This window comes from Cervus canadensis, chromosome X (assembly GCF_019320065.1).
Source record: "Cervus canadensis isolate Bull #8, Minnesota chromosome X, ASM1932006v1, whole genome shotgun sequence".
Lineage (NCBI taxonomy): Eukaryota > Metazoa > Chordata > Mammalia > Artiodactyla > Cervidae > Cervus > Cervus canadensis.
Genome location: NC_057419.1, coordinates 40,871,149 through 40,928,032, shown reverse-complemented (window position 1 = coordinate 40,928,032; position 56,884 = coordinate 40,871,149). Strand labels below are relative to the sequence as shown.

The window sequence follows — 56,884 nt, the reverse complement described above, 5'->3', positions numbered from 1 at the left end:
CTAAGATCCCACGTGCCATGCAGCATGGCACAAGATTATATAAAAAATTAAATTAAATCATACAATATGCTATTTTGTTTCTGGCTTCTTCCTTTCAGCATGTTTTTGAGGTTTATCATATTATCCCATGTATATGTACTTCATTCCTTTTTATATAACACATTTTGTATTCATATATGTTTATGGACATTTGAATTCTTCCCACTTTTTGGCTATTATGAATAATGTTGCTATGAACATTGGAGGTCAAGATATAGTCTTCCTTAAGTATATTATGGCTGATTGACTTCAATGTACAGCAGAAAGCAATACAACATTGTAAAGCAACTATCCTCCAATTAAAAATAAAATAAAATAAAAAACCTGAAAAAAAAAAGATATAGTCTTCCTATGTTATGTTTTCATTTCTCTTGAGGAGATACCTAGAGAATTGCTGAATCAATGGTAACTTTATTTAAGAAACAGCCAAATTGTTTTTTTTTTTCCCCAAAGTGATTTATCCCACTTTATAGTCTCACCAGCAATGCTTGAATGCTCCGATTTCTCCACATTCTTACCAACATTCTAATGGGTATAAAGTGGTGTGTCATTGTGGTTTTTATTCACATTTCCCTAAAGATTAATGAATGTTGAGCATCTTTTCATGTGCTTATTGGTCATTTGTATGTCTTCTTTGGTGAAATGTGTATTCAAAAGTTTTGCTCACTTTTCAATTTAGTTGCCTGTTTATGATTGAGTTATAAAAGTTTTCATACATTCTGGACACTGTCATTTGCCAGAAATACAATTTGCAAATATTTTTTTCTGGTCTGTGGATTGTCTTTTCAATTTCTTAATGTCATTTGAAGCACAAAAGCTTTATAATTTTGATGAAGTCCAATTTATTAATTTGACCTTTCATGTATTTTGCTCTCAGTGTTGTATACTAGAAATTTTTGCCTAACCCAACATCACTAAGATTTTATCCTGCATTTTCCTTTAAAAGTTTTACAGTTTTAGCACTTACTTACACTTAGGTCTAAAACCCATTTTGACTGAATTTTTGTGTATGTTGTGAGTTAAGGGTACAAATCTGCATATGGATATCCAATTATCCCAGCACCATCTGTTGAAAAGACTATCCTTTCTTCATTGAATTGCCTTGGTACTTTTTGTATTGAAGTATAGTTGATTTCAATATTCATTATCTTCAGGTGTAAAACACAGTGGTTCCTTTTTTTTTTATAGGTTATACCCCATTTAAAGTTATTACAAGGACTTCCCTGGCCATTCAGTGGTTAACACTTCAGCTTCCAAACTCAATCCCTGTTCAGGGAGCTAAGATCCCACATGCCTCCTGGCCAAAAAATCAAAACATAAAACAGAAACAATATTGTAACAAATTCAATAAAGACTTTAAAAATGGTCCACATTTAAAAATTAGAATGAATTGAGAGAGCAGCATTGAAATATATATATATATATCCATGTGTAAAACAGATAGCTAGCAGGAAGTTGCTGTATGACACAGGGAGCTTAGCCTGGTGCTCTGTGATGACCTAGAGGGGTGGGATAGAGGGGTGGTAGGCTCAAGAGGGAAGGGATACATGTATACTTATGGCTGATTCATGTTGTTGTATGGCAGAAACCAAGACAACACTGTAAAGCAATTATCCTCCAATTAAAATAAATTTTAAAAAATCATTTAAAAATGTTATTACATAATAATGGCTATATTTCCCTGTGCTGTACAATATATCATTATTGCTTATTTATTCTATATATAGTAGTTTGCATCTGTTAATCCCATATCCCTATCTTGCCCCTCCCCATTCCCTTTCCCCATTGTAACCATTAGTCCTTTACATCTGTAAGTCTGTTTCTATTTCATTATATTCATTCATTTTTTTTATAATCCACATATAAGTAATAACATAAAGTATTTGTATTTTTCTGTCTGACATATTTCAGTAAGCTTAATATGTTCAAGGTCCATCCACATTGATGCAAGTAGCAGAATTTTACTCACTTTTATGGCTGAGTAATATGTCATTGTGTACATATACCATATCTTCTTCATCCATTCATCAGTTGATGGACACTTAGGTTGCTACCATATCATGGCTATTGTAAATAGTGCTGCTATGATAGCATCACTGACTCAATGGACATGAATTTGAGCAAAATCCAGGAGACAGTGGAGGACAAGGGAGTCTGGCATGTTACAGTCCATGGAGTCACAAAGAGTCAGACACAACTTATAGACTGAACAACAACAATGATGACTGGGGTGATTAACAATGTACTTTTTCAAATTAGTGGCTTTGTTTTTTCAGATACATACCCAGAAGTGGAATTGTTGCAGCATATGATAGTTTCATTTTTAGTTTTTTGAGGAATCTCCACACTTGTTTTCCATAGTGGCTGCAACAATTTACATCCCCACTATAGATGTACAAGAGTTCCTTTTTCATGTACAAGAGGTCCTTTTTCTCTTCATCTTCACCAACACTTGTTACTTGTAGACAAATATTGAACCACCCTGGAATATCCCACCTGATCAAGGTATGTGCTGTGCTGTGCTTAGTTGCTCAGTTGTGTCCAACTCTTTGCGACTCCATGGACTGTAGCACACCAGGCTCCTCTGTCCTTGGGGATTCTCAGGCAAGAATATTGGAGTGGGTTGCCATGCCCTCCTCCAAAGATATCCCCAACCCAGGGATCAAACCCAGGTCTCCTGCATTGCAGGAGGATTCTTTACCAATTGAGCCACCAGGGAAGCCCCCCAATACTGGAGTAGGTAGCCTATCCCTTCTCCAGGGGTTCTTCCCAACCCAGGAATCAAACCAGGGTCTCCTGCATTGCAGGCAAATTCTTTACCGGCTGAGATACCAGGGACCCCAAATCAAGGTATATGATCCCTTTAATATATTATTGAATTCACTTTGCTAATATTTTGTTGAGGATTTTTGCACCTATCTTCATCAAAGATATTGGCATATAATTTCCTTTTTTGTATGTCTTTATCTGGTTTTGGTATCAGAGTAATTGTGGCCTTATAGAATGAATTTGCAAGTATTCCATCCTCTTCAGTTTTTTTTTTTTTTAATAGTTTTAGAAAGATTAGTATTAGCTCTTCTTTGTATGTTTGGTAGAACTCCCCTGTGAAACCATCCAGGACTGGACTTCTGCTTGCTGAGAATGTATTACAAATTCAATTTCACTACTAGAGGTCAGTCTGTTCAGATTGTGTATTTCTTCTTGATTCAGCCTTGGAAGATTTTATGTTTCTAGAAATTTTTCTGTGTCCCTTAGGTTGTCCAATTTACTGGCATATAACCATTCATATTACTCTTACTATTTTTTGTATCCTTATGATATCAATTGTTATTTCTTCTCTTTCATTTTTCATTCTTTTATTTGGGCTTTCTTTTTTTTTTTTTTTGGAAGAGCCTGACTAAAGATTTATTTGTCTTTTCATAAAACCAACTCTTGATTTCATTGATCTTTTCTATTTTTTATCTCTATTTATTTCTGATCTTTATTATTCCTTCCTTCTGCTGACTTTGGGCTTTGTTTGATTTTTCTAATTCCTTTACATGGTTGGTTAGGCTATCTATTTGAGAATTTTGTTTCTTGAGGTAGCCTTATATCACTATAAACTTTCCTTTTAGGACTGCTTTTAGTGCATCCCATAGATTTTGGAAAGTTGTGTTTCCACTTTGATCTGTCTCAAGGTATTTTCTGATTTCCTCTTTAACTTCTTCATTGACCCACTGGTTTTTTAGTAGCATGTTAGCTAGTCTACACATGCTTGTGCTTTTTCTACTTTTTTCCCTGTAATTGATTTCTAGTTTTATACCACTGTGGTCAGAAAAAAACCTATGTCTTTTGATTGTGGCATTTAGTCCATTGACATTTAAATTGATTACTGATAGGTACACTCTTATTACCATTTTGTTACTTGTTTTCTAATTGTTTTTAGAGTTCTTCTCTGTTCTTTTCTTCTTTTTTTATTTGCTTGTAGTTTGATGATTTCCTTTAGTGTGTTTGAGTTCCTTTCTCTCTAGTTTTTGCATATCTATTGTAGGTTTTTGATTTGTGGTTACCATGGGTTCATATATGTTGACTTATAATTTATCTACTGGTTTTACACTGGTAGTTATTTAAATTGAAACACATTCTAAAAGATCTACATTTCTCCATCTCCTCTGCCACATTTTATGTTTTTGGTGTCCTATGTTACATCTTCATGTTCATCCTCTTATTATTGTAGTTACAGCTTTTTTACAAATTTCTGTCTTTTAATATTTATACTAGCTTATTCAAGTGGTTGATTCTCAGCCTTTAATATCTGCCTTTACTAGTAGGAGTTTGCTTTTCCTATAGATATTTACTTCTTGTTATAGCCTTTTCTTTTCCACTGAGAGAAGACCCTTTAACATTTCTTTTAGGGTCAGTTTAGTGTTGATGAACTAAAAGTTTTTGCGTGTCTGGGAAGTTCTTTATCTCTTCCTCAATTCTAAATGATAATTTTGCTGGGTTGAGTATCCTATGTTGCAGGCTTTTCCCTTCAGCACTTTGAATATATTATGGCACTCACTTCTAGCCTGCAAGGTTTCTGCAGAAAAATCAGGCCATTGACTTACTGGGGTTCCCTTGTATATGATTTTTTCTCTTGCTGCCTTTAGAATTCTCTATCTTTAACTTTCACCTTTTTAATTATAGTATGTCTCAATGAGGTCTGTTTAGGCCCATCTTATTTGGGACTCTCTGCTCCCTTTACCTGGATATCTGTTTCCTTCTTCAAATTTGGAAGTTTTCAGCCATAATTTCATCAAGCACATCTTTTACCTCCTTCTCTTTCTCTTCTCCTATCAGGGTTCATAATGCAAAGGGGTATGCTTAATAATGTCCCAGAGATTTCTTTCTAATTTTTATTTGTTTTTCTTTTTGCTGCTCTGATTGGGTGATTTCTCTTATCCTATCTTCCAGATCACTTATGTGTTCTTCTGTATAACCTAGTCTGCTGTTAATTTCTTTTAGTGTGTTTTTCATTTATTGTGTTCTTCAATTCTGACTGGATCTTTTTAATATTTTCTATTTTCTTGTTAAGTTTCTCACTGTGTTATTACATTCTTTCCCCTAATTCAGTCAGCATTATTACTAGTAATGCTTTGAATTCTTTTTCTGGTAAATTGTTTATTTCTGTTTCATTAGATTTATTCAGGGGTTTTCACTTTCAGTTGAAATGAATTCCTCTATCATCTTATTTTGCTTCACTTTCTCTGTCTCTATGAAATTAGGAAAAACAGTTACCTGTTAGCTATAATCTATTGATTCAACTCAATCTTTATAAAAACCTAACTGGCTTTTCCCCCCTAGAAACTTATCTTTAAAAGGCTTAGAATACCAAAAGAATTTTTAAGAAAGAACAAACTTGAAGGACTTTCACTTCATTTCAAAAAACTACAAAAAACCTACAGTAATCAAGACAGTGTGGTATTGTCACAAGGACACATAATGGTACAGAATCAAGACTCCAGAAATAAACCCTTACATTTGTAGTCAGTTGATTTTTGATAATCAAAATGCAAAATCCAAAAATGCCAAGACAGAGGAGGAGACCAAGATGGTGGAAGAGGAGGTAGAACTCACCTCCCCCTACGAACACATCAAAAATACATCTTCACGTGGAACAATTCTCCCTGAAAACTAACAGGAGACTGGCAGAAAGATTCTTGTACAATCAAGACTATAAGAAAGATCCATACAGAATCAGATGGGAAGGAAAAAGATATAATCAGTTTGGGATCTGTTCCCCCAGGAGGGGACTCAGGAAAGGAAGTGGATTAAATAGAGATCCTCCCTGGGGACTGACAATTCAAGTCACAGATTGGGTGCCTTAGCCCTTGGGTCTGACATCAGAAAGATGAGTTCCCTTGGCTGGTTGGAGGGCTAATGGAACTAACAGGAGGGCTGTGGGAAGTCTGGACTTCGCTCATGAGGAATGAACCCACATTTACTCCTAAGACAGAGTGGAGAGTGCACATTGAATCTTCATGTGTCACTGGTCAGTTTTCCACCACCTCCCCGGTGTGTACCCCAGCCTGAGCTGAGTGACAGCTGTATGAAGCAGCTCCACATTAGGGCAAGGGCTGCTGAAGCTGAGGATAAAGGTGGCCCAGTTCAGGAGTAGCATCTGAGCAGGGTAGGGACAGCCATTACTGGTGTTTACACAGGCAGGGCATTGAAAGTGGTCAGGGTCACTGACTGTGGCCTGACCCCCCACAGCTTGCACCCCAACCTATGCCCAGCACCTGCACCAGCCTCTCTTGCTTCAGAGCTGCTCCCCCCGCCCCCACCTCTGAGGCGAGGGTGCTGGTACTTGGAATAGGGAGAGCACACACTTAAAGGGAATGGAGGCATCTGGGACTTGACTCTCAGTGCTTCTACTCCAGGAACTTGAGATCCAGGCCCAACTCAGAAAGGGTAGGGATGGCAACTGAGCAGAGTAGAAACCTCGGCTTATATCTAGCTCATGTCCTAGCCCCTCCATCTCCTGCCCAATCTCCTACCAAGGTGATAACTGCCTGTGCATGCTGGGGAAAGATGTGACTTCTGTTCACATCAGATCAAGTTCCCCCTTCAAAGCCACTGGGCACATGCAGATAGTATAGTGTTGCTCTCACACAAGGACACTCCTTAAAGTCTGCAATAGGTAACTGAATTCTCTAATTCTTTCTATATTTATTGGGTGGCATTCTTCTATAAAATAATTGCTGTAGTGAATACTGTGATGCTCTGCTCAGATCTCTTTTTCAGGGCCAATACATTATCCCCCAGTTTCTGGGAAAATCAGCTGTATCTCATAGCCATATCCCTCATTAGGAACTATCCTCAGCTACAGGGGACTGCCTTACTCAAAGTTATGCCTTCACCTCCCCACCTCTGCCCAGGGAGCAGGTAGTATTAAATAAGTGTCTTAAGCAGGAATACAAAGGTACAGTCCTCAATTTGGAACAACTCTGAAGGGCCATCCCAGCTCCAGACCTTCCTGTTAGAATGAGTCCTCAGTTGCAGTTGCATTGAGGGTAAATTCTCCTTTTGTCAATCCTATTCTCCTTAACTTCTTACAGATGTTTCTCCCCAACAAATCTTCTGTATGCAACTCTCCATCTCTGTTAACCCAGAACCTGTACAAAGACAATGACAAAGATCTTTCTTTTCTTTTCATCTTTTTTTCATTTGTTTGTTTTCAGAGTATCACTATGAACTCATGTGTTTTTATTTATTTAATGTATTACAACAAATTGTAGCCATTATCTTCTTGGTGCTCAAATGATCAGATGTGGCCAGTTAAGGCCCTTCATGATGCCTTCTGCGTCCTTTGGATGTTAGTCTTTAGGTGTGTCTTTTCTAGCATATGAAGATAACTCATGTTTATCACATGTTCTTTCAGGTCCAGACCTAGAAAATGATATCACTCTAAAAATTTCTGTTTCCCTTAGTGGGAATGGTAGTTAAAGATCAAGATTTGGGCACTAGGGATAAACTGTTTTTTTTGGGGGGGGGGTTGCACTGGGTCTTCATTGCTTTGTGTGGGTTTTCTCTAGCTGTGGTGAGCCAGGGCTACTCTTTCTTGCAGTCTATGGGCTTCTCATTGCAGTGGTTTCTCTTGTTGTGGAACACAGGCTCTAGGTATTCAGCCTTCAGTAGTGGGCTCAGTAGTTGTGGTGTGTGGGTTCTAGGGCACGTGGGCTTCAGTAGTTGCAGCACACAGTTTCGGCAGTTGCAGCTCATGAGCTTTTAAGTGCAGGCTCAGTAGTTGTAGCACACGGGTTTTGTTGCTCCATGGCATTTGGAAATCTTCCCAGACCAGGGATCAGACCCATGTCCCCTGCATTGGCAGGTGGATTCTTATCCACTCTGCCACCGGGGAAGTCTGGGATAAACTGTTTTAATTTTTTTCTAAATGTCTTTGCTGGTATACAGAAATACAATTATTTTTTAATATAGACATTTCTCTCTGGTCACATTAGAATTAGAACCAAGTTACTCTGAATTTCAAACTCTATTAGTTAGAAATATTTTCAGCTGCAAATAACAGGAAGCTGACTCACAATGGCCTAAGAAAACAAGATGCTTAGTTAGCGCATTTAATAAGGAGTCTGATGATAGCCAGTCTGGAACTGATGCAGTGGCTCAATTATCCTGTCAAGGATCCAGACTGTTACTATTTAACCACTTCTTAGTTTGCTCTCATGCTTCTTTCCTCCTTTTTACAAGATGACTGGGCTCCTACAAGATATTATCTATATTCTAAGCAAGGACAAAGATGAAAGATAAAGAGGTTAATGAAAAAAAATATTCCTCATTCCCAGGTTTTTATTTTTTTAATTTGAGAAAGATGCCCTCTCCATGTAATTCCACTTAATCATTACTAGACAAAACTCCAACTCTTGATAAGAGTCCAACTCTTGATATAAGATAGGTGAGAAATTTGAGGGGTTTTATTTCTTAACTTCCAATAACTGTTAAAAGCAAAGTCAGAAGGAGTCTGCCCTCTTGTGGTATCTGCACTAAAGTCTACATCCTTCCCACTAGATAATTCTGTTAGGTAAAGCTTTGACAAAGTGTGACAAAGCTTGATTCATGTAAAAAAAAGGATTCCTCCGAATAAAAAGACCTCAAAGTACTTTTATTTAACATGTGCAACTGAAGGCTACAAAAATGTGATCTTTATTCATTGGGGAAGAATTTTTATTTAGTTTTCTCAATAAAATTGAGGCATAATATTAACATCATGTAATAAGAAATTCTAGCAAAAGATTAATTACTTGTTTTGGACCAACTAGTACATGGAAAACAATGGAAAAATTGGGGAAAACAACTGTTCAAAGGCATCATAGAACCATAGGCATTAAGACTGTACAGCTAAGACCAAGAAGCAAAAGGAAGCCAAGAAAGGCTGGCTTTCCTCTCAAAGTGATCACCATTCTGCACAGTCTACAAGTGAGAGCTGTTACTCAGATTTCAGCAGTCTTAGGTGGTTGTTGAAAGTTCAGGGCATGCCAATGCAGAGATATCTTTATAACCACTCCAAGATTTTAACTGGAGTAAGTGTGAACTGAAATAGATCATTATCATTTCTAGGAATGAAGCTCTGATTTAAATTAGCTCAAAACCCGACTGGATTAAGGTGGGAAGTCACAAATAAATTAATATTGGGAATGAAAAAGGAGTATCACCATAGACATTACAGACACTGGTGGTTTAGTCACTCAATCATGGCCGACTCTTTGCGATCCCTTGGACTTTAGCCCACCAGGCTCCTCTGTCAATGGGATTCTCCAGGCAGGAATACTGGAATGGGTTGCCATTTCCTTCTCCAGGGGATCTTCCCTACCCAGGAATCGAACCTGCATCTTCTGCACTGACAGGCAGATTCTTTAACACTACACCACCAGAGAAGCAGAGTTTATTCCGGGAAAGCAATAAACTAAACTGGGTTTATTCTGGGAATGCAATATTTGTAAATCAATTAATGCAATATTATAATGACAGAATAAAGGAGAAAAATCACATCTCAATAGACACAGAGAAGGCATTTAATGAATTTAACATCCACTCATATTAAAGCTTCTCTGTGAACCAGGGATAGAGGGAATCTTCCTTAAACTGGCAACTGATTTTTACAGAAATTCTATAGCAAGGACTTCTTCCAAATATGACAGGTTATTGTCTCTCATAGAATTCTTTGGCTGATAGAAACTATGAAAACTAGATAAAATAAGAAAAGAGCACAGCTTTTTAAAGGTATCATAGATAAAGCAAGGAAACCAGCATGAGAGAAGTCTAAATGATTAAGTGAAGGAAAACACATTGAGGTGAGCTGCTTCTTTTTCCCTTGAGGAATTTGTCAATTCCTAAGCTGTGTGGAGCCAGGGTGAAGAGCAAAAGGTAGTGATTCAGAACTTTGAGAAATTTCATGAAATAGGACACAAAAATTGGATTTATGGTTACTAAGAAAGCCAAGACTTCAAGGTCAAGATCCAATTTTAAAAAAAAAGGAACCACAGAAAATTGAGCTCCAAATTTTTAGCACAATTTCTAAACTATGTAAGACAAGATGTCGTGAAATCAAGTGGAAAGCAACAACTAAAAAGCTAAAAACTTAAGCAGAGCTTTTGGAAGTCTCATACCAATAGAGGCACAAAAAATAGAAAACTAAAGGTCAGGGTCTGCCAGGCTTTGAGATAAAAGTTGTGAATGGTTTTGTCCTAGGAGAGGCAAACCAGTTATGGATCAGCCTTCATGAAGACAAAATAGATTCTGAAATCATTTTAATCCTTGATGACTAAGATTATCTGCTTCTACTATATCTGGCCCCCAGAAGAAAAGTAAATTGTTTCTAGAGGATGAAACATCATCCAGAGAAATCTTTTAAACTCTTCATATACAATTTATGGCATTAACAACAACAAAATATCACAAACATGCCATGAGTCAGAAGAAGGAAACCAAGATAAAACAGAGAAGATAACAAACCTAACAGTGATCCAAGTATTTGAGTTATCAAATATTTAATACAACTTAAAAAAAAAAAAAAACTACGATGACTATGCTCAAGAAATTAGAAGATAAAATTATTGACATTCAGTTTAGTCGCTCAGTTATGTCCGACTCTTTGCAACCCCAAGAATCGCAGCACACCAGGCCTCCTTGTCCATAACCAACTCCTGGAGTCTACCCAAACCCATGTCCATTGAGTCGGTGATGCCATCCAGCCATCTCATCCTCTGTCATCCCCTTCTCCTCCTGCCCCCAATCCTTTCCAGCATCAGGGTCTTTTCCAAAGAGCCAACTCTATGCATGAGGTGGCCAAAGTATTGGAGTTTCAGCTTCAGCATCAGTCCTTCCTTCAATACCCAGGACTGATCTCCTCTGGGATGGACTGGTTGGATCTCCTTGCAGTCCAAGGGACTCTCAAGAGTCTTCTCCAACACCACAGTTCAAAAGCATCAATTCTTTGGCTCTCAGCTTTCTTCACCGTCCAACTCTCACATCCATGCATGACCACTGGAAAAACCATAGCCCTGACTAGACGGACCTTTGTTGGCAAAGTAATGTCTCTGCTTTTTAATATGCTGTCTAGGTTGGTCATAACTTTCCTTCCAAAGAGTGTCTTTTAATTTCATGGCTGCAATCACCATCTGCAGTGATTTTGGAGCCCAAGAAAGTAAAGTCTGACACTGCTTCCACTGTTTCCCCATCTATTTGCCATGAAGTAATGGGACCGGATGCCATGATCTTAGTTTTCTGAATGTTGAGCTTTAAGCCAACTTTTTCATTCTCCTCTTTCACTTTCATCAAGAGGCTTTTTAGTTCCTCTTCACTTTCTGCCATAAGGGTGGTGTTATCTGCATATCTGAAGTTATTGATATATCTCCCAGCAATCTTGATTCCAGCTTGTGCTTCATCCAGCCCAGCGTTTCTCATGATGTACTGTGCATATAAGTTAAATAAGTAGGGTGACAATATACAGCCTTGACGTACTCCTTTCCCTATTTGGAACCAGTCTGTTGTTCCATGTCCAGTTCTAACTGTTTTTCCTGAACTGCATATATGCATTAGAATATGGTATTTAACTTTGTCTTTCTGACTCACTTCACTCTGTATAATAAGTTCTAGGTTCATCCACCTCATCAGAACTGACTCAAATGTGTTTATTTTTATGGCTGAATAATATTCCATTGTGTATATGTACCACAACCTCTTTATCCATTCATCTGTTGATGGACATCTCGGTTGCTTCCATGTTTTAGCCATTGTAAATAGTGCTGGGATGAACAATGGGATACATGGGTCTTTTTCAATTTTGTTTTCCTTGGGGTATGTGCCTAGGCATGGGATTGCTGGGTCATATGGTAGTTTTATTTCTAATTTTTTAAGGAATCTCCATAATGTCTTACATGGTGGCTGTATCAATTTACATTCCCACCAATAGTGCAAGAGTGTTCTGTTTTCTCCACACACTCTCGAGCATTTATTGTTTGTAGACTTTTTGATGGGAGCCATTCTGACTGGGGTGAGATGGTACCTCATTGTGGTTTTGATTTGCATTTTTCTGATAATGAGTGATGTTGAGCACCTTTTCATGTGTTTTTTGAAGCCATCTGCATGTCTTCTTTGGAGAAATGTCTGTTCAATTCTTTGGCCTGTTTTTTGATTGGGTCATTTATTTTTCTGGTGAGCTGCATGAGCTGCTTGTATATTTTGGAGTTCAATTCTTTGTCAGCTGTTTCATTTTCTATTATTTTCTCCCATTCTGAAGGCTGTCTTTTCACCTTGCTTACAGTTTCCTTCATTGTGCAAAAATTTTTAAATTTAACTAGGTGCCATCTGTTTATTTTTGCTTTTATTTCCATTACTCTGGGAGGTGGGTCATGGAAGATCTTGCTGTGATTTATGTCAGTGTTTTGCCTATGTTTTCCTCTAAGAGTTTTATAGTCTCTAGTCCTACAGTTAGATCTTTAATCCATTTTGAGTTTACTTTTGTATATGGTGTCAGAAAGTGTTCTAGTTTTATTCTTTTATAAGTGGTTGACCAGTTTTCCCAGAACCACTTGTTAAGGAGATTGTCTTTTCTCCATTGCATATCTTTGCCTCCTTTGTCAAAGATAAGGTGTACATAGGTGCGTGGACTTATCTCTGGGCTGTCTATTTTGTTCCATTGATCTATATTTCTGTCTTTGTGCCAGTACCATACTGTCTTGATGACTGTAGCTTTGTAGTATAGTCTGAAGTCAGGCAGGTTGATTCCTTCAGTTCCATTCTTCTTTCCACGTAAGTATGTAAGTAGGAAAGCAATTGTGTCTGAGGCATTATATATATATATATATATATATATATATATATATATATATATATAATATATATATATCTTTTGGTCTAATTCAGCCTAATACAAGTGTTGTTCCATATATGTAGTTACTGGTAGTCCCTGGAGTTTGTGGACATGCAACTGGGCTTAGAAATAGTGTCTGGGCATCTGAGAGGTGCCTGGGGGTCTATTTTCCCCATGATGTTACCAGCACAGGTATGTAGACTTACAAAGACAGCTATTTTGACCTTTTTCCTAGGCTCAGTACAGCCAAGTCCTCTTGGGTAGCTGAGACCTGTACAGCACGGAGGACAAGGAGGCCTGGAATGGACATCACCCCAGTGGTTCTTAAAAAGTCTTAAGTAATCCATCACTGAGCACCCATTCCTTTACTATTCTCCTCCCTCAGAAGCTCCTGTACAACAGAGGGAGGGAAGGAGTAGGGAGGAACATTGGCTGGGAAGTCAAGTAGATTAGGTCCTAGTCTCAGCCTATTAACAACTCTCTGAAGCTTCCTTTCCCTCCATGGGCTTCAGAGTCTTCAAACCCAGAAGGAAATTAGTGAGAAGCCTCAGTACTGAGATTCAGAGAGCACCCCAATCCTACCCCTCATCCCTGATTATCTGTGCCTCTGTGTTCCAAGCAGAAGTCATAGCTGCTAAACTAGAGCGTCTGAGAAACCTTATTTGGATTCATGGTATATATTCTGAGGACCAGTACATTAGCACCACCTGGGAGCTCATTAGAAACACATACTCTCGGGACCCACCACAGAACTACTGAGTCAGAGTCTGCAATTTGATCCCAAGGGGACCCCTCTGTGCCTTCAAGTCTCAGATGTACTTCTCCAGAGGCCTGGGGATAAAGACCAACGTCAGCTTGAAAATAAAGAATGGGATTTGCAGTCAGGAGACCTAGGCTCTACTTAGAGTTCTGCCCTTTACTTGCTCTACACAATTCACCAAAATATGTAACCACCCTCATCCTTATTCTTAAATGAGGTTGCTCTCATAACCACTGAATGGAGTAGAGGTTAATGGTACATGTTCTGGAGCCAAACTGCCTAATCTTAATTCTTTATTTCATTTACTAGCTGTGAAGCTTTCGGTAAGTCACTTGACACGCACATCCTTCTGTTTCCTTATCTGGAAAGTATAGTATAATAACAAGGGATTCTAGTAATAATTTTGAGTTAGAAGTGAATATAAATAACATAGGACAGTGCCTGGCACAGCCTAAGTCCACAGCACATATTATTACACACTGGCTTTTTATAACATCTTTTAAGAACACAAAGAGACCTTATCCCCTATGGGGTTTGCATGGTGTACACCCTTCTCAACTGAAGGACACAATCACCCAAAGACTGAGGTTCTAACCTCTAGGCCATCAGACATCTGTGAGATTGGATTCATGCTATTATTTTGGAGCCATCAACCAGTCCCCTGGGGTCGATTCCCATCTTGTCTATTCCAGCTCCACTCACTCCACACACTTTCCTGCCTGCGGGAAATCTGCGGGAGTAGCAGCTCAGAGAGCTATGCAGTCCACCCAGGAGACGAACACTTGAACTGGCCTTCCCTTTTCCTACAGAAACTCATGCAGTTCAAAGAGCAGAATGTCATCAAGGCATTGCTCAACAGACCTGTCACCATAGTCATTGCAGGGAAGACTTCCAGGAAGAGGGAGGTACCAGGGACCTTCAGCAGAACCCTATAGCTCAGCAAGAAAACTGCTGAGCTGAAAACCTCAGCTGCCACTAGACAAACCTAGACAGTGTATTAAAAAGCAGAGACATTACTTTGCTGACAAAGGTCCATATAGCCAAAGGTATGATTTTTCCAGTAGTCATGTATGGATGTGAGAGTTGGACTATAAAGAAAGCTGAGCACCGAAGAATTGATGGTTTTGAACTGTGGTGTTGGAGAAGACTCTTGAGAGTCCCTTGGACAGCAAAGAGATCAAACCAGTCCATCCTAAAGGAAATCAGTCCTGAATATTCATTGGAAGGACTGATGCTGAAGCTGAAACTCCAATACTTTGGCCACCTGATGTGAAGAACTGACTCATTGGAAAAGACCCTGATGCTGGGAAAGATAGAAGGCAGGAGGAGAAGGGGACGACAGAGGACGATATGTTTGGATGGCACCACCGACTCAACGGACATGAGTTTTAACAAGCTCCAGTAAATGGTAAAGGACAGGGAAGCCTGGTGTGCTGCAGTCCATGGGATCTCAAAGAGTCAGACACAACTGAGCGACTGAACAACAATAGCTGCTGCCCAATGCACATCCTCAGGACCTCTGCTCCTCAGAGGTGGGTCAATCCCAGCCTTGCTCTCTGAGTGCTGTTCCTTAGGTTGGTCATCTCCTCACAAACACTAAGCAGATGTACTGCTGAGGGCACAGTCAGACTGAGTTCACAAGCCCCACCCACTGGGATGGTTGTAACAACCAACCTAGGAATCTACAGCAACAATGTGTGCAGGACCCCCAAGGCTTGATGATTCCCGAGTATGACTCAGGACTTGGAAACACCATTATGACTTCTCAGAGTCTGGGAGTATTACTGAGCTGTTATATACATAGTTGATTTATGACAGTGAAAGTAAAATCAGCAAAGGGAAAGGCACAAGGGTGAAGTCCAACAGAAATCAGTTGTGAGATCCAGTTGTTCTCTCCCAAAGGAGTCCCATGGACAACACTTAATTCTCCCAGAAATGATCTGTGACAATGCATGCAGTGTCACCAGTCAGTCACCAGTCACAACTAGAGGTCCAGAGATTGTACTGGAGGTCAGGCATGCAGCTTCCATGTGACCACTTCAGCTACTCAGTCTACAGCCCCCAGATGTCAAATGAACACAGCATGGCCCAGGGCCTCAGACATACAAAACAGATGCTCACCATAAATCACACTGTTAGCAGGAGCTACCTGGTCAGATGAAACAGAGAGGGCTGGAATACAGAAATACCCTACTAGGCAGAACATGCCAGGGTCTTTGGGGTGGCTTCCCAGGAGTGGACAAGGACCAGTCTTCATCAGACAGGCTTTTCTTTGGAATATTTCAGTAACTGGGACTTTCTGGAGTTATCATTTACAATGAATTCTAACTTATTAATAATTACAGACAATTGCCATGTAGAAATGTTTTCAGTTGGGTATGAGTGGTGATCCTGGGCAAGGGTGGTGGGAAAGTGAAAGTCCACAGTGCAGGAAGGAGCAGTAATGGGGACTAGCATGCTCCCTAGTGCTGGGGAGAGGACAACAAATGCTGCCACCAATTGCCAGGTGCTTTCTGTGGGCAAAGTCCTGGGCTTGGAGTTCTAGAGATGTTCCTTCAATCATGAGAACTATTTGGATGGGTGGTCCTTAGCTATGATGTAAATGAGGCTCAAAGGGCCAGTAAGTGGTGGAGCCAAACCTTCTCTTCTATGGACAGAAAGATCCCAACAGCTGGGCAGAGTGTGGGCTAGAAGAACACCCTGGCATGTTTCCTGGATCCTGGATGCCCAAGTCACACTAAGAAAAGCTGGCACTGTGTGAACAACCACCACACGTCCTTCACCAGCCCCTTCTTTCTGTGTGAGCACTCATTCCTGCCAAGTCAGGATACGGGGAGTCTGACTAGAACAAAAGACCAGGTCTTTCTGCAACTAGGGGTTTCTCTACTATCCTCGGGACACTATCACACTAACTCTATTAAATTTCTCCTGCCTCTTGACAGTGTTGTCAGAAAAGGTTATCAGGTCACTTCTTCTGGAAATATGTTAGGATCCCCAAATCTGACCATCATTTACAAATGCACAAAGAATTCACGGAGCTGGGGGTCCCCACTCACATGACTGACAGTAAACAGACTCTTCTCCTAGGACTCCTACACAAGACTGGGACAGAGTCACTTCCCAGGAGACCTCCAGGTTGTAGATTAAGGCTATGATTCATCCAACGACCCTGGGAGTATCAATTACCTCATAGGGGTAAAGGGAAAAAGAGGGAGAAAGCAATGTGTTCACCTGGAAGAATAAATAAATGTATGCTGGATGCCATGACTGATTTCCTCACTTGTTATCTCTCAACAGTGCCTGGCAGATATTGGCTGTAGCACAGGAGTGGGTGTCCTGAGCCTAGATTCTGCCCTGCCCAGACCAAGTTTCTGCCTGAAACCAGGGAAGTGTCACAGGCACACAGCACACACTTAGCCTCTCTCTCCAAGACCCTGACAAGAAACAGAAAACTTTCCTGAAGAGCACTACAGGCCTTTTTAGCAGACCACGTTGCCACAGGCTGGCATCATCAGAGAAACAGTTCTCCCCTACTTTACGCTGCATTTTCAAAATGGGCAAAGCCCAGGTTCTCCAAAGATCCCCAGGCTTCAAGCAACCAAAACTCCTCGATTTATTTCAGGACAATCAGGCATCATGGTTTCTTCATTCGTGCATTCTGCCGGCCCAGTAACCTGGCTCCCATCCGCTGCTCCAGGCGGCTTCCGGAACTGTGCCTGACCTCTGCTCTCTGATCTCTGACCTGACACCAGAGCCCGGCTCCTACCGGCCGGCCCCGCCTCCAAGATGGCCGCACCCGTGTAGGTTGTAGTTATCACGGAGGCAGTAGCCACCACTACGGTTTTCTTATTCTGATGATCTAAAGAAAGAGGAGAGCGTGGCTTTGCGGGATGGAGGGATGGGAACTCCCCAGGAAGCACAGCCACAAGGAGGCCCGGCGGCGCAAGAGGACGAGGAGAGCGGGCCTCCGAGGCAGCGGACCCGGCTCCGCTACGACAGTCTGCGCGGAGCCCACTTGCCTCCCGCCGCCCGAGACGCCCTCCCCCCTCTGCCCCCCAGCCTTTCGTACGACTCGTCGCGGAAAATGGTCGCACTACCTTGTCGCTCCATCTAACCTCAGAGGGAGCCACGTCAGAACCAGCGTCCCTGAAAGGCGCCATGTTGCCCATTGGCTATCTTGCCATCCCCCTAGCCACCCCCACCTCCCTTCTGCGCGTGCGCAGCACTTGGGCTCCCAGGGCAACGGGGAGCGGAAGTGTTCTGCTCACCCAGAGGGGAGTGCGAATTGGTGCTGGCTGTTTTACGCCCTCAGACCTCGGGTTCCTGGTAGTTTAGTAAGGGGAGGCGAAGTTGGGGGCGGGCTGGATGGGGAGGTCGGAGGAGCAGTGGGCCGTGGGTAATGAGCTCCCAACCCCTGGGGTGTTGAGTGACGGCCGTGGGGCGGAGAGGGGACTACGGAGTTAACGAGTGAATGGTTCATTAATTGATTGCTTTAGCAACTGTTTACTTGGTGGTGGTTTAGTCGCTAAGTCCTGTCCGACTCTTGTGACCCCATGGACTGTAGCCCGTCTCTGTCTGTGGCAGTTTTCAGGCAAGAATACTGGAGTGGATTGTCATTTCCTTATCCAGGGGAATCTTCCTGGCCCAACTGTTTACTTAGTGCATAGTGAATACCAGACACCATTGTTTCACTTTAGTCATCACAATAGCCCCAGGGGTAGGTACTACGATTCTCTTCATTTTACAGAGAGAAAGCAAGAACAGAAAGGCTCGGACACTTGACCAAAGTCACACAGTAAACTAGGGGCATCCTTTTTCTTTTTTTCAGCATACTATCTGTGCATTTCTAACTAATATACCCCGAATTTATCAACTTTATTGCTTACTGTCTCTCCCCTGCTAAGAATATGGCTCCTCAAGATGGGGGAACTCTGTTCACGTAGAATGGGCAAAGTAGGTACTCACCTCTGTTATTAACTGAAGAAAAGCAGTAGAGCAGGTGGTCAGTTTCGTTCCAGAACCCAGACTCTTAGGAAGTAAGGCAGTGCTTAGCTCTTTATCTAATGGTGGTGGTAACTGAGCTTACTAAATGTCGATTCTTAAAACTAGAGGGAGGCACTGTGCCTTCTAGTGTCAAGGGAAACATTTGGATTTTCCTCAACTTCACTCCATCATAGACGTTGCTAACTGCATCTCCTGTGTGGTCATTCCCTTTCCAGGGTCAGGGTTCATAACGGCCAACAGCTCACAGCTTCAGACGCCGGCTGATCTACCATGGGCTTCCTTAGTTAGTCTACAGAAGACCCAGCCTGAGACCTCAGAAGGAGGTGAGTTTTCCTGGTCAGAGGTAGAGACATGGTCCTGAAGGGAAGGTCCTAGCAAAGGTATCTTTCTTTGTCTTTGAATCCTTGGGTCCTGCCTCCTTAGTAATAAGACAGCTCATTTGGAAATTCCCTGGTGGTCCAGTGGTTAGGACTCCATGCTTTCACTGCTGAGGGTCCAGGATTCAATCCTTAGTAAGGGAACTAAGATCCCACAAGCTGAGCAGCCAGACCAAAAAAAAAAAAAAAAAACCCTAAAACCCAAAAAGACAGCTTCTCCGTGGGGAGTTGGAAGAAAAGCACCAGCCCAGACCTCAGGGCAGAGTGGGGAGACCCACAGAACAGACTCAGATGCTGTGGTTAGAGGGAAGTGGCTCACAGGATAGCAGGTTCTAAATGAACTGAACCTGCAGTGCCCTCTGTCCCTTCCTTCAGCTGAGAGAGAGCAAGACTTCTAGCCACCATCAAGAGCTGTGTCATGGTGGTCAGTTGAACCCCTATTGCAGGAGAGAGATGAGAAAGTTATGGATGGATGGAGGGATGCTGCACTGTGGTAGTGCTAGCAAGGACATGATCAGGCTGGAAAGATTGATTCCCTACCTCCCAGGACTTTCTCCACTCTTAACACATTTGTGCACACACATTTGTGCTCTCCTCTTGTGCTGTCGGCTATTTCAGTCAGTCCCATAGTATGAACAGCCCACTTCCCTGTAGCAGAAATGCTGAATCTCCTCTACCCTGACTAAATGACCAGAGAGATGTTTTTGGTTTCTGCATGTCTGTGAAATCTCAGAGTAGTCTCTAGGTAGCCATCACCTAGCTATGCTACCCCATTTTCATGCTAGTAACTGGGTCTGGAAGCATGACTCACTAAGCTCCATCTTGCTGAACCCTATTGCACTGATACTAAGGCAGGGATTGCTAGAGTGGCAGTGGTTAACAAAAGCTCATTGCTGAAAATTTGTTTTGAAAACTGCCAAATAAGGAAGAGCTTGGCAATCAAATGGCCATGATGGGAAATAAGGAAGAATTAGGGAGGGAACAGGGAGGTGGTGGGCCGGAAGGACCAGGGTCGGGGGGAGCAAAGTCAATGGTTTCCAGTTCCATGTGGACCTGACCAATGCCAGGTGCTTAACCTCCCTCAGTCCCCCTACCTTCCGCCCTCCACCCCTTTCCCTTCCGCCCTGCACTCAGCCCTGGTTAGGCTCCTTCCTCCAAACTGCAGCAAGTTGTCCCTGTCTCCAGACTTTGCTCAGGGTTTGTCACCTGAAGGGCTCATTGTGATAATTAGGTGGTTTGTAATAATTTCTCCTTTTTATTTTACTAGTAATTAATATTGTCAAAAGTGATAAAATGCGAGTAAACAAAAAAGGAAAGGTGAAATCAACCCTCAAAGGTAAGCAGGGTCAACGTTTTAATAGATGTTCTTCTTCAGTACATGCATATAGCTTAACAAAGGAGATCCCACCCACCTGCTTTCTGGTAACCTGCTTTTAAATATGTTAAGACATGAGAACAGGATTCCATTGCATTTTTAAAGCCCATGTGGTATTTCCCATTTTGTGTATCTTATTTTTTTTAAACTTGAGCCACCTTTACTGGAGGTTTAGTTGCTTCCAGATTGTTGAATGGTGGAAATACCTACAGTTAATATCTTTGCAAATAAATTATGATAAATTCCCAGGCATAGAATTTTTGAGAGAAAGGAAATATCAGGTTGTTAATGGCTTCTGAGTAGAAGTTTTTAAACACAGTCTTATATCTGTCCAGGGAGAGAAAATCAATTTCCATGGGATTGTGCAAAACCCATGGGATCTTAGCCAAAGGAACAGCCTGGAGCTACCAGGCCTTGTGTCCTGATCACCCTCACTGTGGGGCAGGGGTGATTGTTATTAGGCTGGTGATGGTGGTCTCAGGGCTATGTGCACTGACCTCAACCCTCCTGATTCTGCCTTCCTAGATCTCCATCCTTGGTCTGGGCAGAACCAGATGGCCATGTCCCAGGTGAGTTCCTAATTTACCCCTACTTTGTTTCCAGTTAATTTAAGGTAGCAATTAGGAAATTATATTGCAACCTTGAAAAAATATATGTTAGTTCCCTCAGCTTTGGCTGTTTTCTGCTCAACCTGTCATCCACCTCAGGTTTCTCCAATCCTTCCTCTTTTCACCAAAAAGGCAACAACAACAACAACAAAAGAACGATATAGAAAGGAAAAGACATTTTTGTCTACTTCTTACTCTTGGAACTGCGCTTCATATTTTTGCCTTCTCAAAGAAAATTGTTTAAATGCATAAACTTATGTTGCTTTTTCTATTCACTTTCACTTTCAGTGCACTTTTTGCCTTTTCATTATGTTTAAAATTGTGAAAGTAAATCCACATCTCATGTTCTAATATGCATAAAATAAACAGTATCCAAAAGATCCCTATTTCTTCTTCTCCCAGTACCACATTCTTCCTCAGAAATGCCCACTGTTAGCAGTTTGGTGATAAGGTGCTGTAAATGCATTTACTTCAGTTTAATTAACTAAAAATAGAGGTACATGTTGGAGAAGGAAATGGTAACCCACTCTAGTACTTGTGCCTGGAAAATCCCATGGATGGAGGAGCCTGGTAGGCTACAGTCTGTGGGGTCTTAAAGAGTCCAACAGGACTGGGTGACTTCACTATCACTTTTCACTTTCATGCATTGGAGAAGGAAATGGCAACCCACTCCAGTGTTCTTGCCTTGAGAATCCCAGGGACGGGGGAGCCTGGTGGGCTGCCGTCTATGAGGTCGCACAGAGTTGGACACGACTGAAGCGACTTAGCAGCAGCAGCAGAGGTACATGTAATGTGTGTTTTTTCTCAAATGCCATCACACCCCCATACCCATCTTGCTTTTCCCACTTGATTATATTATGAGTGGTGGTCCCCATCAGTACATAGAAACTGTTTCAGTTCCTCTTTCGTGGTATGGATGTCTCATTTAACTATTTCTCTTTTCATGAATATTTGGGTTTTTTGTTTTATTTTTCTATCTTAAATAGTGCCTCATGAACTGCTTTCTATGTATCTGTTGGCCCATTAGTACAGGTATTTACGGAGAGTACACCTGGAAGAATTTTTGAACCAAAGGTATTCACACTTTAAATTTGCTTTCCCAAATCCTGGACTGATTGGTACTTTCACAAAATTTTAAATACCAGATAATTTCTGTGTTCAACTCTTCCAGGCTGTTGTTGAAAGATTAGAAGGAATCCAGTTCATGCTATGATGCCACCTAAATTCGAGGAAGATACTACAGAAAAGTAAAAAGCGAAAGACCACTTTTATTTAAGCATATGGATGCGGAAATTCTAAAAATGTGTTCTGAATAGAGCATTAATAAATTGAATTGAGCATTTTTTAAAAAGTACTCAGTACCTATGATAAAACATTCAAACAAACACTTTGTTCAACAAAAGGTGAAAAATAATTTTCCTTCTCACCCTGTTTCCATATCTCCTTCATATTTCATGCATGCTGCCAGAAATCATGTGTGCACATTTATTTGTCTCGATGGAAGTATCCCCCTTTCTTTTCTTTTCTTCCTTTTCACGTATTACAGCACATTCTAGTCCTTTCTGTGTCTGTTCCATTTCACTGTGTGTTTGATCAACCTTAACTTTTCTCACCTCAGCACTCTTGACCTTTGGGTCAGATAATGCTATGTTGTGGAGGGGTGCCATGTGCATTGGAGGATATTTAACAACATCTCTGGCCTCTACCCTCTGGGTAGAGGGATACCAGCGCCTTGACCCCCAACCCCCCCTAGTTGTGACAGTGGGCTATGGAGAAGTGTATTGTTGCAGGAAACATTGACCTTCAGGGACGTGTTTGTGGACTTCACCCAGGAGGAGTGGCAGCAGCTGGACGCTGCTCAGAAGAACCTCCACAGGGACGTCATGCTGGAGAACTACAGCCACCTGGTCTCTGTTGGTGAGGGACCCTCCACAGGGTGACTGGAACACACCCCCTTGTGTTTCCCTCTCTGGGCTGCTGCAGCTCAGGGGTATCTGGGCCCTGAATAAGTCAGGCCTCAGGCTCCCGGTCAGGAATTCCTAATGGCGTTTGCCCCCTGCCCAGGATGGTCATTATCTCGCCTTCTCTGGTCTGCACTGAGGGCCCACTGGCTAGGCTCACAGGGCAGTCACCAAAGCCAGACCATCCCCGCCCTGCAAGGATGGGCCTTGGTTCTGGGATGCTGCAGATGTTCATAACCAAGTCCTCTGTCATTTCCTCTCAACAGGATACCTTGTGGCCCAGCCACATGGGATCTTCAGGTTGGGACAAGGAGAAGAGAAGGCAGGGATGGCAGCTGGAGAAAGCCCACTGTGGAGCTGTCCAGGTGAGCCCATGCCAGGCCAGCTGGGCCAGGCAGGGGGACCTTCACGGGTCAGGGAGATCTTGGCCTCAGCAGCACGCCCAGGAACTTATCTCAGAAACCCCAGGCTTGGGGACACAACTCAGGGCTGATGGAATGAGCTGCTGTGATAGCTACATGATGCCCCACCTGCCACCCCTCCACAGCCCCTTATTCTTGGGGTTCAGACAGAGGCGGCTGCTATTGTTCTCTAGATCCTGTCCCCACCTTCTAGCATCTCCAGTATATGGAGATGTGCCCAGGTTTGTCTCTTTCCTCTTCTCCTCCTTTCTGAAAGCTGTTAAGCCTTCTCTCTTGGGTATTCACATGTTCATCAGAAGCCAAGCCGATGGAAGGATGAAGTTTCCTCTTTATTTGGCATATTGTGGGCCCTCAAAATCTGAAATGCAGTGTCTTTAACCTCAGGGAAATTATCCTCAGGAAATTATTGATTTATTGGAGTTAGGATGGACAAGAGAGCTTTGCTTAGTAACCTTCAGCTCTACCAGGCCAGGTACCACCGTGTCCTTGTCTGCTCTCACTTTGAGGCTAAACAGTGTCAACTTCACACAGGTTTCTGTTTGCTCATTTCTCTCAGACCATTCCAAATCTGACTTGATTCCACCTGTTGTCAGATTCCTCCTCTTATCAATACTTCCCTCCCACTCAACTCTTTTGTCTTTTGTCTTACCTCTATTTATTAAAATAAATAAACCCGAGAGCATATTACTTCCATAGCAGCATGCTTCAGTGAGCACTGTCTGCTTTCCTGTTTGTTTGTTTTTGCTCAGGGTCTCTTATGGTGACCTAGGAAATCTCGAGACATTAGTCTTTGTCTTTTTCTTTCCCGCTCTTAGTGGCCACTCAGCGGCCCCTCCCGAAGAAGTCTGTCTAGATCACTGTTACCTTTCACTGCGCTCCATGGACCAGCAGCCTGGGCATGGCCTGGGCTCAGAGTAGAAGTGCAGATTTGGGATCCACTTCAGCTTTACTGAATCTGCATCTGCTTTTCAACAGCTGTTCAGAGATTAGTTTCATGACTGCAGCTGTAGTCAGACGGGCAGCTGATTCCAGGTGACTCTCTAGATGGCTTCCCCAGAGCCCACTCCTGCCTGGCAGGTGCACCCTCTCACTCAGAGCCTTCCTGAACCTTCTCCCAGGGACATTTTGGCCTACAATTTACTCTTTATCAATCAATTCCATATCTGCTGCTCCATAGAGATTCATCAGGGTTTCTGGTCTGCTGATGGCCTGCTTTTTCCTGCTTCCACTGTTTCCAGGAATTGAGTTGCATTCTTATTTCAATATTAATTGTGGAAGGAGGAAGCACAGACTCAAAGGAAGCTTCCACCCTTTGAAGTCACATTTCCCATGTTGAGTCTGAGTGTGCAGAACATTCTGGGATATGATGTAATCTCAGTGCGTTCCCAGTCACACCTCCAAGGGCAGCTTCTTTTCAAGGTTTCTAATTCCTCTGATGAGCATCTCCAAAGGTCCAGGGAATACCTTCACATCTGCATTTCTCAGTTTTCTTTCCCTCCTATGAAAAGTAAGGATTTAGTTCAATTAACCTTGATCTTCTGCTCTGTAGCGCTTCACAATGTTCATTAAGTTTTTATTTTCCCTTTCTTTGTTGACTATCCTTGTAACTTTCAACAACATAGCTAAGCTTCTGTTTTTGCATTCCAGTTGGTAACTTTCTTTAAATCATAGCCAAATGCCTGTGGCTGAATTTTCTACCTGGAACACAAACCCCTAGAGGCAAGAGTCCACATCTTGTTTTCATTCATCCAGGTGTCTGTAGAGGCACTAAGTAAGTATTGCTTTGATAGTTTTGGACTGGGGCAGAGGAAGGAGGTTTGTTATTCTTCCATAGCCCAGTGGTGAAGAGCTGGGACTTACAGCCTAGATTCAGATTCTAGCCTTTTCACTCACAAGCTGTCAGTTTGTAGAATGGGGCTAAATGCTAGAATTTAAAGGACTGACAGAATTTAATGAGTTGATAAATGTCAAGCACCAAAAAAAGTGCCTTGGAATAAAGGAAGTTCTCAATATATGTTATCACTCTTTGTATTGTTGTTATTAGCCATATAGAATATTTGTTTAATGTAATGGTTGTCAACCAGAGGTGTATCACCTGTGGAGGCCTAGTTATGTGCATTGTAACATTCCAGATAGTTCTGATATCCATGTCTAGTTCAGATTCATTGCTTTAAATGTCTGCTGACAGAGGTTCAAAGGACTGTGAGACTTAGCAAGGCCGTCACCCAGGAGCATGGGTCAGTCAGATGGGATAGTAAATAAGAGCACACAGCCTCACTACTGGTTAGCTTGGTTCTCTTCCCCCATTCCTCCATTCTTCAAACTACTCCAGAGCTTATATTCTCCTCTGGGCCCTGGATGAAATCTCTGACAAATCTCATAAATTCTTGGATTGTTCTGAGATAATAAACATCTTCTGTCAAGATCCACATATCAAGAGTAGCCTTGCTGTCATATTTATTATTTTCAATTTGTTGAGCTTTTCACAGAAAGAACTTTTACCTTTGTTAATTTTCTTTATTGTGTTTTCCATTTTGTTGATTTCTCCTTTTACATTTATTTCCATTTCTAATTCTTTGGGTTTACTTTGTTGTTCTGTATCAGCGTCTTTTTCCCTTCAACATTTTATTATAAAAATTTTCAGACAAAACAAGCAAAATAATTATAGTTTGAACATCCATGTAATATTTAGATTCTATAATGAATGTTTTGCTGTATTTGCCTTATTGCCTATCTGTGTGCTAATTCCTCTCTTCTTCCATCAATCTCCCTTTTTTGTGTGTGTGGAATGCATTTCAAAGTAAGTTGTGGATATCAGTACACTTCACACCTAAATACTCCCACAGGCATATCATTAACTAGAATTAAATATTTCTTAGTATTTTTTCTATCCTTAATGCTTAACAGGTGTTTTCATAAAAGGAAATGCAAAACTAGCACAATATGATAGTGGGTTGTATGTGGTAATGCTTTAATGTAATTTCCAGATGCATTTTCCATGTATTGTCATGATATATGTAACTGCAGTCTCCTCTTCTTGAAAATGAAGTTTGGGTTATTGAGGTATAATTTATATACCATGAAGTTCACCTCTCTTAAGTGTACAGTTCTATATATATTGACAAATATATAGTCATTTAAATACCATCACAATCAAGCTATTGGACATTTTCATTCCCCTAAAACATTCCCTTGTTCCTCTTTACAATTAAACTTCTCCCCTACTCTCACATCCAATCTTGTTTTTTCTTCTAGTTTTGTTTTTTTCTAGAATGTTATATAAATGAATCTCATAGTATATAGCCTTACACATCTTTCTTCTTTCATTTACTTTAATGCTTTTTAGGTTCATCCGTGTTGTGACATGTTTCAACAGTCTGTTCCTTTCTGTAGTCAAATGATACTCCATTTGCTTACCATAGACCACGGTATGCACTTGAATTTTTTTTTTTTTTGGTTATTATGAAAGAAGCTGATATGAACACACTCATGTTTAGGCATTTGTGTGGGCATATATTTTCATATTTCTGGGGTAAATATCTAGAGTGGGATTGCTTGGTCATATGGTAAGTGTATGTTTAACTTCACAAGACACTACCAAACTGTTTTACAGTGTAACTGTACCATTTTGGATGCCCACCAGCAACATATAAGAGTTCCAGTGTTTTGTTTTCTTGCCAGCACTTGGTATTATTAGTATTGTTAGTCTTTCTAGATACTGTATAAGAGTAACTCATTGTGCTATTAATTTGCATTTCTCCAATAACTGATATTCAGCATCTTTTCATGTTCTTTTGTTTGCCATCTATATATCTTTGGTGAACTATTTCTTGTAATCTTTTGCCATTTTTGTTATTATTAAATTGTGAGAGTTCTTTATATATTCTGGATGCAAGCCCTCTATCACTATGTGTTTTCCAAGTCTTTACTCCCATGCTGTGGCTTGTTTTTATCTTAACAGTGTCTTTCCTAAAAAAGACATTTTTAATTTTGATAAAGTCCAATTTATCAAATTGTTCTTCTACAGTTCATGCTGTTATACCCTGTATAACAATTCTCTAACACAAGGTAACAGAGATTTTCTCATATTTTTATTTCAGAGGATTTATAATGTTAGTTCTTATATTTATCAGGCTTCTCTGATAGCTCAGTTGGTAAAGAATCCACTTGCGATGCAGGAGACCCCAGTTTGATTCCTGGTTCAGGAAGATCTGCTGGAAAAGGGATAGGCTACCCACTCCAGTATTCTTGGGCTTCCCTTGTCGCTCAGTTGGTAAAGAATCTGCCTGCAATGCAGGAGACCTGGGTTCGATCCCTGGATTGGGAAGATCCCCTGGAGAAGGGAAAGGCTACCCACTCCAGTATTCTGGGCTAGAGAATTCCATGGACTGTATAGTCCATGGGGTCGCAAAGAGTTGGACATGACTGAGTGACTTTCACTTTCACTTATATTTAGGCCCATGGCCAATAATGAGATGAATATTTTTACCTGGTATGAGTTAAGGGTCATTGTTTTCCTTTTTCTTGCATATGCATATTTAATTGTTCAAGCAGCATTTTTTAGAAGACTATCTCTTCTCCATTGACTTACCTTGGTACCCTTATCAAAAACAGTTGAGCACATATGCATTGATCTGTCTGCCAATACGGCACTCTGTTAATTACTGTAGCCTACATGTTCACATCAGGTACAGTGAATCTTCCAACTCTGTTTTTTTCATAATGTTTTGGTTCTTGATATTTTCATATAAATTTTAAAATCAGCTTGCCAATTTCTGCATCAAAGCCTACAGGGATTTTGTTTGGAATTACATTGAGTGTGGATCATTGAAATACTAAGAATATTGAGTCTTCCAATTCACAAACATAGTATATCTCTCAATTTATTTAGGTCTATAAAAATTTATCTCAGTATCTAAGTAATATTTGGTAGTTTTGAGTGCATGGGTCTTGCATAGCGAATGCAACTGCAATTTAAATATTTCATTTTAAACACACCTATTTGCTTTTTGTCAGTGTCTCCTTTGTTTTTTTTTAATTTAGTGGTTGCTCTAGCAATTAAGAGATACATGCTTTATTAACCCTTTCACCATATATATTTATATTTTAAGACTTTAAGTCATATGTAGAAAGTTTATAGCAATATAGGTCACTTCCCTGCCCTCCTTCATGTTATGCTCTAGGTTTCAAATGTATTGTATTCACAACTGTCATACATATCTTAAAGAATTCAAAAGGAGAAAAATAGCCTGTAGTGTTTTTTTTTTTTTTTTTGCAACCCCATGGACTGTAGCCCGCCAGGCTCCTCTGTCCATGAGATTTCCCAGGCAAGAATACTGGAGTGGGTTGCCATTTCCTTCTCCAGGGGATCTTCCCAGCCCAGGGATTGAACCTGTGTCTTCTGCAAGTCTCCTGTATTGCAGGTGGATTCTTTACTGCTGAACTACCAGGGAAGCCCATTCTGTATATTTACCCAGATGTTTTTTTGTTGTTGTTGTTGTTAATTAACTTAAATTGGAGGTTAATTACAATGTTGTAGTGGTTTTTTCCATACATTCATATGAATCAGCCATGGATATACAGGTGTCCCCCATCCTAAACCCTCCTCCCACCTCCCTCCCCATCCTATCCCTCAGGATCGTCCCAGTGCACCAGCCCTGAGTGCCCTGTCTCATGCATCGAGCCTGGACTGGCGATATTTTTCACACATGGTAATATACATGTTTCAATGCTGTCTCTCAAATCATCCCACCCTCGCCTTCTCCCACAGAGTCAAACAGTCTGTTCTTTACATTTGTGTCTCTTTTGCTGTCTCACATGTAGGGTCATCATTACTATCTTTCTAAATTCCATATATATGCGTTAATATACTGTATTGGTGTTTTTCTTTCTGACTTACTTCACTCTGTATAATAGGTTCCAGTTTCATCCACCTCATTAGAACTGATTCAAATACATTCTTTTTAATAGCTGAGTAATATTCCATTGTGTATATGTACCATAGCTTTCTTATCCATTCAGCTGCCGATGGACATCTAGGTTGCTTCCATGTCCTAGCTATTGTAAACAGTGCTGTGATGAACATTGGGGGACACGTGTCTCTTTCAATTCTGGTTTCCTCGGTGTGTATGCCCAGGAGTGGGATTGCTGGGTCATATGGCTGTTCTATTTCCAGTTTTTTAAGGAATCTCCACACTGTTCTCCATAGTGGTTGTACTAGTTTGCATTCCCACCAACAGTGTAAGAGGGTTCCCTTTTCTCCACACCCTCTCCAGCATTTATTTTTTGTAGACTTTTTGATAGCAGCCATGCTGACTGGAGTGTAATGGTACCTCATTGTGGTTTTGATTTGCATTTCTCTGATACTGTGTGATGTTGAGCGTCTTTTCATGTGTTTATTAGCCATCTGTATGTCTTCTTTGGAGAAATGTCTGTTTGGTTCTTTGGCCCATTTTTTTTATTGTTACCCAGATATTTTATCATTTTTGTTGGTCTTCCCATTCACCCTGCAGAAAATCCTGTTGCATTTCTCTTAGAAGAAATCTGATGACAAAATCTCTTTGCTTCAGTGTAGAATTCTGGGTTGACAATTTTTTGCCTTTAGTAATTTTAAGAAGTTCCAGTATCATCTGACCTTCATTGTTTCTGATGAGAACCTCACAGTCATTTGAATAATTGATTCATATGCAATGTGCTTTTTTTTTTTTTTACTAACTACATTCAAGATATTTTCTTTAACTTTGCTTTCCAGATATTTGACTGTAATATTCCTGGGTGTTTCTGTGAGTTTATGTTGTTTCTGCTATGCTGAGCATCTCAAATCTGTCATTTTATGTCTTTTTCCAAATTTGGGACTTTTTTGACCATTATTTCTTCAGACCTTTTCTTCTGCACTAGTCTCATTTCCTTGGAGGACTCCAATAATGTGAATGTTGGACCTTCTGATACTGTCCCATGGATACCTGATGCTGTATTTCTTTCTTTTGTTTTTCTCAGTCTTTTGGTCTCTATTCCTCATATTGGCAGGTTGGATCATTTCTGTCAGTTTAACTCCAAGTTCATTGACTCTTGCCTCTCTTGTCTCCATTCTGCTGCTCAGTTCACCCCAGGTGTTGGTTTGTTTGTCTTTCTGATTTCAGATAGTATCTTTTTTAGTTCTAAAATTTCCATTTTTTTAATAGTTTCTGTATCTCAGTTGAGAACTTCTTTTTATCCATTCACTTCAAGTGTGTCTGCCTCATAGAACTGTTTCCATAGCTGCTTAAAATGTCTTTGGTATTTCCATCATCTGGTATCTGTTGGTTATCTTTTCTCTTGAGAATTGGTCACATTTTGCTAGTTGTTTGTTACGTTGAATGGTTTTGGATTCTATCCTAGATAGTGGTGATTGTTTTGTTGCTTTTAATCTTTAGTTATCACTTAATAAACCTAGTTAGATTCATATCACTGGTTTTGTGTTGCCCTCTGTGGGTACTGATTCTAATCGATGTGGTGTTCAAAGCCTTTGCTTTGTGTATGCACCATTCAGGGGTTAATTTGAGACTTGAGTGATGGTTTAAGTCTTTGTGCAGTTTTCAGAACCTTTGCTGGCCTGCTTCATGGTTGTCTGAATGCATTTGTCACTCAGGTGTTAGTCTCAGACTGAGCTGTGGTTGAAATATTACTTTAGTTCAGTTCTTAAAGCTTTGGTGTGAGGCTTTTGCTTGGATGAGCTCAGGACTTCAGGAGGTTTATATACCATTGGGACAGAGTCTTGTGAAAAAATAATGGGGACTAAAAAGAAATGCCCTGGTATACGGGCTGCTTCTTCACTTTTTGACTCACCTTCAGAGTCTGCCTGCTTTTTTTTGCTTTTAACTTGTCAGAATCCTGCATAGCTGCTTTATATGTTTTGTCCAGAGTTCTTAGTTGCAATAATCAGTAGGAGAGGGGCTGTAGTAGACATACTGCATTGTGCCTAGAAATGGAAACCTTAATTTCATTCATTCTTGCTTTTATCTTTATTATTTCTATTCTCCTGCTAGTTTGAATTTAATTTTCTCTTTTCCTAGTTTCATAAGGTAGAAGCTTAGATAATTCATTTGATAGCTTCCCTGTCTAATAGAAGTATTGTGAATGCTATGACTGCCTCTAAGAACTGATTTAGCTGTCTCAGCCTCTCTGTATTATACCACAATATACAAGAAACATACAAGAAACTGCATGTATTTGAAGTGTATAATTTGATAAGTTTTGACATGTAAACACCCAAGAATCCATCACTACAATCAAGATAGTGAAGTCATAGAATGGGAGAATTTGTATGAAATTGGTGTTATTTCTTCCTTGAATGTTTGATAGAATTCCCCAGTGAAGTCATCTGTGCCTGGAGTTTTCTTTATAGGAAGGCATTAAACTACAGTGTCAATTTCTTTAATAGATACTGGATTATTCAGATTATTTCTTCATGAACAAACTTTGGTAACTTGTGTCTTTCAAGGAGTTTGTCCGTTTCACCTAAGTTGGCAAATTTATTGGCATAAAGTTGTTCATAGTATTTCCTTATTATGCTTTTAATTTCTGAGGGTCTGTGGTAGTCTTATTTTAGTTTTAAAAAAGTAATAACGTGTAGAAGTGAAAACTATGAACTTCATTTAAAAGGAAATCTCTCCCCCCAGCTAATGCCTCTTTCAATGCTTCAGGCTGGAAGCTCTCCCCCCCACTCCCCCTGCCACTTGCTGAATCACCAACTAGGCCATCTCTGGCTCCTTGGGTGAAGCAAGTGAAGAAGGAGGGAGTTAGGGCAAAAATAGTTTGCCCTAACTGGTAAAGATATAATCTGATATTGACACCCTCTGCATGTGGCAGATTCTAGAGAGCAATTTCTTTCTGTCCCTGGTATGTTTTGGGCTTCCCAAGTGGCACTAGTGGTAAAGAACCCACCTACCAATGCAGGAGACGTAAGAGACAGGTTCAATCCCTGGGCTGGGAAGATCGCCTGGAGGAGGAAATGGCACCCCCATGGCAGCCCACTCCAGTATTCTTGCCTGGAGAATCCCCATGGGCAGAGGATATTGGTGGGCTTCAGTCCATAGGGTCACAAAGAGTTGGACATGACTGAGCACACACAAACTGGTATGTTTATGGTTTCCTTGGAGATGCCCCAGCTAGGGCCCTTGATTGCAGTTCCCTCAATATAGGCTGTGCCTCTTTTCCAGCAAGTTATTTAATATATCTCCTTCTTGCCCTCACCAAACAGCACTGTCGTAGACATCCAGTCTCTTTTTGCTGAGGTCACCTTGATGCTAGGAGAAAGTCCCCTCTCCAAAGTAACCCAACCCTGTTTCTATCCAGAAGGTCCACATCTGGCTTGTGGAATGTGTGTCTGTGTGATGGGGCCTTGATCTCTTCATCACCTTCCCCCGCCACCCAATGCAACCTCTTTTCTGTGGCCACAGACTGCCACAACCTGCCTGTCACCTGTAGAGTTTTCTAGTCGCAAACCAGGTGCCAAGTCTCATGTGTCCCCCAGACTCTACTGGACATATATAAAGCAGGTTGTCTCCTTGAAGTTTTCCTTACTAGATTAGGGCTGGGGCAAAAGTACTCCTCCTGCCCCTATTGTGTGAGAGAGAAAATGCCACCGCTTTCCAGCAGCTCTGTCTGAAGGTTTCTTCCTCAGCTTCTTAAACCTTAATACTCCTACTTTTTTTTTTTACTCCTACTTGTAAGGTGTCTTACTGCAGAGGGACTCCAAGTGGCTTTGACCTACTCCTTTAAGTCCTGCAAACGTCTCTGGACTGCGAAAGCACTTGGTAGTATTTTATTACCAGCCTTTGAAATGGCTAGGGTTTTTTTTTTTAATATTTTATTTTCTTGTAGTGAGAACTTTTAAGATTCACTCTCTTAACAACTTTCAAATACACAATACAGTATTATTAGCTATAGTTGGGCTTCCCAGGTGGCTCAGTGGTAAAGAATCTGTCTGCCAGTGCACGAGATGCAAGAGACGTTTGATCCCTGGGTTGGGAAGATCCCCAGAGGAGGAAATTACAACTTGCTCCAGTTTTCTTGCCTGGAAAATTCCATAAACAGGAGGAGCCTGGCAGCTAGAGTCCATGGGATCACAAAGAGTTGGACATGACTGAGCAACCAAGCATACACACACAGCTATAGTCACCATGCTGTTACTGCTTCTGCAGTGTTTGTTTAGAAAGCCCCAGGCTGGAATCAAACTAAGAAAAAAGTCACTGCTGTTTCCCAATTTACAGTGGAGCTGCCTCCTCACCCCTCTCCCCAAGTTAGTATCACCTTGATCCATGTGTACAGATCATTGTTGAATCTTGAGATGTGGGCAAGAGAAGTGGAGATTGTTGGTAAAAATAAAGGGCTCTACCAACAGTTTTTTCAAAGCAGATGGCCTGCAAAGAGCTGTATTGATACCATGTTAAGCCAGTTCCTTCAGAGCATGGGTTGCAACTGAGTGGCATATGTAGCTTCTGAAATATTTGAAACTTCTGGTTTTGAACAGGAAGCATCAATGTAAAAATGCAAAGCTTTGTAACCTTATGCAGCCAAACTGATGATACAGACAATGCATGATTTAGAGCAGTGCTGCGCAAGAGAACTTTCTACAATGATAGCACTGTTCTCTCTATATAGAATTGTAGTATGGGCATACTCCTTGGGCTTCCCAGGTGGCACTAGTGGTAAAGAACCTGCCTGCCAATTCAGGAGACATAAGAGATACGGGTTTGATTCCTGGGTCAGGAAGATTCCCCAGAGAAGGGCATGGCAACCCACTCCAGTATTCTTGCCTGGAGAATCCTGTGGACAGAGGAGCATGGCGGGCCATGACTAACAAAGAGTCAGACACAACTGGGGCAACTTAGCATGTATGCATACATGGGCACACGCTACATTTTGGTAATCTGTTAAGTACAAATTGGTATCTTACTGTAATTTTTGTTTCCCTGATTACAAGTAAAGGTATTTATCATTTCATATTTTGTGTGGACTGGATTTCCTCTTCTGTGGCTTACTTGTTCATATCCTTTATTTGTGTTTTTGTTGGGGGTATTTGTCTTTTTCACATTTATACAGATTCTATATATAGTCCCAATTCTGATTTTGTATATAGTCAGTATCTTTTTCTTAATTTTTTTCCATTTGTTTTTATTAGTTGGAGGCTAATTACTTTACAATATTGTAGTGGTTTTTGCCATACATTGACATGAATCAACCATGGATTTACATGTGTTCCCCATCCCAATCCCCCCTCCCACCTCCCTCTCCATCCCATCCCTCTGGGTTTTCCCAGTGCACCAGCCCTGAGCACTTATCTCATGCATCCAACATGGGCTGGTGATCTGTTTCACCCTTGATAGTATACTTGTTTCAATGCTGTTCTCTCAGAATATCCCACCCTCGCCTTCTCCCACAGAGTCTAAAAGTCCGTTCTGTACATCTGTGTCTCTTTTTCTGTTTTGCATATTGGGTTATCATTACCATCTTTTTAAATTCCATATATATGCGTTAGTATACTGTATTGGTCTTTATCTTTCTGGTTACTTCACTCTGTATAATGGGCTCCAGTTTCATCCATCTCATTAGAACTGATTCAAATGAATTCTTTTTAATGGCTGAGTAATATTCCATAGTGTATATGTACCACAGCTTCTTTTTCCATTCGTCTGCTGATGGGCATCTAGGTTGCTTCCATGTCCCGGCTATTATAAACAGTGCTGCGATGAACATTGGGGTGCACGTGTCTCTTTCAGTTCTGGTTTCCTCAGTGTGTATGCCCAGGAGTGGGATTGCTGGGTCATATGGCAGTTCTATTTCCAGTTTTTTAAGGAATCTCCACACTGTTCTCCATAGCGGCTATACTAGTTTGCATTCCCACCAACAGTGTAAGAGGGTTCCCTTTTCTCCACACCCTCTCCAGCATTTATTGCTTGTAGACTTTTGGATAGCAGCCATTTTGACTGGCATGTAATGGTACCTCATTGAGGTTTTAAAAATATGGAATGCTTCATGAATTTGCGTGTCATCCTTGCGCAGGGGCCATGCTAATCTTCTCTGTATCGTTCCAATTTTAGTATATGTGCTGCCGAAGCGAGCACAGTATCTTTTTTTAAAATTTTTATTGGAGAGTATAGTTGATTTACAATGTTGTGTTAGTTTCAGAGGTACAGCAAACTGAATCAGTTACACATATACATATGTCCACTCTTTTTAGTTAGTATTCTTTCTTCATCTTGGTTATTGCTGGTGTTTTTTGAGTACAAGTTTTCTTTGTAATGTAATTTCTTTGTAATTGATTGATTTTTTAGTTTGTGCTTTTTGTGTAATTTCATGTAACTTTTCTCTGACGGAGCTCATAAAGATGTCATGTAATTTTCTTCCAAAAATTCAAATTTTGCATTTTACTTTCTTAAAATCTGCCTCAGTCAGTTCAGTCACTCAGTCATGTCTGACTCTTTGCGACCCCATGGACTGCAGCATGCCAGGCTTTCCTGTCCGTCACCAACTCCCAGAGTTTACTCAAACTTATGTCCATTGAGTTGGTGATGCTATCCAACCTTCTCATCCTCTGTCATCCCCTTCTCCTCCTGCCTTCAATCTTTCCCAGCATCAAAGTCTTTTCCAGTGAGTCAGTTCTTTGCATCATGTGTCCAAAGTATTGGAATTTCAGCTTCAACGTCAGTCCTTTCAATGAATATTCAGGACTGATTTCCTTTAGGATTGACTGGTTTAATCTGCTTGCAGTCCAAGGGACTCTCAAGATTCTTCTCCAACACCAGAGTTCAAAAGCATCAATTCTTTGGTGCTCAGCTTTCGTTATAGTCCAACTCTCACATCCATACATGACTACTGGAAGAACCATAGCTTTGATTAGATGGACCTTTGTTGGCAAAGTAATGTCTGTGCTTTTTAATATGCTGTCTAGGTTGGTCATAGCTTTTCTTCCAAGGAGCGAGCATCTTTTAATTTCATGGCTGCAGTCACCATCTGCAGTGATTTTGGAGCCCCTAAAAGTAGTCTCTCACTGTTTCTGTTGTTTCCCCATCTATTTGCCATGAAATGATGGGCCAGATGCCATGATCTTAGTTTTCTGAATGTTGAGCTTTAAGCCAACTTTTTCACTCTCCTCTTTCACTTTCATCAAGAGGCTCTTTAGTTCTTCTTTGCTTTCTGCTATATATATATAGGCATATATAAAATCTGCCTAAACTTTATATAATTAATGAAGAAGGGAACTATTAGTTGACCTTTTTTCCCCATGTGGACATCCACTTGTACCATGCCACATACTGAACCCTTTCAACAGTGGTGTGGGATACCCCTTCAGCTAGAGGTCAAGTTCCATATCTGTGTGGGGCTGTTCCAAGGCTCTCTATTTAGTTCCATTGGTCTGTTTGTCCCTTTGCTATTTGCATGTTTTTCTAACTTTATAATGAATTAAAATATATAAAGCACTTAAAAGTGCCTAATGAATGCTATATAAATGTCAACTGTTATATCATTCTTACTGTTGTTGATGTTGTTAACAGCTGGTAGGATGATTCTCGTTATCTCTTTAGACCCTTTGGTCTTCAAAAAGGAACCTAAGGATTAGTTTGTCAAGTTCCGTGGAAAACTATTGGGGATTTCAATTCCAATTGACCTGTGTTTGGAGATGAGTTGGAAGTAGGTTGGGGTTTGGTATCTTTACTCTATTGAGTTTTACCATCAGTGAACTCTTATTCAACCTGTCCTTTCTGCCATTTAGTAATATTTTGAACTTGTCTTCAGGACAGGCTTGCACATCTTTTGTTACACTTGTTCCTAGATACCTCCTAGCTATTATTGCAATTGTGATTCGGATTTTATTTTCATAATACGGTTCCTAATTGGTTAATACTAATGTATGACAATGCGTTGGTATCTATACATCCAATTTGTGTACAGAAACCTCTCTGAATGCTTTTATTAATACTAATAGCTTTTAGATTCTCTTGGGTCTTCTATGTAAACAATTATCTTCTTAAAAGCAATTTTGGATTTCCAATTATCAGTTCTATTCAGTCGCTCAGTTGTGTTCGACTCCTTGCAACTCCATGGACTGCAGCACACCAGGCCTCCCTTTCCATCACCAGCTCCCGAAGCTTGCTCAAACTCATGTCCATCGAGTCAGTGATGCCATCCAACCATCTCATCTTCTGTCGTCCCCTTCTCCTCCTGCCTTCAATCTTTCCCAGTGTCAGGGTCTTTTCCAATTATACATTTTCTTTTTCATTTCCCATTCTATTAGTCAGGGCCTGTAATACAGTGTCTAATAGATATAATGATAGTGAATTCCTTATTTGTTTCTGATTCTAATGGAAATAATGGTGAGGACAATGATAGAAATGTAATGATAGTCAGTGTGTAAGCGTGTGCTGTGTCCCACAAATGCAGTACTCTGTCTGCTTTATATACATTACAGAGTTTAATCCTCTAAATGATCTTGTAAAGGAAACTGGTTATTATTTTATAGATGAGAAACTGAGGCACAGAGAGAGTACGTGATTTCTAAAACGTTCACCATTAAGTATATTGGCTGTGGTTTTTTGAAAAAATACCTTTCATCAAAAGCTTTTATGTCCCTGGTTTACTGACACATTTAAAAAAAATCATGAATGTGTGATATTTTCTTGAATGCTTATTTTCTGCATCTATTGAGAAGATACTTTTTTCTACTTTAATCTATTAATGTGGTAGATTATATTAACATTTTTCTGATGTACTGTTCTTGCATTCCTGCACTAAACTCTTAATTAGTTTTAAAGCATTTTTAATTGATTGAATTCAGTTTTCTCATGTTTAAGAGTTTTCCATTAATGTTCAGAGTGAGACAGATCTTAGATTTTCTTTTCTTGTGCTGTTCTCTTATTCTGGTATCCAAGGTTATCCTCACTGCATTAAAAAAGGCTTTGTACTTTTCCCTTTTTTTTTCTAGTTTCTGAAACTATATTGACTGAATTATACCTGTTCTTAAGAGTTTGATAACAGTCATCTACAACAGCATCTGGATAGGAAGCCTTTTTTAGGCAAAACTTTCAAGTACAGAGTACTTGAAATTTATAGAGTAAAATTTACAGAGTAAAATTTATAGTTTTTTTAAGAACATTTTCTGATTTATTTATGTTTTCTCCATCTTCTATCAGTTCTGGTCATTTTTTAAGATAATTATGTTTCATCTGAGATTTCAGATTTACTGACCTAGGGCAGTATTCTCTTTTGATTAAAAAAGCTTTAATTTTTATCAAATTAAATCATGTCCATTGTTTAAAGAATAAAATAAATGTGATAAAACTATAATGAATGTCAAGGGCATGATACTGTACTTGGTCTTAGCTAACAAGCTGAGAAACAGGGCATGGCAAATATAAAATTCAGGGTAGTGATTATCTGAGAAGAAAGAGAATGAAATGAGCACATGAAGAACTTCAAAGGTAAAAATAATTTTTTTAATGAGTGGTGGATATGCAGATAATTTTTGGCATCTCTGTTCTTTATAATTTACATATTTCTTACAGAAATTACTTAAAATTTTCTGCTATGGAAGATGAAGATTTTGCTCACTTCATTGTTTTTGCCATTCACACACATGCACACAAAGACTTCTTTTGTGAATATCAAATTTTTTTCTTTTTTTGAAGTATAGTTGATTTATAATACTGTGTTAATTTCAGGTATACAACACAGTGATTTGATATTTTTATAAATTATACTCCATTTAAAGTTATTCTAAAATATTGGCTATATTCCCTGTGTCTGGTTTTTATTTTATACCTAGTAATTTTTATATTTTAAGAAATATTTATTTGGCTGAGCCAAGTCTTAGTTGCAGCATGTGGGATCTTTAGTTGTGGCACGTGAACTCTTAGTTGTGGCATGTGGGACCTAGTTCCCTGATCAGGGATCAAACTCAGGCCACCTGCATTGGAAGCACATAGTCTTAGCCACTGGACCACTAGGGAAGTCCCAGTTTTTAATCTCTTAATCCCCTTCTCCTATTTTGCCCCTCCCCTTTCCCTCTCCCAATTGGTAACAGCTAAATTGTTCTCAGTATCTGTAAGTCTGTTTCTCTTTTGTTACATTCATTGGTTTTATTTTTTTAGATTCCACATAAAAGCGAAAACATACAGTATTTGTCTTTCTCTGACTTATTTCATTAAGCAAGACTCAATGGACATGAGTTTGAGCAAACTTCGGGAAATAGTGAAGGACAGGGAAGCCTGGTGTACTGCAGTCCATGGGGTTGCAAAGTCAGACATGACTTAGCAACTGAACAAATATACCCTCCAGGTCTATCCATGTTCTTACAGATGGCAGAATCGCTTTCCTTTTTATGGTTAAGTAATATTCCATTGCATGTATGTGTTTGTGTATGTGTGTTTCTTCGTTATCCATACATCTGTTGATGGGCACTTAGATTGCTTCCATATCTTGGCTTTTGTAAATAACGCTGTTTTGAACATTGAGATGCACGTGTCTTTTCAAATTAGTGTTTTTGTTTTCTTTGGCTGTATAACTAGGAGTAAAATTACTGGATCATATGGTAGTTTTGTTTTTAACTTCCTGAGGGACTTCATAGTGTTTTCCATAGTGACTGCACCAGTTTGCATTCCCACCAACAGTGTGGGAGGGTTCCCTTTTCTCCACATCTCTGCCAACATTGGTTGTGGTCTTTTTCATAGTAATCATACTGACAGGTGTGAGGTGATAGCTCACTGTGATTTTGATTTGCATTTCCCTGATGGTTAGTGATATTGAATATCTTTTCATGTACCTATTGGCCATCTGTATATTTTCCTTGCAACACAAACACTTCTTGTTTGCCCATGTTCCCAGTATGATTATACCATAAATTTGCTTTCCATCAATACTATTGTTTACATAATGACTATATGAACAAAATGACTATATGAACACTATAGACAGCTTAGCCATGTAGTAACCTATGATTAATTTACCTTTTCTGTATAACTTTTAGTTTCCTCTGGTTAATAATTGCCTTATTTCTTTCATTTGCTTCTTTCTCTGAGTCCTTCTCGCTAGTTCAGCTTAAATACTTCATGACCCATGATCCAGAGTGATTTTAAATGTTTCCAGAGCTAAAAGTGCTCCAGCAATGTCATATCCCTTAGTATGTCTGGGGCCCTCTGACCACTCCCTTCTGGGTGGATTATCTTCATTCCTGTTTTGTGCAGCCACCATCCTGACGTCTCTCTTCACCATCATTCTGGGAATTCCCTCCACATTCTCATTGTTGGGAGTCCTCATTTGCTTTAATGCCATGCCTTCTTCCACATTTCACTGGAGCTCATTCTTCCAGTGCGTTCCTAAGAAAGAATGTAGGTCCATGGGAGGTAAATTTTTTTTTTTAGATTTTTGAATATCTGAAAGCGTTTGTTGAAACCTCATCCAAGATGGGGAGTTAAGCTTGGAGTAGAGTTCTAGGATGGACATTTCTTTCCCTTAGACTTATGAAGGCATTGTTCCATTGTCTTCGGACTGAAATTTTCCTTTTGAGAACTCTGAAGCTTCTAAGACTTTTTCCCCCTTTATTTCCTGCTTTCTAACATTTTTTCATGTGTCCCAATAGGGTTCATTTCTACCCATATTGCTGGGCACTTGGTAGGAGACAAATCCCTACAGGGGTAGTTGCCCCTTTCTCATGCAAAGCCAAGATGCCGCAGGGCTAGATAGATGCAGTTCAAGTCCAAGTGGCAAATAAGACTTTTTAGAAAGCCCTTTTCACTTTGTGGGAGATTCTCAGTTGACCCACTAACTAAAAATAGGCACATCCAGGCATCTAAACACCCAGGAGAAAATCAGGTGTTCAGTGCCCCAGGTAGGCTAAAATAATCAAAATAGGGAACATTCCACAATATGCATTCCCAAGGAGCCAAGCCTGCCACGTTAACACCTTGCAGGACATTACCTTTATTGGTGCTCTCTATTTTTTCATGGGGATTGTAGTTACTATATACTGTTTGGAACCAAGTTCCAAGTTAGGTCAAGGTAGTAACAAAACTCTGGAGATGGGGCTTTCAGTGGAGCTCCCTTCAGTCACTGTGAGGATGCCAGTTTTCATTCCTTCTGGACCACAGAGTTGAGGAGCCAGGGGTCTAGGGTGGAGGTGGGGGTGGGGAGAAGTAACACCAAGTAAAACCAGATACTTGACTGTTCTCAGTGAGGTTCACTGGTGGTTCTTGAATAAATGCTGTTTAACGTGGTGTATGCCTTTGGTTAAGTTTCAAAGTCCTGAAATGATAGATTTTTATAATTTTGCCAATATTTTCATTGCTTTTAAGGGGAAGATAATTTACTAAGGTCCTCACTCCACTGTCCCAGAAGCCCTACTTTAAGGCATTTCTCTTAAAACTGCACAAAAGTATAGAAAGTCATAGTCATAAGAAATACTGTTGTAGTTACCTTCCAATAATAGCAAATGCTAAGATTTTGTCATTTGGTGGGGATGTTTTTTTGTTTATAAAAGAAAGAGGTTTACAATAAAGGTGAAGCCTTCCTTTTCCCCTCCTGAGTCCTGTTGCCTTCATTCCCTCCATAGGCAAATGGTATCATGAATTTGGTGAGTATACTTCTAGCCCATGTTTTTATTTGCACTGGTAATCAATAAATTTGCACTGGTAATCAATATAGCATTCTTTTTGTAAATTTACCAGATTAGTGCCCTCGAAACCATAAGAGGTCTTTCTACAACTAATTTTCTGTATTCATTATTCACCTTTGAGTTTACCTGTGTTAGATTTAGTTCATTTGTTTTAACTTCTGTATAGCATTCCAACATCTCAGTATCAAAGTCCACCAATCTAAGCCTCTATTGGTGGGCATTTAGTTGTTTCTAATATCTTGTTGCCACTCTTTTACATGTACATATTTGCAGAATTTCTCTGTGGTGTAACTGTAAGTAGAATACATAGTAGAATATATACATTTTCAACATTATTCAGATGTCTAACCTTTTTTCTCTCATAAATAGAATCAATTTGTCATATATATTTAAGAGTTTTGCATCTATGTAACTGAAATTGCTTTATAATATTCTCATATTCTGTCCTTATTTGCTTTTGGCATCCAGGTCATTCTGTTTTGTATAACATAAGCATTGTTTTACCAATTTTCTTTTGTTATTAAGTGCCAGGTGTATCTGTCTATGATTTTAACATTTCCCATTTTGTTGTAATTGTCTTTTAAAAACACATGGCTGATTTTTAAAAGCACAATTTAATATGGTTGGCCTGTATTTAATGGGGTTAATATGTATTTAGTGTTCTATTACTGTATTTGTATTTCTTCTTTTAGAGGAAATTGTATTTTCTAAAGATCCTGCTTTTCCTTTACCTCTTTTTATGCCTTTGCTGGATTTTCTTTACCCTCCCCCCATACCTTTTTCCCCTTTACTCATTGTCCTCCTAAATAATTCAAGTACAAAGCATTATTCTTAGCAGTCTGTGTGTGTGGCAAATTCTCTGTCTTTTCTTGTCCAAAATCATCTTTATTTTGTCATCTTCCATTGCAATAATTTAGCTGGGGATAAAGATATCTAAGGTTGTCTAAGGTGACAGCTTCTCTCAGGACTCTGAAAATATTCTTTTGGCTTATTTTTTAGCTGATGAAATCTGTTGTTGATCTAATTGTTTCTTTATAGGTGATTTTTAAAATTTCTTCATGGTAGCTTACAATACTTACTTTCTTAAAAGTCTTACAGTTACACAGAACTGTGTCTCAGTACTGTGTCTCACCACACTCAGGACTCTGGATATTCAAGGGTCGGATATAGGGGATATATGTATATGTTGAGGTTTGACAGAAAACAACGAAATTCTGTAAAGCAATTATCCTTCAATTAAAAAATAAATTTTAAAAAAGGGTAAGATACATGACAGAAAACTCTCATTCATTATCTCTTCAAATGCTGCCTAGATTGGGGGTCCCCCAAGACCACTGCCCCATTCGGAGATTCTTGAGAGGGACTCCCAGGCCTCGGCATCTAGCTGTATATACAGCTAAGATTATTACAGCTATGTAGTAAGGATATACAGGCTTCCCCAGTGGCTCAGCAGGTAAAGAATCTGCCTGCAATATAGGAGACACGGGAGATGCAAGTTCAGGCCCTTGGTCAGGCAGATTCCTTGGAGGAGGAAATGGCAACCCACTCCAGTATTCTTGCCTGGAAAATTCCATGGACAGAGGAGCCTGGCAGGCTGTAATCCATAGGGTCTCAAAGAGGCAGACATGACTTAGCGACTGAGCACTAACAAATAAGGATATACAACTAGAGCCTAAGGGGAGAAGGCAGGAGCAGAGTCTGGAGGACTCCATGTAGAGTTCCTTATGTTCTCTCCCTCCCATCTAGGGTCACACAGCACACACTTCTCCCAGCATTGAAAAGGCAGCAACATGTGTGTGTTTGTGCACAAAGAAGCCCAATAGAGACTCAGCATCTATACATACACCAACTGCCCCGCACATACCAACATTCCAGACTCCCAGAAGGAAAGCAGATCACCTTGTTTGTATAAGCAGCCTTATCAGTTAGCGAATGGTGGGGACATTCCTGAACTCTAAATTCCCAGATGGCAGCCAAGGGCCAGCCTTGCAAGTTGGACTTTCTAAGTATAGCAGTCTCAGTGTTGCTCTAGTAACCCATTTCTTGGCATATTGCCTCTCCCTTTTTCTCTAGTCCTCTATTTGGATTAGCTGTTAAACCTATTCTGGAACTTATCATTTCTCTATTTCTCTTACCATATTTCCATTGTTAGCTCTTCATGCTACATTCTGGGTGATCTCAAGGTCTGTCACCTAATTTGTTACATCTGTCTTTATCTGTGACTAGATAGAAAGTAGGTAGAGTTCTTCCCTTATTTCTTTGAACAGTTGAAATATATTTATCTTGAAGTCCACATGGTTTTACTAGCTATAGTTCTAGAAATGGGGGTATCTTTAAATATATCTGCTGCTTCTCTTTCATAGTAGGTAATTTCCTTGTGAGGTTGTTAATTTTTTACTGTTAACTCTTCAGTGATAATTGGTATTCCATAGACATCCTGTGAGCCCTAAGCTATAAAAATACAAAAAATATATCTTTTGGAAGGCGTGCCACCACTGGGAACCTGCTAATACAGGACCAATTTTTAGTCTAATTTTTTAGCTTAGGGGGCTCTCTACTACACTTATAACCATTTGGATTGAGTTACAGAACTAGGCTTTTGATTTTTTTATGTTATTAGTGTATAATTGACTTACAATGTTGCCTTACACTCTGCTGTACAGCAAAGTGACTCAGTTATACATACATATATTCCTTTTTATATTTTTTTCCATTATGGTTTATCACAGAATATTGAATATAGTTCCCTGTACTATACAGTAGGACCTTATTCATTCATTCTATACATACTAGTTTGCATCTACTAATCCTAAACTCCCAATCCAACTCTCCCCCATTCCCCCCCTCCTTGGCAACCACAAGTCTGTTCTCTATGCCTGTGAGTCTGTTTCTGTTTCATATATAGGTTCATTTGTATCATATTTTGGGAGAAGGCAATGGCAACCCACTCCAGTACTCTTGCCTGGAAAAGCCCATGGATGGAGGAGCCTGGTAGGCTGCAGTCCATGGGGTCGCTAAGAGTTGGACACGACTGAGTGACTTCACTTTCACTTTTCACTTTCATGCATTGGAGAAGGAAATGGCATTCCACTCCAGTGTTCTTGCCTGGAGAATCCCAGGGACGGGGGAGCCTGGTGGGCTGCCGTCTATGGGGTCGCACAGAGTCGGACATGGCTAAAGCGACTTAGAAGCAGCAGCAGCAGTATCATATTTTAGATTCCCCATATAAGTGATTTCATATGGTATTTGTCTCTCCCTGACTTCACTTAGTATGTTAATCTCTAGGTCCATCCATGTGCCTTCAAATGGCATTATGTCATTCTTTTATGGCTGAATAATATTCCACTTTGGGATGTATATCTTTTTTACCCATTCATCTGTCAGTGGACATTTAGGTTGTTTTCATGTCTTGGCTATTATAAATAGTGCTGCTATGAACATAGGGTGTATGTATTTCTTCGAATTAGTGATTATGTCCAGATATATGCCCAGGAGTGGGATTGCTGGATCATATGGCAACTCTTTTTAGTTTTTAGAAGAACCTCCATACTGTTTTCCATAGTGGCTGCACCAATTCACATTCCCACCAGCATTATAGGAGGATTCCCTTTGCTCCACACCCTCTCCAGTATTTATTTGTAGACCTTTTAATGATGGACATTCTGACCTGTATAAGGTGGTACTTTATTGTAGTTTTCATTTGTATTTTTCTGATAATTAGCGATGCTGAGCATTTTTTTTCATCTACCTATTGGCCATTTGTATGTCTTCTTTGCAGAAATGTCTATGTCTTGTGCCCATTTTTTTTTTGTTCAGGAAAAATTTTGTATTGCCATATAATTGCTTTACAATGTTGTGTTAGTTTCTGCTGTACAACAGAGTGAATCAGCCATATGTATACATATATCTCCTCCCTCTTGAGTCTTCCTCCTCCCCTCCCCATTCCATTCTTCTAGGTCAAAACAGAGCACCAAGCTGAGCTTCCTGTGTTATACAGCAGCTTCCCACTAGATATCTGTTTCACACATGCTAGTGTATGTATGCCAGTGCTATTCTCAATTTTTCCCACCCTCTCCTTTGCCCCTTTGTCCAGAAGTCCATTCTCTACATCCACACCTCTTTTCCTGCCCTGAAAATAGGTTCGCCGGTATCATTTTTCTAGATTCCAGATGTATGCATTACTGTATGATATTTTTCTGACTTACTTCACTCTGTATGACAGACTCCAAGTCCGTTCACATCTTTATAAAACAACTCAAATTCATTCTTTATAGCTAAGTAACATTCCATTGTATACATATACATATATATATATATATATATATATATATATATATATGTACCATATCTTTATCCCTTTATCTGTTGATGGACATTTAGGTTGCTTCCATGTCCTGGCTATTGTAAAGAGTGCTGCATTGAACATGGGGTGCATGTGTCTTTTTGATTTTTAAATTGGAACTCTAAAAATTTATTTGTGCATGTGTGCTCAGTCATATCCAATTCTTTGTGATCCCATGGACCATAGCCCACCAGGCTCCTCTGTCCATTTTTCCCAGGCAAGAATACTGGAGTAGGGTGTCATATCCTTCTCCAGGGATCTTCCCAACCCAATGATCAAACGTGTTTCTGGCATCTCCTGCACTTGCAGGCAGGTTCTTTACCACTGTGCCACCTGGAGAGCCCCCAAAATGAAATGTGTTAGTTGCTCAGTTGTGTCTGACTCTATGTCATCCCATGGACTGTAGCCCACCAGGCTCCTCTGTCCATGGGGATTCTCCAGGCAAGAATACTGGAGTGGGTAGCCATTCCCTTCTCCAGGGGATCTTCCTGACCCAGGGATTGAACCCAGTCTCCTGCATTGCAGGAGGTCTCTACCCTCTGAGCCACCAGGGAAGCACCCCCCCCCCCAGTTTATTTGTCCATTTATTTGTTTATGGACGTCCTGGGTCTTTGTTGCTGTATGCAGGCTTTCTCTAGTTGCAGCGAGCAGAGGCTACTCTAGTTGCTGTGCAGCGGCTTCTCTTATCATGGAGCTCAGGCTCTAAGCCCATGGACTTTAGTAGTTGCAGCATGCAACTTCAGTAGTGAAGGCACATGGGCCCTGGAGTGTTCAGGCTTCAGTAGTTGCAGTGCACAGGCTTAGTTGCTCCACAGCATGTGGGATCTTCCCAGACCAGGGATTGAACCCATGTCCCCTACTTTGGCAGGTGAATTCTTAACCACTGGACCACCAGGGATACCCAAAATACACTTTCTTCTTTCCTGAGAACAGTTTTTCAAACACTCAGTTACCAGCCTTTCTGTGTCTATCCTTTTTTCAGGAAGGCAGAAAGAATCCTTAGAAACAACACCTCCTTGCATTCCAGGGCCCTCCCTTGACACAGTACTCACCAAGGACAACCTGAACCACAAGATGACCAGCATGACCCTTAGGCCCATTTTTTGATTAGGTTGTTTTCTTGTTATTGAGTTGTATGAGCTGTTTGTATATTTTGGAAATATACAAATTTTGGAAATATACAAATATAGTTTGTATATTTAAGCCCTTGTCAGTCTCATCATTTGCAAATATTTTTTCCCAGTCCATAAGTTGTCTTTTCATGTTGTTTATGGTTTTGTTTGCTGTGCAAAAGCTGGTGGCTGAGATGGTAAAGAATCAGCCTGCAATGCAGGAGACCTGGGTTCAATCCCTGGATTAAGAAGATCCCCTGGCGGAGGGCATGGCAACCCACTCCAGTATTCTTGTCTGGATAATTCCCATGGACAGAGGAGCCTGGTGGGCTACAGTCCATGGGGTCACAAAGAGTTGGATACAACTGAGTGACTAAGCACACATGATTTCATTTGCTGTGCAAAAGCTTATAAGTTTCATTAGGTCCCATTTGTTTATTTCTGCTTTTATATCTATTGCCTTGGTAAACTGACCTAAGAAAACATGGGTACGATTACTGTCAGAGAATGTTTTGCCTATGTTCTCTTCTAGGAGTTTTATGGTATCCTGTCTTATATTTAAGTCTTTAAGCCATTTTGAGTTTTTTTTTGTGCATGGTCTGAGAGTGTGTTCTAACTTCATTGATTTACATGTCATAGGTAATTTGATAGGTATTGCATTAAATCTGTAAATTCCTTTGGGTAGTATGACCATTTAAACATATTAATTTGTCCAATCAAAGAGGATGGGAGTTTTTTTTTCCTTCAGACCATCTTCAGTTTCCTTTATCAATGTTTTGTGGTTCTCAGTGTATTAAGTCTTTCACCTCTTCGGTCAAGTTTATTCCTAAGTATTTTATTTTTTGATGTGATTTTAAAAGGGATTTTTTTTTACTTTTCTGATATTTCACTGTTAGTATAAAGAAACATAACCAGTTTCTCTGTGTTAATCTTGTATCCTGCTACCATGCTGAATTTATCAGTTCTAGTAGTTTTGTGTGGAGTATTCAGGGTTTTCTATATATAGTATCATATCAAACTTTTAATTTCTTATATATAATATCATTCTTTCCAGTTTCCTTGACCAGTGGGGAGTCTTTCTAGTTCATGTTTAACAAGCATGGATACCCTTTGTGGTTCCTACTTTAAGTGAAAATTACATTCCAGTTTCCTGAACATTTGTGCCGTGTGGTCTGGATTCCCCAGTAAATCCTCAAGCTTCAGTTTCTGTTTACCCCATCATCTTAAATTCCCATTTCACTTTTGATGTCTAAAATTTATATTTTCTTGGTCTTGAGCTTGACTGGGAATTAAATTATTTTTGTTAAATATAGGCCAGCATTTCTTTGTATTTACAGTTGAGGGAAGTGGTGGAGTATAGGGAGGGTGGTGGAATATAGGGAGGGTTCATTCACATCAGCTCAGGTCCATTAATAGGAGTTTACAGCAGGGCATTTATGAATTAATTTTGTCCCAAAGCATTATCATAGAAATACTTACAAGTTTGATGAATCATTGCATTTTTCCCTAGAATTCTGGAAAGTTAATGACAAGACAGATAACCACAAGGAAAGCCAAGACAAACCTCTATGGCAAGCTGCATCCATAGATAAGGAAACACTGAAGGGTAAAAGTGGCCAAGAATTCAGAACATATGGAGAAATCATTTATCCAAGCACAGGCTTTGTTTCTATAGGACAAAGACTCACTAAATATTATTCATGGGGAGAGTGTTCAAAACATAATTTCATTTTTCTTAGTCAAAGTAGAAGCTGTGTGAGAAAGAATGGTGATGAATGCAAGGCATATTGGAAATTATGCTTCCATTCTAATCTTGATAAAGCTCAATCTGGAGGGAAATTCTTTGAGCCTAATGAACATGGAAAAGCCCTCCACCATAAGCAAGCTCTTAATAAAAGTCCAAGAATTCAAAATGGGGAGAAACTCTATCAATGTTCTGAATGTGGAAAAGTGTTTATCCAGAAAGCAAACCTTGTTGTACATCAGAGAACTCACACTGGAGAGAAACCTTATGAATGCTGTGACTGTGCAAAAACTTTCAGCCAGAAGTCAACCCTAATTGCACACCAGAGAACTCATACAGGGGAAAAGCCATATGAATGCAGTGAATGTGGAAAAACATTTATCCAGAAGTCAACTCTGACTAAACATCAGCGAACTCATACAGGAGAGAAACCATTTGTATGCAGTGAATGTGCAAAAGCTTTTAAGAGTTCATATCACCTTGTTAGACATGAAAAAACACACATTAGACAAGCATTTTATGAAGCTATCAAATGTGATAAGTCCAGCCTTATATATCAAATGACTCATATGGGTGAGAAACCTGAGTGCAATAAACATGGGAAAGCCTTTGATGAGACACCCACACCCATTGAACATCAGATAACTCATACAAAAGAGACACTTTACAAGTGTAGTAAATGTGGAAAAGGTTTCAGGGGAAAGTCACATCTTTCTGTTCATCAGAGAGTTCATACACGAGAAAAATCCTATGAATGCAGCATATGTGGGAAGACTTTCAGTGGGAAATCACATCTCTCTGTCCATCATAGAACTCACACAGGAGAGAAACCTTATGAATGCCAAAGGTGTGGGAAAGCATTTGGTGAGAAGTCAACCCTTATTGTACATCAGAGAACTCATACAGGAGAAAAACCCTATAAATGCAAGGAATGTGGGAAAGCTTTCAGTGAAAAGTCACCACTGATTAAACATCAGAGAATTCATACAGGAGAGAGACCCTATGAGTGCAGTGAATGTAGGAAAGCATTCAGTAGGAAGTCAACTCTCATTAAACATCAGAGAATTCATACAGGAGAAAAACCTTATGAATGCAGTGAATGTGGGAAAGCTTTCAGTGTGAAATCAACTCTCATTGTACATCACAGGACGCATACAGGAGAGAAACCTTATGAATGCAGAGAGTGTGATAAAGCCTTCAGTGGGAAGTCAACTCTCATTAAACATCAGAAAAGTCACACAGGAGATAAAACCTATTAATATACTTGTTAATAACCTATAATATATAATAACCTATTATGATAACCTATTAATAATTTATAACCTATTAATATATTAATATAGAGATAATTTCACTAGTTATACCTCATTATATTATATATCAATTCATCCTGGGGAGCAACCTTATAAACATCAAGAATGTAAAAAACTTCATATACTATTTAATGTTCATTTAACTTAAGAAAGAGCACAAAAGCATAATTCCAGAAGCATCTGATAAATGTGACCAATTTTTCATCCAGAATTCTCACATGAGTGGAGAATTATTTATCAGAGAATTCAGAAGTGACAAAACTGCGAATATATTGATGAGAAAAGAATTTAGAAAGAATTTAAATGTCATTGACTATCAGAGTATGCTGAAAAGAAACTAAGAATTTAAAGTGTAGAAAACTGTTAGAAATTATGAGAGAAATATGTTCCATATTTTTTTATTTTATTTTTTTTCTTTATTATATCCATATTTTATACCACACATTTTGTGGGAAAGGTCTAGAGGTTCCAAACAAGCACGCAGTAATTAAGACATGTTCACTGTGGAGTAAGTATGACATTTTTGAAAGAAAAATATAAAGTATAAAATTACAAATCCTAGCTATGGCAAACTACGTTCACTTCTTTAACAAATAGGAGAGGAGGGATCTAAGATGGCGGAGGAACAGGACAGGGAGACCACTTTCTCCCCTACAAATTCATTAAAAGAACATTTGAACGCTGAGCAAACTCCACAAAACAACTTCTGATTGCTAGCAGAGGACATCAGACACCCAGAAAAGCAGCCCATTGTCTTCGAAAGGAGGTAGGACAAAATATAAAAGATAAAAAGAGAGACAATAGAGTTAGGGACAGAGAGCCGTCCCGAGAAGGGAGTCTTAATAGAGGAAGTTTCAAGACACCAGGAAACCCTCACTCTCCGGTCTGGGGGAAGTTTTTGAATCTCGGAGGGAAACCTAACTGGGAGGAAAAATAAATAAAACCCACAGATTACATGCCTAAAAGCAACTCCCAGCAGAAAAGTACCCCAGACACTCGCATCCACCACCAGCAAGTGGGGGTGGAACAAAGAGGAGCGGGCGGCAGTGCTTAGGGTAAGGACCGGGCCCAAATGCCCTGAGGGCAATCGGAGGGAGCTAACTGAGATAGCAACTTAAACTGTGGGATAGCAAGAGAGAGAGAATTAAGTTGGGAAAAGCCCTAAACTTAGGCACTACCCACCGGTTCCCAGAACGAAGGACTGAGCAAATACCAGAGAAAAGCTAGTCGACTGCAGACCGGCCCATCCCCCGCCGGAGGCAGGAGGCAGGGGGGAGGGGAAAGGGGCAAACTTGGCCCCAAAGACGGCACCCCCTACCAAACTGCAAACAGGCTTCCAGCTTTTAACCAAAGACTTCCTTGAGATTCTGGATGGTCGACATCCGCCGGGAGGGTAGCAGCTAGAGTCCAGCTCCCCAGAACTGACACAAGGCGCACCCGACCGGAGCACATAGAAACTGAGGCTGGGACCGCGGAGAGGAGAAGGCGCCCTGCACCCGGGGAGAGTGTGCTCATCAAGCTCCTGGTTGCCTGAGCTGCTCCAACCGGGGAAGGCACAAAACGCAGGCCCAACCGAGTCTGTGCTATTGTGGAATACCCGAAAACCTGAATCTGAGCAGCTTAGGCCTGGGAAGTCCACGCAATGCAGGGCCCGCTCCCTGGAGAGCAGCCTGGAGCCTGAGCAGTGTAGACGGGGAAAGCACACACACCCGCCCCGAGCGGGGGTAAACCCAGTGTGGCCAGAATACCGCGAGTGCTCCCCACACATGCCAGTGATATTTGTCTGCAGGGCCCCTCCCTCCCCACAGCACCACTGAACAAGCAAACCTAAACAAGAGACCACCTCCGCCTGCATGAGTCAGGGCGGAAATTAGACACTGAATAGACCTGCAAACAGAAGCCAAATAAACAAAGGGAACCACTTCAGAAGTGACAGGTGCAACAGATTAAAATCCCTGTAGTTAACACTGACTACACTGGAAGGGGCCTATATATAGCGAGAAGTGTAAGCTTGAACAAGGAGCTATCTGAAACTGAACCGAACCCACACTGCCTGCAACAGCTCCAGAGAAATTCCTAGATATATTTTTACTACTATTTTTTTATTTTTAATTAAATTTTTTTTCTTTTTTTACTTTTTCTTTTTTTTTTAAAGTCCGCTATTACTCCGTAATTTTCATTTTTATAACCCACTATAACCTGGCAAAGAAAAAAAAGGACCCTATTTTTAAAGCGAACTCCATATATATTTCTTAAATTTTTTTGTGTTTTTGTGGTTTTTTACTATTGTATTTTTAAGAGTCTAACCTCTATTCTAGATTTTTAATCTTTGTTTTTCAGTATTTGATATCAATTTTGGACATTTAAGAATCCAAACCTCAGTACCCATTTTTACTCAGGAGTGTGATAACTGGTTTGATCACTCTCTCCCCCTTTTGATTCTCCTTTTTCTCCCCCAGATCACCCCTATTTCCTCCCCCCCCCTTTTCAATCCAATTCTGTGAATCTCTGTGGGTATTCTGAGCTGCAGAGAACACTTAGGGAACAGAGTACAACCTAGATCTGTCTCTCCTCTCTTGAATCCCCCCTTTTCTCCTCCTGCTCACCTTTATCTCCTTCCTCCCTCTCCTCTTCATGTAACTCTGTGAACCTCTCTGGGTGTCCCTCACTGTGGAGAATCCTTTCACCATTAACCTAGAAGTTTTATTATCAGTGCTGTATGGAAGGAGAAGTCTTGAGGCTACTGAAAGAATAAGGCTGAAATCCAGAGGCAGGAGGCTTAAGCCCAAAACCTGAGAACACCAGAGAACTCCTGACTATAGGGAACATTAATTAATAAGAGATCATCCAAAAGCCTCCATACCTACACTGAAACCAACCACCACCCAAGAGCCAATAAGTTCCAGAGCAAGACATACCACACAAATTCTGCAGCAACACAGGAACATAGCCCTGAGCATCAACACACAGGCTGCCCAAAGTCACACCAACCCATAGACCCATCTCAAAACTCACTACTGGAAACTCCATTGCACTCCAGAGAGAAGAAATCCAGCTCCACCGACCAGAACACCAACACAAGCTTCTCTAAGCAGCAAACCTCGACAAGCCAAACACCCAGCCCCACCCACTGGGAGAAACCTCCACAATAAAAAGGAACCACAGACTACAAGAATACAAAAAGGCCACCCCAAACCCAGCAATCTAAATAAGATGAAAAGGCATAGAAATACCCAGCAGGTAAAGGAACATGAAAAATGCCCACCAAGCCAAACAAAAGAGGAGGAGATAGGGAATCTACCTGAAAAAGAATTTAGAATAATGATAATAAAAATGATCCAAAATCTTGAAAACAAAATAGAGTTACAGAAAAATAACCTGGAGACAAGGATTGAGAAGATGCAAGAAATGTTTAACAAGGACCTAGAAGAAATAAAAAAGAATCAATTAAAACTGAATAATGCAATAAATGAGATCAAAAACATTCTGGAGGGAACCAACAGTAGAATAACGGATGCAGAAGATAGGATAAGTGAGGTAGAAGATAAAATGGTGGAAATAAATGAAGCAGAGAGGAAAAAAGAAGTAAAAGAAATGAGGACAACCTTAGGGACCTCTGGGACAATGTAAAAGGCCCCAACATTCGAATCATAGAAGTCCCAGGAGAAGAAGACAAAAAGAAAGATACTTGAGGAGATGATAGCTGAAAACTTCCCCAAAATGGGGAAGGAAATAGCCACCCAAGTCCAAGAAACCCAGAGAGTCCCAAACAGGATAAACCCAAGGCAAAACACCCCAAGGCACATATTAGTCAAATTAACAAAGATCAAACGCAAATAACAAATATTAAAAGCAGCAAGAGAGAAACAACAAATAACACACAAGGGGATTCCCATAAGGATAACAGCTGATCTTTCAATAGAAACTCTTCAGGCCAGAAGGGAATGGCAGGACATACTTAGAGTAATGAAAGAGAATAACCTACAACCCAGATTACTGTACCCAGCAAGGATCTCATTCAGATATGAAGGAGAATACAAAAGCTTCACAGACAAGCAAAAGCTGAGAGAATTCAGCACCACCAAACTAGCTCTTCAACAAATGCTAAAGGATCTTCTCTAGACAGGAAACACAGAAAGGGTGTATGAACGTGAACCCCAAGCAACAAACCAAATGGCAACGGGACCATTCTTATCAGTAATTACCTTAAATGTAAATGGGTTGAATGTCCCAACCAAAAGACAAAGACTGGCTGAATGGATACAAAAGCAAGACCCCTATATATGCTGTCTACAAGAGACCCACCTCAAAGACTGAAAGTGAAAGGCTGGAAAAAAATATTCCACGCAAATGGAGACCAAAAGAAAGCAGGAGTCGCAATACTTATATAGGATAAAATAGACTTCAAAATAAAGGCTGTGAAAAGAGACAAAGAAGGACACTACATAATGATCAAAGGATCAATCCAAGAAGAAGATATAAGAATTATAAATATATATGCACCCAACATAGGAGCACCACAATATGTAAGGCAAATGCTAAGAAGAATGAAGGGGAAAATTAACAATAACACAATAATAGTGGGAGACTTTAATACCCCACTCACACCTATGGACAGATCAACTAAACAGAAAATTAGAAGGAAACACAAACTTTAAATGACACAATGGTCCAGCTAGACCTAACTGATATCTACAGGACATTTCACCCCAAAATAATCAATTTCACCTTTTTCTCAAGTGCACATGGAACCTTCTCCAGAATAGATTACATCCTGGGCCATAAATCTAGCCTTGGTAAATTCAAAAAAATTGAAATCATTCCAGTCATCTTTTCTGACCACAATGCAGTAAGATTAGATCTCAATTACAGGAAAAAAACTATTAAAATTTCCAACATATGGAGGCTAAATAGCACACTTCTGAATAACCAACAAATCATAGAAGAAATCAAAAAAGAAATCAAAATATGCATAGAAACAAATGAAAATGAAAACACAACAACCCAAAACCTATGGGACACTGTAAAAGCAGTGCTAAGGGGAAGGTTCATAGCAATACAGGCTTACCTCAGGAAACAAGAAAAAAGTCAAATAAATAACCTAACTCTACACCTAAAGCAACTAGAGAAGGAAGAAATGAAGAACCCCAGGGTTAGTAGAAGGAAAGAAATCTTAAAAATTAGGGCAGAAATAAATGCAAAAGAAACAAAAGAAACCATAGCAAAAATCAACAAAGCTAAAAGTTGGTTTTTTGAAAAGGTAAATAAAATTGACAAGCTTTGAGCCAGACTCATCAAGAAACAAAGGGAGAAGAACCAAATCAACAAAATTAGAAATGAAAATGGAGAGATCACAACAGACAACTCTGAAATACAAAAGATCATAAGAGACTACTACCAGCAGCTCTATGCCAATAAAATGGACAACTTGGAAGAAATGGACAAATTCTTAGAAAAGTATAACTTTCCAAAACTGAACCAGGAAGAAATAGAAGATCTTAACAGACCCATCACAAGCATGGAAATCGAAACTGTAATCAAAAATCTTCCAGCAAACAAAAGCCCAGGACCAGATGGCTTCACAGCTGAATTCTACCAAAAATTTAGAGAAGAGCTAACACCTATCTTACTCAAACTCTTCCAGAAAATTGCAGAAGAAGGTAAACTTCCAAACTCATTCTATGAAGCCACCATCACCCTAATTCCAAAACCAGACAAAGATGCCACAAAAAAAGAAAACTACAGGCCAATATCACTGATGAACATAGATGCAAAAATCCTTAACAAAATTCTAGCAAACAGAATCCAACAACATATTAAAAAGATCATACATCATTACCAAGTGGGCTTTATCCCAGGAATGCAAGGATTCTTTAATATCTGCAAGTCAATCAATGTAATACACCACATTAACAAATTGAAAGATAAAAGCCATATGATTATCTCAATAGATGCAGAAAAAGCCTTTGACAAAATTCAACATCCATTTATGATTAAAACTCTCCAGAAAGCAGGAATAGAAGGAACATACCTCAACATAATAAAAGCTATATATGACAAACCCACAGCAAGCATTACCCTCAATGGTGAAAAATTGAAAGCATTTCCCCTGAAATCAGGAACAAGGGTGCCCACTCTCACCACTACTATTCAACATAGTTTTGGAAGTGTTGGCCACAGCAATCAGAGCAGGAAAAGAAATAAAAGGAATCCAGATAGGAAAAGAAGAAGTGAAACTCTCGCTGTTCGCAGATGACATGATCCTCTACAAAGAAAACCCTAAAGACTCTACCAGAAAAATTACTAGAGGTAATCAATGAATATAGTAAAG

The 56,884-nt window shown here is 40.1% G+C and overlaps 1 protein-coding gene and 1 non-coding gene across 18 annotated transcripts; one reads left to right on the top strand and one right to left on the bottom strand.

The window, feature by feature from the left end:
- The first annotated feature begins 17,750 nt into the window (after window positions 1-17,750).
- Window positions 17,751-51,281, top strand: ZNF674 (zinc finger protein 674). Of its 17 annotated transcripts, none has more exons than XM_043457728.1 (7): window positions 17,751-17,975; window positions 18,869-18,976; window positions 20,298-20,366; window positions 20,931-20,974; window positions 22,804-22,930; window positions 23,241-23,339; window positions 49,007-51,281. In XM_043457728.1, exons 3-7 carry the CDS (start codon window positions 20,324-20,326, stop codon window positions 50,497-50,499), a joined length of 1,806 nt encoding a protein of 601 aa, XP_043313663.1. In that variant the 5' UTR covers window positions 17,751-17,975; window positions 18,869-18,976; window positions 20,298-20,323; the 3' UTR covers window positions 50,500-51,281. The 17 variants fall into 17 exon arrangements, with proteins under 17 accessions (XP_043313663.1, XP_043313665.1, XP_043313667.1 ...); XM_043457730.1 differs by having other exon boundaries at window positions 18,869-19,033; XM_043457732.1 differs by having other exon boundaries at window positions 17,751-17,983; window positions 22,849-22,930.
- Window positions 35,394-35,500, bottom strand: LOC122436035. The gene has a single exon (XR_006267808.1). It is a non-coding gene; the product is annotated as a U6 spliceosomal RNA (small nuclear RNA).
- Window positions 51,282-56,884: the final 5,603 nt, after the last annotated feature.

Coding starts and splice junctions, on each gene's coding strand:
- ZNF674 (XM_043457728.1), top strand. CDS start 20,324: ATGCGAGTAAACAAAAAAGGAAAGGTGAAATCAACCCTCAAAG. Junction 20,975..22,803: donor ACCAGATGGCCATGTCCCAG/GTGAGTTCCTAA, acceptor GTATTGTTGCAG/GAAACATTGACCTTCAGGGA. Junction 23,340..49,006: donor CCCACTGTGGAGCTGTCCAG/GTGAGCCCATGC, acceptor ATTTTTCCCTAG/AATTCTGGAAAGTTAATGAC.